We start from the raw sequence: 68784 nt of genomic DNA on the forward strand, positions 1-68784 counted from the left end.
TGAAAAAAAAAAAAAAAAAAAAAAAAAAAAAGATTCGAGCAGAGTTGATGAAGGAAGGAAAAAAATAAATAAAAAAATAAATAAAGACAGACTGAGGTAAGATTTCCACTAGGTAATATTTCCACTGAAGTAACTCCCGAAGGAATGACTCTCCTTCTTTTTTTTTTTTTCCCCCTGAGACCAAAACGTTTGTGTTTTGCCACCTCGCCAGGCTGTTTAATCAACAGGGACTGTGATAACCTCCAGAATTTTATAGCCGTTAACAAATTTCGTTAAATCTCATCGGATTAACTTTATGGCCACTAAAAGGGAGCTCGCCTTCCTCGTGTCTGATTTTAAGAGATACCTCACGCCCGGTTGTTTGGCAATCCGGTGTGAAGGGGCTGTAGACTCCCAGTATAAACCTCCCATTGCCCGTGTTCTCAGAGATGTTCCGCCGAGGTATTGTCACAGGGTGCAGATATTCCGCAAGGCTGTAGATCCTCAAACAGAAGCTCCTGCTGCGGGCTCTGGGGACAAACCCTTCCCTCCCTGGGACCCTTCAGCTCTCAGGTGGGAGCTCCCACCCCAGGGTCTGACCCCAAACCCTCTGGAAACTCTCCCAGGCTTTTTGCCAAGCCCCCAAGCAGACAGCGGGTGCCCAAAATAAAAGTCTCCCCGCCTTTACCAGAGCCCCAGTGCCCCGGACAGGGGCAGATTCAGCTCCTACCGTATCTCTGAGACATCTCAGATCTCTGGGGCCAACCCCAGCCGCCCCTTATTCCCTCAGTCACCTCACAGGGTCGGCCCTGGCCACAGAGCTGCCCGAGATATCCACCCAGTTGATATTTCCTTTGGAGCCACTTCGGATTTGCCTTGTGGTTCCGTCTTCTTTCTTTTTAACGGCAACCCATACGGGTTTTGCAATAAGCCTCTCCGCAATATTTCTGGTCTGCATCAAATTTTGATTTGCTCTTCCGACGAAAGGCTTTCAGAAAAGTCTTTTGTTATTGTTGCTGAGGCAGATTTCAGCCTGCTTGTTACCTAAACCCATCTCCCCTGTCATGGCTTCAGGCAGAAACAAATCAGCCTGAATTTTGCTCATTTTAGGTTTTAATCCCTTGCCATCAGATACACTTTTACATATAAAAATATAGATTTCTATAATATAGATGTAATATATATATGTTCATTTTATATAAATGCATACTTTTATAGATATCTATCTATCCCTTTTTCTCCCCTGCTGCAGTTTTTATGGTTGTACTGAGTTTGCAGGATTATACCTTGTCACACAGGCCCCCCGGGCAGAGTAAATGTCCATGAACTATCCACCCTCCCGGAAGGGCTGACCTGTGCTCTCTGCACTGAAAAGCAGCTCTTGCCTTTCTTGGTGTGTCCTCCCTGGCCCAGTGCTTTTTCTTTTTTAACCCCAAATAATTTTTCAAAGCAGTCTCCTGGCCTGGAGTGCTGAGTGCTGGCCTTCGTGAGGGCTGACTGGGATGCAGAGACCCAGGCTTGACCCCATCTCTGGTCCTCAGGCCAAGCTGGGCCCATCTTTGGGTGAATTCATTTCAGGCTGAACTTTGTGTGAACCTGGGCCCGAGGGGAAGGGAACCCGACAGAGCAAGGCTGACGGAGGCAAGTTGTGAGCAAACCCATCAGCCTGAGTAAATATTGAACAAGTCCATGGGAAGGCCGGGGTTGAAATGGAGCTGTCAGACCAGTGTAAACTGAAAGGATAGGTGAGGCCTCTGAAGAGCAAGGAAACATTTTGTACGCTCTCATCTGCAATTGTTCCTTCCACCCCAGCCCTTTGCCCCAGACCTCATTTCACCTGCCTGAGAGGCTAAAGCAACCCTGAAGATGATCGGTGATGAAATATCTGTGTTGGTGGAAGCAAATGGCTGGGGGGCAGAGGGGTGAGGAAGGGGACGGCACCGTGGGGTGGCCCTTTCGGTGTAATGAGCCGGGGTCAGACATGAGACAGCAGATCGGAGGTCCCCCACCTTAAATCCAGGTGACCTATGCAGCATCAATCCTGAAAAATAAATATACTATATATCTGATACAAACACAAGTGAAATACATTGTCTATAAATATATGTAATCCAAATAAACGCATATATGCTCGGCTCCCAGAACCTTTGAAACCCAAGCATGCTGCTAGGGCTGTGGGGCAGAAAACCCTGAGGATGAGGAAGGTGCACTGGGCGAACAAACTCCCCTGGCTAGTGGGGATCTGAGGGCAGCTGGCGCTCACCCAGCGCTTCCCACAGCCACAGGTCTTTTGAACAATTTTCCCAGGGATTTTAGGGACACCTACAAACGTCTCCATGTCAAAATGCTGAGAAAACTTAACAGGCATGAAAATTCCTCCTGGTTTACCTGATTTGGGGTGTACCAACTCCCTTGGCTGGGTTCGTGTGTGAGCAGGTGCGTGGGCACCTTGCTGCCTTGGGACTGCTCACAGAAGATGGATCAAACTGCTTCAGTTCTGACTCACTCACTGTGTGACGAAAACTTCTCACCCTCATTCTGTTCTGGTTTTGCTGAGAGCTGGGGAAAGGGTGGCCTCTGACTCATTTTTCTGGGTAAAACGAGTTTGGAGAAACCCACAAGGCTTCCTCCCCTTCTCTCCATTTAAAGGCATCAAAGGCTCTTAGGGGCCAGCAATAGCCCAACCCGGCCACAGGACAGTCACTGAGGGGGAGGTTTTGTCCCCAGACAGAGACCCCCAGGAACACTTCACACCTTCAGTGCAAAGAGGCTCTGGGAGCGGAGTTAATAGCAGCCAGCAAAGTGGAGTTGAAAGTAAGGAAGTCCTCAGGGTAATATTATTATTATTTTTTAATAGAATGTCCTCTTCCGAGATCAAAAGGGCCTCACATTGTGAGAACAAATGCTTTAGGGAGAGGAGAAACATTTCACACCAAGGGGTAAGGAACAGATGGCCCTGGAGTAGCCGCCAGGCCTGGCCGGAGCTCCGGGTGCAGAACCAGAGGAGAGGGACTCCGGGCGTCCCTTCCCCATCCCCTCCTCCTGCAGAGGGACAACAGCTCCTACACTGCCACGGCCATTAATAATTTACACAGTTACATTTCTTTAACCGGGAATTTCCCCTTCCTTTGGGATATTAAAAGAATAAATCTCTATTAAGACGTGGCTTTGTGTGTGAGTGTGCAGGCAGACTTGGCTCGTTTTCCTGCTCATGAAAAATGCAATCCCAGGGACCCAGGGACAGACACACGTGGAGGCATGGGAATATACTGGCTTATAAATAGTCACGTCGTTGTGTATCATTTATGTAAAACAAAGGAGTGTGTGGAGACCTGGTATTTGTGATAAAGCCCGACTATGGTGATAGGGCCAAGTCTCGACCAGGGGCTTCTACACGTCGGTTCACAGAGACTCGTGGTGCCTCTTGCCACGCCGATGCGCTGTGGGAGGGGGCACACGTCCCTGTCCCGTGTGGGTACACCGGTACCCGTGTGGGTTCTGAAGCACCGGTGCCTGCTCTTCATCTCCTTCTCTGGCTGTGGGGTGGATGCGAGTGTCCCTCACCGCCTCCCAGGAGCATCTGGTCCCAGCCGAGGGACCCCCAGCCGCGGGGTGTCCTGGCGTGGCCTTTCCAGCCGGCTCCTGCTTCACAGCAGTGGGTTTGGGGCTCCTGAGACAAAAGGGAGCGTGAGAAACTTGGAGGGAGAGCGGGGAGGGGGAAGAGATTAGCTGTGTGCGGTGATCGTTGTTAGAGAAACACGGCGTGGCAGCGAGGGGGGCAAAGGGAGTGGGGCGAGGGGGACCCCGGGGGGGGTTACATATGTAAGGGCTCCTTGGCACCGTCTCTGCGGACTCTTCCGGAGACACCTTTTGAGTTTCAAATGGGAGCTGGGAGCCTTTGTTGTGCCCGACACAGTGACACATCAAGACCCTCCTTTTTTTTGTCCCGGCCTTTCCGCTCTCCCCCGGCTCTTGGGGGACCGGCCGGCCCGCTCACCCCCGGGGGGGGGGGGGGTGTCCGGCTGCTTCCCCCGCCCCGCAGGAGCAGAGCAGGGCCCGGAGACCCAACCGAGGCCCCACAGGGGAGACCCAGGAACTTTCTGAGGCGCGACGCCCCGTTTGGATGAGACAGCTTAAACCAAGCAGGTTCAACAAAACCTTCAGCCGCATTGGTTCAACGAACAGGTTAAACCAAGCTCACGCACACCCAACAGGTTATAAAGTCAAGCTGGCTGCCTGTGCTTTGTTTTCCCTCTTCTGATGTTTTGCAAACTGCTAGCGTAACAAAATCCTCTTTTCACCTTTTCCCTCTTTTTTTTTTTTTTTTCCCCCCTAATCTCTGAGCTAATTGGACACTCCAAAATCTTTTCTTTCGAGCAGGAGAGGTGTGTTAGATGAGGGAAGATCGTATCGCCGGGAAAAAGCGATGCTCTATCGCCCAGGGACCTCCAGGCAGGCCGGGCAGCGCTGCGGGGCAGGGGGGGGGCAGGCTCGGCTGCAGCTGCAGCAGGTACTTTGCTCATTCCTCACCCCATTCACGCCCCCCGAAAAGGTTTGCAAATTTGACGAAGCCAGAACAATAGTTTCTCCTGGCAGCCCCTCTGTTTACTTGTTTAGAAATCCCAGAGGCGTTTCGAGGTAAAAAGGTCAGAGCTACACCCGGGTTCCCTGCCTCCCCCCCCCTCCCCAACCCCCTGACAGCTCTGCCCCGCCGCGGTACCCACGGGCTCCATCCCTCCGCGAACTGGTCTCGTGTGTCATTTATACTGGTGGAAAACAACCTTCTGGGGGTGACCTGAGGAAGCTGAAAGGAGGAAACCGAACGGACGCTTCGTTTTGGTTTTGGGTTGGATCAGCCTCGCAGAACCGTTCCGTATAAATAAGAAACTCGCTTTGCCCCCACCCCGGACCCCAAGTCCCTTCCACTTAACGGCGCTGCTTTAGTCCCGCAGATCTGCCGCCCTGACGCGACGTTTACACTGAGGATGAGGATGATTTTCTCTTCTCCTCAGGCCTCTTGCACTCTGAAATAGCTCCCCGTGGGGAGCGCCGCGTTGCTGTCCGGTCCCATCCTGGCGATTTGCCTTGAACAACCCCCGGAGCGGAGCCGAGCGCCGGGCCCGATCCTGCCGATGCCGAGGGGTGGGGGGGAGTGTGGGGGGGTGTAGGGTACCCGCAGGAAGCAGGATCGGGCGTTTTGTTTGGGAGCTTTGGCAGCAGCCGGAGACTTTTTCCTTCCTCATCTTCCTCCCTCTGAGCCCAGGCTCCCCCCGCCCCGTGTCGCACATTTCCCTGGAAGGGGAGAGATTTCCATTCCGCGTAAAGTCGAGAGAACTTGCATGTGGAAAAAGTAAACTTTATTAGACTGAGGTAGTTTCATTTCGAGATACAGAGCAGGAGGAAGGGAGTGGAAGGGAAATGGGAGATTCCGATTAAGAAACCGCTAGTTTTTCTCACTGACGTTTTTCCCTTGAAAACAATCTCTAACAAAAGTTGCCGTGGTTTTCAGTTCGTCCTACCCTAAAGTTGCGGGGAAGGGAAACAATTTAGCCGTGGTTAAATAACGTTTTCTCGGACTCCGATAAGCCTAAGAGGGTGTGGGTACAAGGAACCGTGCTTACTTCGCCCCAAGACTTCGGGCTACCGAGACGTACAATAAATAGCAGCCAGTGCATCAGTGCCGGGGGGGCCAAGCCCCGCGGCCCCCCCGAAGCCTTGTCCCCGTTCACCTTCACACCTCCTGCGACAGTGACCGTTGCCCAAAGCACCCCGGGGGCAGCGCCTCCGCCTCGTCTCGTTTTCCCTGGTAGCACAACCCTCCCTCCCCCAGGATCAGTATCAGCCGCCGTCGCAGAGCGTGTCGGAAACCCTGTAAAACAGTAATAGTGCAAAATGGTAGCAGAGGAGTTGCTTTTTTTTTTTTTCTTTGCTTTTTTTCTTTTTTTTCTCGGTGTTTGGGTCTTTGCAGAGGCCTTTAGTATCTCAGGCGCCTCAGATCTCATTCCAAGATATACATACAGTAAATAAAAGGGAAACAAAATAAAAAGTACCCCAAACTTTTTTTTACAATCTCGCCTGGAGGAAAAAAAAAAACAAAAACAAAAAAATACATCAAACGTAGGATTCTTGCAGGCAAAAGTCGTTGTGCACATTTTTAAAACGGGTGAAAACTAAATTCGTTTTAAAGTTTCTGTAGTTGAAAGTGCAGCTCCTGTAGGGAGGGACAAGGGAGAGGGAGAAACATCCCTGAGACAAACGCCTATTGCTAAGGAGATAGGACACGGCTGCTCCTTTGGAGTCCGGAGGTTTACAGAGGGTCTATAAATTAAGAGAGAAATGCAAGCGGGAGAATTGGTGTCACGCCGGGGCCGAAGAGCCCGCTGGCAGGGAAGCGTGGCTTTGCTTCCACGCGTGTGTGCGGGCGGGGCCGGGCGTGTTCGTGCGGGTGTGTCTGTCGGGGGGGGGCCTGCAGGGAGCAGCTGATCCCCGGGTCCCTGCGGGGACGCGTTTTCAGGAGGACACGGAGCTGGGGGAGGCCTCAGGTGAGGTGCAGTTGGACTGATCCGAGGCTTCGCTCGCTTCCTTCGCAGACCTGGAGGCAGCAGCCGGGGCGAGACCTTCCTTTTCCCTCTTCTTCTGCTTCATCCGCCTGTTCTGAAACCAGATCTTGACCTGGGTTTCGTTGAGCTCCAGAGTAGCGGCGATCTCCACCCTCCGGGCCCGGGTGAGGTACTTGTTAAAGTGAAACTCCTTCTCCAGCTCCGTCAGCTGCTTGGTGGTGAAGTTGGTGCGGATGGTGTTGGGCTGGCCCAGGGCTCCGTACTCCGACACTTTGGCTGTTAACGAGCAAACACCAACAGGGCAGGAGCAGCCGGAGCAACTCCCTGGCTGGGACGGGGCGGGGGGGGGAGGCTGTGGGGTGCGGGCTTCCCCCCACCGCAACCCATCCCCCGCCCCGCTCCCCTCCTCTGCTGGGCATTTGGTCCTTCCACTGCCCTCAGCTTCGTGCTCCCCCCCCCCCCCCGGCTCCTCAGCCACCCCCCGGCTTCCCAGCGCAGGGACACAGCCCGGCGGGACAGGCCACCCCGGTGTCCCCCTTCCCTTCCCTTCCCTTCCCTTCCCTTCCCTTCCCTTCCCTTCCCTTCCCTTCCCTTCCCTTCCCTTCCCACCAGTCCCCCCAGTGCCCTGCAAACTGCCATGAGACGTGAACGTGCGTGGGAAGGAGTGGAAGGGGAGGGCGAGGGTGATGATGGGGAGAGGAGGAGGGAAGATTGTGATTTAAGGAAAGGTTGAGGAGAAGGAAGTTGAACAATAGGGAGATGGAAGGCACGGCTTGTGGAAGAAGCAGGAAGCCCAGAGCGTTTCCTATTCCGAGCTGGGCTTAAATCACATTGGGCCTGCGGGAAACTGAGCCCAGGGACCGTTCATCAGCTGTGTCTGGAAAATCTCTAGCTGGCTTTTCCGCAGCTGATGTTTAAAAAAAAAAAATATATATATATATATAACCAAACCAAAACCCCAAAGCGAACCAACCCCGTGTTCCCCTGGAAGATGAGCCCAGTTACCTCGGGTACAGAGCCCGGGGAAGGCAACTTGTCCCTGCAGGGCTGGGGAGCTGCCCCTCGCCTCCCTCCTCGCCTGGCTGGGGCCCATCCTCGCCCAGCTCTGCGCTCCCCAAACTCACCTGTCTTGGGCGGGTTTCTCTTCACTCTCATCCAGTCGAAGGTCTGCGTGGCGCTGGCGTTGGGGCACTGCTCGGAGGGGCACGCAGGGTCTTTGTCCTCGTTTAAAGAAGACGAGAGGTTGCTGTAAACGCCGGGCAAGTAGCTGGGCTGCTCCTGCCCGTAAAGGTGTTGTTGCTGGTACTGCCCAGCGGCCGCCCCGCAGTAGCTCTCTGCTAGGGAGCTGAGGTTGGATCCCGCGTTGGCGGAGTACCCGGCCGCTTGGAAGTACAACCCCTCCGCGTCCTGCTGCCCGAGGTAGAGCTGGTGGTGCCCGTAGTTGGGGCCGCAGGTTTGGGCCGGGTACCCCCCGGCCGGGGCAGCGCCCGCGAAGGGGATGGGGCGCCCGGAGGAGGGAGGGTGGTAGCCGGGGGGGCTCCCTCCCACGCCAAAGCGACCGTCCCCGTTCAAAGTGTCACTGGCGGGGCTACCTGAGCAAGAGGGGAAGGAAGGGGAGCTTTGCTCTAAGTGGTGGTAGGCGCCCGTCCCACGGTTACAAATTGCATACTCTAAGAAGGAGTTCATCCTAGTATTGTCCATCTGCCACTGATGGAGGAGGGTCAGCCTGTTTTGGGGGGGATCCCGCCTGCCCTACAACCTTTAGATAGTATGTCAAAGCTGTAAAACTTCCTTCCATGCATCGCTGGCCCTCGAGCCCCGCAGCCGTCGGCGGGGCCGGGGTGGGGGGCAGGGGGAGGCGGCCACGTGGTTAGCCCCCAGCCCAATGAGCGAGGGGCTCCCGAAGTTTGTCACATCTCTGAGCTCATCCATCAAGGCCCTGACATTTGCATGACAAAGGGGTTTCAATCAAACCCTGCCCATCAATCTGATAACAACACGAATACGTCAAAATCTTTCCTCAAAGACTTTAAAAGAGAGGAGGGAGGTGGGGTGCGGGGAGGTGGAGGGGAAAGAGGAGCTGGGGGAAGAATTAGAATTATCCACCACTGTTTCAAGTGCTAAAAAGGCCCCCAAGTTATGCGGTCAGGCAATTTCAGCAGAACTTCCCCTTGCCCAACTTAAAAGGAAGGTTTTCCCCAACCCCAGGCTCCACGTGAGAAAAAGAAAGCCGGAGGGAAAAGCGGTAGGGAGGTGTGACTGCTCTTCCCCCCCGTCCCCGCACAAAAGGATGCTCTTTTCTTCAATTCGAAACTTTTCTCTAGAAAGTGGCTTGAACGTGTTTGGCGTTTTCGGAGCTGAGGAGTCTAATACGAAGAAAAATACTCTCCATGTGGTTTAATTTTGCCACACGGGCTTTGTGTCTAGGACCAGTGTGGGTAAAAGCAGTGTAATTAAATCAATATTCTAATGAGGAGATGAAATAAAGTTAGGAAGACAGAATGTCTTTTGTTGGAGAAATACCATGCCCAGCTTGGCAATTAGAGGAATGGAACTAAAAATGATCCATGTGTCTGTCTACGTATCCTCCTACCCATCCATTCACTCACGCACCTCCACATTTGCTACTCAAACCGGGAGATGTTTTAGGAGCTTTAACCAATTCTGGAATATTAAGCTTTGCTTTCCCATGGCAAACCGGGTTTGATCTTTCTAGGAGCGTGTCGTCAAGCTGGAGTTTTCCCCTAGCAGAGTCCAGCTGATGAGTAGGTGGAAAGACGCTGACTTCAGGCTGGCCACTCCACTGCTCAGAGAATGGAAACATAGGTGGGCAACATTTATTTACTTGTTAGCTGAAGGGAGACAAGAGCACCCAACAATATGACGCCCACAGTCATTTGTTACTTGTCAGGATATTTACTGGTTATTCAGCCTCTAAGAAGAACCACGAGGACTCTTTTTTTTTTTTTTTTTTTTTTTTTTTTTTTCCCCCAGGCCAAAAGTTCACTTTGAAAGGCATAAACACGTCCTTTACTTGGTAGGTTTGGCTGATGCAACACGTTGGGGTAACATTTGTTAAGAAACTGCAAGAGAGTCAGCCATGGCATCAACCTTCCTCCCTTCTTTAACCCCCCACACCTCCGAGAGAAAACGGGAGTTTTAGCCAATTGCAACTCTCGTCCTTCAATAAAAAAGAAGGAGAAAACTCTTTCCAGAGCTGCTTGCCTATTTATTCATTTATTCTGCCCACTTTGCTGATGCTGAGATATTCAAGAAGAAAATCTTTTACGTTACAAATGTTCTCTGAATCTCGCTATCTCCTTTTTTTGCATAAAACAACCGAAAATGATTATAAAGATTCAAAGCAACTCTCATGTCATTCCCCTCGCAAGAGAAATCGGTTTCTAATTTGATTCCAGGAGTGCTTTTTATATTATGTTGCACTCGCGTTTAAATGAATGTATTATATTTAAACGATGCTTACAATAGATGATTTATGGCTGTAAAATGAAAAAAGAAAAGGATAGATGTTTATTTCATCCTCGAATCAATTGTTCCGTATTGTCTGATAATTTTCCACCGTGATCCCTCTCCGCTGTTACATTAAGGGGATGTTTTATGTCATTAAAATGCAGCTGTCTTCTGGAGTTGCAGAATTAGCTCCGAGAGAGCTCACTGCTGCGCAGTTGTCGAGGAAAAAAAGTTTTGCTTGTACATCTCGCCGAAGGCTAAACCAAAGCTGAGACCCGAGGCGGCTCTGGGGTGAAAACACGGAGTTTCTCTGGTTGATGGGAAAAATCGCATAGGACGGGATCAAAATTTTAGCCACGAAATGCAGCGAATATCCCTGCCCCGAGCAGGGGATGAAACGCGGTCCCCGGGCTCCTGGGAGCCACCGGCTTTTGGGGAAAGGGAAGATACTGGTGGGGTGGGCGGGGGAAAGCGAAGGTAGAGCCGAGGGGGGGGGGGGATGATGTGCGGAGCTGAAGTCACTTCGATAAAAGGCGCTTTTTTGTCCCTCTGTGGAGGTAACTGTCAGATTGCGGGAGATGGGGTGGTTCAGCCTGTTTGCTCCCAGAAAAGGGCCGCTGCCCCCCTGCTCCTCCTGGCCCCCCCCCCCCGCAGCCTGCGCAGGCCCCCGCACTCCTTCTCACCTGCGGTGGGAGCCCAGGCACCAAAACCCCGGGCAGATTTCGGGCTGTGGCGGGACAGAAGGTGTTGGGTTCCCCCACACACACACCGCCACGGCCGGGGCCAGCCCCCCCGGGGCTCCCCTGCCTGCCCCCTCCCGGAGCTGGTGGCCCCGGCCAGGGCGAGCGGCTGCCCTCCGGCTCCGGTTTATTTCCCCGAAGTGTCACGGCTTGTGGCGACTGCGCAGTATTTTCGACAGCCACAGCGTCGACGGGCATGCAGGCACGCTGGGAATCGCTTGCCCAAATTTCCTGCTTAGCCTCTTGCCCTGGATCCGATATGAAATTACTGCTGTTATTATCCTTGGTTTTAATTGCCCTTGTGGAGAGAAGGTGGGAGACCCAGTTCTGGCACAGACTTTCAAAACCTGCAGGAGAAAGAAATATCAAATTATTGTTAACAACAAATCGCCGGGTGTCCCTGATTCTATTACACATTTATTTCTCTAAAACCTCCTTTATGGGGAGTTGAGGAGAGAAGGCGGTCAAGGAGGGCAAAGAAAAGGTGTAGGTGGAGATTCTCAGATTGGCAGAGCTCTGTCCTCCCTCTCCCCTTCTCCTCTCAAAAATATTAATTAGCTTTTGATTATATTTAGTGCTGAATTTTCACTTACGTATTGAGGGAGACAGCAATTATTCCTACCGTCTAAACCACAGACGGCAGCGTGTTGGGGATGCTGCTGTCTTTCACTCAACGGGACTAAAATCAAATATCTAGGGATGGATGAGGTAGAAGGTGAGAGGGGAATTTTTAGTTCTTTCATTCCTGGAAAAAGAAAATTGTGCTTTCCAGGAGCGGGGTCGGCTGGTCCAGGGAAGGCAGAGAAAATCAATTCCCTCCGCCCAGCGCTGCTTTTCCCCCTCCCCGACAGCTGACGCGGGCCTGAAGCGGCTCAGGAGCTTCGGCCCCTAAACCCCGGGTTTTAATGGATGAGCAGATAAGAAATGAGGAGGGCGGCAGCACCGTAACACCGTTTTTCCGCAGAGCTCTTGGCGGGGGGGGGAACACCTCTCATACCCACCGAAGCCACCCCGTGCCCTCGGCCCCTCCGTCCAGGAGGTGTGACAAGCTCACGGCTGTCCCGGGTGGAAACACGCACACCACCACCCCCCACTACTACATTATCAAAATGGGGGGGTTGGCCCCTTAGGGAAAACCACGCCTTTTGCCCCAACTCGATGAAAACATCTTGTTAAAATCAACTTTTTCTCCACAACAGTTTCTCCCTTTTAGCGACATAAAGCGGCTCCAAGAAACTCGGGGCTGCAGCAGCCTGAGGGGGGGGGGGGGGGGAGCAAGAAGACATTTCGCCCTTTCCCCAAAGAAATGGTTTGTTTGCTCTCAAACAGCCTCAAATCTTCACCCGAGGAGTTTTCTGTGCAGGCGACACAGAAGGAATGAGGCATTTCCAAAGGCTCCAGAGTGCTCAGAGTCTTCAGATGCTTCGTTTCGGCGTTAAATATAACTCTCCGCGGAGAAAGTTTGTGTCGTGCGTAAGAAATGTCACTTCTGGCTCCTGGCGGGGTGATTTATAAGAAGTTCTACTGACGCTGGGGGTGCGTGTTTGGCTGCGGGCTTCGTTATCACCAAAAAGGACTTGTCCCTAGAAATTGTCAGAGAAATTTATAGTCCCGGCATGTGTCTTGGTTAGATCATAGCCTGCTAAGCTATATTTGGGGCTAAAAACTGAAGAGGGAAAATAAAATAATAAGTGGAAAAAAAACGCTTCAGAGTTTGGGAGTGTGCAGAAATGCAGAAGAAATCCTCTTAATGAGTTACAAGCGCCGGGCTACCTCCGAGCTGCAGAAAAAAAATACGAGACCATTAAGATAAGATACAATAATTCTCCGGGGGGGGGCCGGCCGGGGGTCGTGCCTGGACGGGGATGGTCCACAGGCGGTCGGCACCCCCCGGAGGGATGGGAGCCCCCTTAGCCAGGGAGAGGGACAGGGCTGGTGTTCTCCGTCCCCTGGCCAACACTCCGAGTGGAAGATTTGGATGAGAGATGTCTCTGTCGATATTTTTCCTTTTTGAGGTTGGCACGGACCCCTCAAATCGCGCCTCCTCCTGCTCCAAAAGATCAAATTTTACTCTCCGATGGCTCTGGGGAACCTGTCCTGTTCCCTTGTGAATCGCATCGGCTATTTCTACGCGGTCCCCAGGGCAGAGGCGTGTCTGTAAGCCGGGTCTTCTCACTAATGAGGATCATTTAAGCCTTTCTGTTGGGTGAGAATGGAGAGGAGAGGTCTCTATCTCTGTTCTTTCTCTCCCTACGGGCTCCTCAGCCCTGCCGAGGCCTCTCCAGGCCGTCCCAGGGCAGCTCGACGACTCCGGGGGACCCTCACCCTGGCCTCTGGGCTCAGGGCCGGCCTTGAGCTCCAGGGGGGGTGCAGGGGTTGAACCCGAGGGGTCCCAAACCCTCCGCGTTTTATTTAGATCCAGTACCTGGCAGGCCCGGCGTGGACTAGCTCCACCTAAACCCGCCCTTTAATAAGGGCATGACTTTATTAACAAAGTCATTAATGTCTCTAATATTAGTAGTCAGCTTTATTAATATTCATTTAATTATTAATATTCGTTTAAACAGTATCCCGCTGGTGTTGAGAGCTGGATTCACCTGGCCGAAATTAGTTTCTCCGGACCTTTCACTCTCTATTTTCTCCTTCGACGTATATACATGTAAAGAGGGAAAAAAAAAAAAACAACAAAAAAAAAACCAACAAAACCACAAACAAAACAAAAACCAAAACCCAAAAAACTAGCAATGCTGGGATTGATGTAGGAGGTGCCAGGATGGCGGGTAGAGGGTGGTCCCCTCTGCCAGCTCCTTCACTTGATGGAGGTGGAGCCGTAGGAGCATTCCTCAAACTCCGGCCCCAGAGGACTGGGATGCGGTTACTAGCTGGAAAAAAAAAAAAAAAAAAAAAAAAAAAGATGCTCCAACTCAGCTGAGAAAACCGTCACTGGAGGGATGTTCCCGGAAAGCCGGAGTCTGGCACCGGCAGCTCAGGAGGAAGGTCGGGGTGATTCCCCAGGAGAAATTAACCCTTCCCACCTCACACCCCAGAGCCTCAGCTCCTGCCTCGCTGTCCCGCCCGCCTTTCTTTGACGGGTTTTTCCTCCTTGAGCCTTCCCGTGGGTTGGTTCAACATCTCCAGGGCTTCGAGGAGCTCTTTAGCAAACACATCCCCAGACTAGATCAGCACAAGATAAATATTACTTTAGCATCCCTACAACACGTGCGAGCGTATCTCATTTGCATATTTCTAGGTTAATAATCGTGAGGCAATTGCAGTGTTTTGACAACGATCAAGAGCTGAATACGTTTAATATGCTTAATATATGCCCTCCAGTTGCAGAGAACAGAAGGGCAGGGTTGCAAATATGCGTTCCCCATTTGTTTGACATTTTGAAGAAGGTAAAGAATGGCTGAACTAATGGCGAAATCTTACAGTCATTCAATAATTTAGATTTTATTGAATATTCCCCTTCTTTCCTCCGACATTTCAGTCTTGCTAATTAGGACAAATAAGAAGGGGCCTGCTGTTAGCAAGGATAATAACTGGCGAGGTTCCATTTATTAAGTCACTTTCCGTGGGTGTAGAATTGATCTGTGGCTGTGACTGGCATTGCTTTCTAGACCTGCAGCAACTTTGAGAAGTCATTATGATCTGCAGAAGGGCCCTTGTTAGAGATTTGTATTGATAAGGTGTCAGGGTTTACGTCGGGGGGTTCGTGGAAGCCCCTTCCCCGCCCTCGTCCCACCCCGGCGCTCCCTCCCAGCCCCGTGCAAGTGGTGTGGGGGGGGTCCCTTTTGTCCCCTCCCCTCCGCCTCTCCCTTCCCCACGGAAAGGGCGTGTGTGTGTTTGTGGAAATCCGCTGCGGGCTCGAGCTGCGGAGAGATCTCTCTGTGTGCACGTTGTTGTGGAGATGAATAAGAAGCTCCTTTCCCTGAAGGGGCAGAGGGGGATGTGCACATCCATGATCCGAACCAGAACGGCGCGGAGCCGCCCCGGGAACCGGGCAGGGCGGGCAGCGGGCAGGGCTGGGAGGTCCCGGGGACCGGGCAGGGCTGAGTGCCCCGGGGACCGGGCAGGACAAGGACCGGGCAGATTTGAGAGGTCCCGGGGACCGGGAAGGACTGAGTGACCCGGGGACCGGGCAGGACAAGGACCGGGCAGATCTGAGCGGCCCCGGGGACCGGGCAGGACAAGGACCGGGCAGATTTGAGCGGCCCCGGGGACCGGGCAGGACAGGGACTGGGCAGGCTGAGCGGCCCCGGGGACCGGACAGATTTGAGAGGCCCCGGGGACCGGGAAGGACTGAGTGACCCGGGGACCGGGCAGGACAAGGACCGGGCAGATTTGAGAGGTCCCGGGGATCGGGAAGGACTGAGTGACCCGGGGACCGGGCAGGACAAGGACCGGGCAGATCTGAGCGGCCCCGGGGACCGGGCAGGACAAGGACCGGGCAGATCTGAGCGGCCCCGGGGATCGGGCAGGACACGGACCGGGCAGATTTGAGCGGCCCTAGGCACCGGACACGACAAGGACCGGGCAGGGCTTAGTGCCCCGGGCACCGGGAAGGGCTTAGCGGCCCCAGAGACCGGGCAGCACAAGGACCGGGCAGATCTGAGAGGTCCCGGGGACCGGGAAGGGCTTAGCGGTCCTGGGGACCGGGCAGGACAAGGATCGGGTAGGACCGAGCACCCCGGGGACCGGGCAGGACAAGCACCGGGCAGGGCTGAGCGGCCCCCGGTGCTGCCGCCCGGCCCGGGGCTGCCCCGCGGCGCTCGGGACTCTTGGCCTGGGCCAGCCCCGACCGTCCGATTCCCTGCTCCCGCCGGCCCCCAGCAAGCCTGTATTCAGGATTGCGAGGGGGGGGAGGAGGCGAGAGGGGAAATATGTAAAGCACTGGAACAAATGGCGCTTTGATAGACAACGTCTGGCAGTGCCAACGCTGCCGCTGAGTATGTTCCAGAAGCTGGAGATATTAAATAAACTTAAAGATAATGAATAGCCTTCTGTGGTACTCGGGCTGCGCCTGGGTTTTCCTTCCCCCCGCGTGGCTCTGGGACTTTCCGAGTGGAGAGGAATCGGTGAGAGAGGGCAGCGCGATGCGGGGGGGTGACTCCCAGGCTGGGAAGCGAAGGCAGCTCGTCTGCAGGCAGCGCAAACTGCGCGCTAGACGCTTCCTCTTATTTATGGGAAGGTGTTAAGTAATGTTCACTTGCATATTTTAATTGCAGTCTACTTCGATTTTCAATACAAACCTACTCCTTCCCGGAGTGAGATGCTAGCAGGTTTGAAACGTCTTGCTCGTTTGGTAGGGAAAGAGCCTGGCGATATTATTAAGAATAAAAAGGTAGCCGTAAAATCACAACACACACACACACACACCCCTCCTTTGTTACAGCGGGAAGAGATAATCCAGATCTGCGAACAGCAATTTCGAAAACATCTGTCGAGGGCTTGCTTTATTTCATTTTATTTCTTTTTACAGCCCCAAGTAGAAAGCAAGCCCGGCTCTGATGCTCTTAATCCGAAATAAAATATCAGGCCACCACGCGGAAGTTTCCCGGACTCCAACGTTTCCCCCGGGGGCTCCGGGGGACGAGACGGAGGGGACACACACACACACACACACACACACATGACACCACCCAGGCAAACTCCAGGCACCGAGCAAACCGGACAACGGCCCAGCTCTCTGCGGGGGGAGCCTCGGGGAGAGCCCCCGAAGGCCGGGGACCCCACCGGGCCCGGCTGCGCCCCCCCCCCCCCCAATCCGTGGACCGTAGAAGCCGGGGCGGGGGGGCCGGGCTGCGCCTTCTGCTGCTTTAACCCTAAAAAAAGGGGCTGGTGGCATCACCGCTTGTCACGGCTGCTCCGCTCCCCTCCGCGGCTCCCTGCGCCATTTTAAAGCCGCCTCCGCGGGTGTCCGTCGCCTCTCCCCCCCCCTCTCCTCCCGCTCGCCCCCTGCCCTACGCCACCCCCCCCCCGGGCTCGCCTTTCCGCGTTACTTTCGCAGAAAATCCGTCTTGAACGCCTACCAAATTTCTGCCGTGGCTGAGGAAACCCCAATGACTTAGCAAAGACGTAATATGATTTATTTTGGGTGTCACCGCGATTGATTCCTGCGCTGACCCCTTTTCATTCATAAGCCTCCCCACCCCCACCCACCCCCGCCGCCTCACCCTCCCTGATATATGAGTTTTGTATTTAAAATTACATCTTGCGAGAAAGCTTTCGTAACGGGATCCGCGAGCAGGGCCAGAGCTGCACAAATCGCCGTGGAAGCAGAGCACAGATTTGCGAGGCCGAGGGGGTTCGGGTTTGTACTGCGAGAAAAGAGGAGAGAGAAAAAAAAAAAAAAAAAGAAAAAAGAAAAAAAAAAAAAAAGAAAGGCCTTTTGCAGGCTGATCTCTTATCCCTCTTTCTTTTATAACATTTATTTGACTAAAATGCCGGAACGCGCCACCCTCTCAGGGTGGATTTTTTGCATCTATTCAAAATCCTCCCTTTCCGTTTGTTTTTTTTTTTTTTTTTTTTTCCCCCCAGTCCGGGACGTTTAAAACACCAATAATTGCGATGTGGCACGTCTGTATTTTCTGCTGCAAGAGATGAGAGGAGGAGGAGTGGGCTCAAGGCGAGAAGCAGCGCTCGCCTTGCCAGGCCGGGCTGTGGGAGAAGGGGAGAATCGCCGCGGGAAACTGAGCGGCCGCGCCGCCCCCAGCACGGGCCGCGGAATGTGCGGGGGCTCCGCGGAACGGCCCCAGCGCCTCTCCGAGCGCTGCCTTTGTGTTGCTTTGCATCCCTTTATCCGGCGATTTCCTTACAGGAGGCATTTTCCGTGACAAAAATATAACGGCAAATGTTAAAATTAGAAACAAATGTCCTGCTTTGATTCGGCGGAAAAATAAAATAAAATAAAAAAAAAAATAAAAAAAAAAGCTTAAGGAAAATGCAAACAAGCGAATTTCTGACTCCTGAAGCCTCTTGAAATGTTAGTGAGGAACAATTCCTTTTGTCTCCTCTCTCAGTGCACACGAGGAGGTTATTAGGACATCATTACCGCAAAGCAGGAAAGAGGAAGGCTAATAATTTAAGCAAAAAAATGGCGCATTTTGGAATGAAATCTGTAGCAACACACGTTTCTTGGTTTTATAAAGGCATTTATTTACTCTATGAAAATAATGTACAATAAATAATTTGCCATTTACTATTAAAGGATCTGAATAAATAGTCTACATCTAAAACTTAAAAAGAGGAAGGAAAATTCCTCTGTTTGTTTTTTTCTTTTCATTTCATTTTATTAAGAAATCTAAAAGTCTCGTTCTGATTCCTGAGAAAGTCGCTTGAAGGATTTACAAATGTTTTCTCTTGGGGGCTGACGTCGCTGATGTGCGTGAGAACTATCGGGTGCTTTCTTTAAAATAAATAAGGGGAAAAAAAATAAAACTATCATTAAATACCTGCATTTAGCAAAAATCGGGCCGTTCTTTCATGTGAGCCTTCTAGAATAAATATTGGGAGGGTGATTCGGGTCTCACAGCGTGAGAGCTTTAAAAGAAAGTGTTTGGGGGGCGGGCTGGGGTGATGGAATGAGAGATGGCTTGGGTTTATTTTTAGGGGTGGCTTCCCCCCCCCCCCCCCTCGCTTACAGGAGGCTGGGGGGAGCTGGCGGTGGCTGGGGACGGGGCTGGTGCGCCTGGGAAGGGGCAGAAACGGCGAAGCTGGGGGGGGGGGGGGGGCAGCTATTGGAAATTGAAATGTTGCAGATCTATGGTACAAAGTGCGCTTGTAAAAAAGTCCAGATCTTCCTCGGAGAAGTGGACGGGGCTCTCCAGGGAGCTCTGGAGCCCGGGGGAAAGCCCCTCGGAGAGCTGCAGGCAGGGCTCTGCCGGGAAGATGCTCAGCTCTGGCAACAAAGGCGAGTCCTGGCCCTCGGGGTAGACGCGCTCCGAGGGGCCGGCGGAGGCACCGGGCTCCCCCCCGGCCCCCCGCGGGCTCTGGGGGTCCCCGCTCCCCGGTTTCTCCCTTCGGTAAGACCCGCCGGGCTCCGGGGCCGGCCCGAAAGCCGGACTCTCCTCAGCCTCCTCCGCGGGGTCGCTGCCCTCGTCCAGGTTGGGGTAGGCGAGATCCCCGTCGAGGGTTTCTTTGTACTGGGTTTGCCTCTTGTGCTTCATCCGGCGGTTCTGGAACCAGACCTTGACTTGTCGCTCGGTGAGATCGAGCAGAGCGGCGATTTCCACCCGCCGGGGCCTGCAGAGGTATTTGTTGAAGTGAAATTCCTTCTCCAGCTCCAGCAGCTGGGTGTTGGTGTACGCGGTCCGGAGCCTCCTGGAGCCGCTGGTGTCTGCCAGCCCCTGGGTGTCTTAAACACACAGAAAACCGCACGTTGCAAAGCGAGGGAGCGGAGGGGGGAGCGGAGGGTCTGGATCCGTCCCCTCCCTGTTGCGGGCAGGGCAGAGCCGTGCCCCGCACTAACGAGCGTGGGGGGAGCCGCTACGGGAGAAAATAAATGTTTAATTAAACTCTTCCTACTGTGGAAGAGGGTTGGAAATCGCTCTCCCGTCCCTTTGCCCCAAGAAGAAGAAAGGATCTTGCTCCCCGGCCTCTCCCTTTAGAGACTTTCCTTCTCTGCCACCTTCGTGGATAAGGGGAATTTCGACCCATTCCTTTTTTTTTTTTTTTTTTTTTTCCCTTTTGCCAGTAGTTTGGGGACGGACGCTGCGGGGCTTTGGTTTCATTATTCCGGTATTATCTGGCCAATGAGCTCCGGTGTCCGCCCTTCTCCTGCCCCAGCCTTTACCTGAACGGTGCCATTAAAACACTGAAACAGTGAATTGTGCCTTAAACATTTTGTCCCGGGGGAAGGAGGGTTCCTGGCCAGGGCTGCTGAGCTGCCCGGCCAAGGGGCGCCTCGCAGGGGAGGGTTTGGGGGTGTATTTATTTTATTTTGCAGTGGGGAGCTGATTCTCCCCACCGTGCTGGGTCCAGCTCTCCGCCTCCCCATCCTACTGGGATGCTCCCGCGTTACCCACCCGGCTTTCTTTCCCCTCTCCGCTCTTCTTTCGGGTTTTGTTTTGGTTTTTTCCCCTGTAGGCTGTTAAAAAATATATATATATATATATATATATAAAAATTCAGGGCTGGGAGGGAAACCCAGGCAAATGGAGCTGTGGCTCAGCCGCCAGGTCCCTCCGCTGGAGCTAATAAAGAGCCCGGCTCCCCCAGCCCCCTCTTCCTCTTCGCTTTCGCACAAGTTACAGCAATTTGCTCTTTTATTTGCGGGGGGAGGAGGCAGGAGATATTCCCCCCCCCCTCCTCTCCCGGCTGTGTACCTTGCTGCGGTGTATTTTATTGCGTGACACAGTTTCGGGGGAGGTGCGGGGCAAAGTCTGTTTGGGGAGGGGGGGGGGGGGGGCGGCTGGGGTAGGGCTGCTCTGGGGCTGGGAGGGGGGGGATTGTTTATTATCCGGATCCTCTCGGATTTCAGCAAACACCCCCTCACCCCCTCATTATACGAACCTGCAGGAGATCCTGCGGCAGGGACCGGCACGGAGGAAGATGATGGGGGGGAAGAGGAGGAAGAGGATGGAGCCTGGGTAGCTTTCTTGGACGATTTCTTCTCCTTCATCCAGGGGAATTCCGCTGCCAAGGGGCCGGGCTGTGCCGGAGCCTGGGGCTGGAGCTGGAGCAGGCCATGAGATGCTCTTTTTTGGCTCCTCGGTCTTGCCTGGCTGCTGGAACAAGGATTCAGGCTGAGGACGGTTTGCTCAAAAGGAGGAGGAATTAATGTCGAGTCCTTGATTGATGAAGTTTGAAATGTCTCCAGGACAGCGGGAAGAGACGTCAGGCACTCTGCGAGCGAAGGCTGGCTATTTATAAACCCGATCTCCCTCTCAAATTCAAAATTCATGGCTTTTTCCAGGGCCCAGGGTTTAAAAAGCGGGAGGGGGGGAGAGGGAGGAGGAGGGGGAGAGGGAAGGAATCTGAGGGCCTCAGTTTTTATGGCAGTGATGATGATGGTTCTCGGGCTTTTTATAATTGTTATATTGCTGATAATACAGGCGTATGGGGACCTTGCTCTATTAAACTCGAGACTGGGGCGAAATTGCAGCCAATTCCTGGTCACGTGGCCAGCCCTGGCCAATGGCAGGCGGGGCCTGGTGGCAAACAGAAAGCATTATTTTCTTTAATTGATTTAAAAAAAAAAAAAAAAAAAAAAGGCGAGAGAAGATCCCCAGAAAATATATCCATTCCCCCCCCCCCCCCCCCCGCCATCCCTCCTCGGTCGGCCGCGGGGAGCTGCGGGCAGGGACCCCCTGCCCGTCCTGGGGGGCTCCAGACATCCTCACATCGAGAGTTTGTACCCCCGGAGTGGTGGTGGGGAAACAGGCGTGGGAAAAGGGGCTTTGCCCCCCTCCCCCGGGGTGCCCGCCTGCAGCCGCGGGGCATGCAGTTTTTAGCCTGGGGCGAGCTGGATCTCGGCTCTGGCGACCGAGGCTGGGGCTGCCTGGGTGTGTTTGCACATCGCAGGGATCTGTAGTGCGGGACTTGGAAAGTTCAAACCAGCAGGAAGGTTTGGTGCGGAGGTTTGTGTCTGAGAGTCTGGATATGAGCGCTTAGGAAATCAAGCGAGCTTTCAAGTCAAGTCTAGTTAGACCGGCCTGGTTTACCTGGTTAAATTACTTTTAAAGAAGCAGCGTAATCCTTCTGCTTCTAAAGCCAGACTTAATGGACCCTTTGCACTTTTCTTAAAGGCCAAACATGTTTTAAGCTCACGGATATCTTTGAAATCACATTTCTTCCTTCCTATTTTTTTCCCCTTTCCCCCACCGCCAATAAACAGAGCCACTTCCAGGGTTTACAAAATAAATAAATAAAATTAAAAGTCATTTCCCAAGAAGCCTTTTTTTTTTTTTTTTTTTTTTTTTTCCCTTTTAAAGTGCTCGGGTGCACACAAACCCAAAAGAGGAGAGAAACGATCAATCTTTTTTCTCGAAAGACTTTTGACAGCTCGGCCTAACTCAATCAGCAAAGAAACTTGGCTTTTGCTGAAGAGTTACTTCAACCAAGAAAGATGTAAAAAGTTTAATCCAAGGACCTGAATTCGGGATGTCTGGGGAGTAAAAATTTCGGGGGGCGGGAGGGGGGGGGGAAATAAGCTGGGTGGTGCAGACTGGAAATGTGGCTGGTTTGTAGTTTGTTTGTTCAAGCTCCATTTCTCCCATTTTGCAGCAGAGAGGGACTGGGAGGCGGCATTCACGCAGGGAGAAGCCTAGAAACTTTTGTCAGTTCAAGCATCTGTGTGGGTGGTAAGGGTTTCTGAGAAACACATAATAAATCTAAAGCCGAAGCCGAGGCCGAAGCGCAGTTTAGCAAAAGGATGAAGAAAATAAAAAAGAATTTACAAAACGCATCTCGATTGATGGGAGAATTTCCCTAAATATTTCGTAATCTGTGAATGCGCTGATCGAAATCAGCACAAATCTTCTCAGTCTCGGCAGATCAGGACTGGTGTTAAAATTAATAGTTGGGGTTTTCCGATCGTTTCTTGTTTTGTTTGGCTTCAAGTGGCGTTTGGGGGGTTTCGGGCTTTGCCATGAGGCCGCTGGTTTTTCCTTTTTGAGGGACAGTGCGGATCACTGGGGTGCAGTGGAAGAGTTTGGGATGCGAAGGGAAACCCTTCCCAGCCGCTCCCAACTGTTCTCGCTGCTTTGGTTAGTACTAAATTTGCGAAGGGGGAGAAAAAAAAAAAAAAAAAAAAAAAAGTAAAGAAAAAAGGGAAGAAAAAAACCCTCTCTTGGGGAAAGAGGGATTTTTCCCACGCACCACGCGGAGGCACAAGGAAAAAAAAAAATGTCCCTACTCAAGGGGAAAGGCATCAGCTTAGACGAATAAATTTACAGGGTTAGTGAACGATAGAGAAATGCAATAATTATAAGACAAACCAGGGCCTGCTGCTTTAACGCAGCGGCGCAAATTAAACCGAGGATGTGAGGGGTTGTAGGAGAGGGAGCCCACCGAGAAACGGAGAGCTGTCATGCTCGGAGCCTCGGAATTGGCTTCTTTTTCCCATTTTTAACTAGTTTCGGGGAATCCCTGCCACAAACCCCAGCAACATGGCGACCGGGATGCGAGATGGAAAAATATATTCAGTGAGAGGGAGGGGGAGACAAAAAAAAAAAAAAAAAAAAAAAAAAAAAAGAAGCCAAAGCCAAACCCAAGCCCACCCCAAGCTCTTGTTCTTTGAGCTGATCCCAATCAGAGCCTGCACGCTTTTATGCTTTTAAATTATAGTAACCCCGAATGGTAAATTGCTCTCTGCATGGACGGGCATCACCCAGCCCCGGTCCTGGGGAGAAAAACAAGCCCTGTCTCTCTGTTATACCGTTATTTATTATTGCGCGAAGGTTATAATTATTAACCTGGAACTTCATTTATTAGGAGAGCTCAGAGATGGGAAGAAGCACGGGATCATTTCTCATTTAAAGCTTTCTCCACCAGACCTTTTTATACGTGTGGGTTTCTCCAGGCACCTATGGATGTCCCTGGCTGTGCACACAGGTGTATAAAATACGGACACACACACACACACACATTCTCCCTGTTTCTACAGCCCAGCCCTTTTTTCGGTACCTTTTACAGCCTTTTCACCCTTTTCTCCAGCCAGCAATCAAAAATCCCCCCTCTCCTCCCCACCGGAGGGGACATTCCCCTCTTCATCCGCCACAGAACTGGAGCATTTCGAGCCTGACAAACATTTCACCCCCTTTCCAGAACCATAAAACTTTTATTGGCCCTCGCTGCTTTAATATAAGTTTTCTCAGGACTTTAGAGCATAAAAGGCAAATTATTCACGGGATTATCCCATCTGCTTTTGCTGCTGGCAAAGGGTTGTTCTCCCTTTTGCTTGCACTGATGATGTAACCTTCGGCAGCGGCTTTTTCCCCCTTTTCATAATAATTTTAGGGGCGTGTGTCGGTCTGAGGGGCTGGGGGGTGTGTGTGTGTGTGTGTTTGTGTGTGCACATGTATGTATGTGTGTGTGGGTACGTGTGTGTGCACGTGTGCGTGTATTTTAATAATAATTAATTATAATAAGTCAATTAATTTCTCGTCACTTTTAAGGTCCCCGCACGGAAACTCTGGGCCTTTTTTTTTTTTTTTTTTTCTTTTTTTTTTTTTTTTTTGTGATTAATCCTTTTCCTTTGTTTTCATTTGCGGCCCAATGGCAGCCCGGCCCCGGCACCACGTGACCCCCCTTTGTGGCCGCGGGCGCGGGCCGGGCCGCGGAGGGGCCGCGGAGGGGGCGGCGGAACCGGACCGGTCCCTCCTGGCCCGAATCCCCGGGATTTCACCCCAGAAGGGGACGCAGACATGAATCCCGCTGCCTGGACTCTGGAACATTTCGTCTGGTCCCTTTCCTGCGTCCTCTTGGCTGTTTTTCCCTCCGCTTTATTTCTTTTTGCCTTTCAATCCGACTGATAGGACAAGATAAAATTGATAACAGAAAGTTTATTCAAGAATTGTTCGACAGACAACCCTTAAGCAAGGAAATAAAATAACTACTATAAGAACAAAGAAAGATCTCCAAAGAGGAGGGGTGAGGTGGGAGGGAGGGATTAGCTATAGTTCTTCTAATTCAGGACTATACAATTACAGTCTGGTTCTGCTCTCATGCCTCCAGTAGAACTAATTACATTATTCATAAGTACGAAGGTAACATAAAACTACTGGTCTTTCTAAATTACAATAACTAAAATAAGCTTGTTGTACAATGACAAGGAAACACAACGTCCTTTATAACAAGTAAATACTAAAAAAGTACAATTTGATTCTTTTTTCCTCATATAAATACATAATATTGGGGATAAATAATACAAAAAAAGGAAAATATTTTAAACTGGCTATAACCAATAAATATATATGAATGTTCACCAGAACACACACCTATTGAAGGACGTCTCGACTGAGTTGGACGAAAGCCCTTCAAAGTTGTTTTTATACCCATTATATGTAAACTCTAAGTGCAACAAAGATGTCCAGACAAGAAAGCATTAGCAAATACTAGAGATCCATTCACCTCTGCTTCGATTGGAGGACATTCCGTTTGTTCAAATATACCCTGTTTTCACGTAAGGTCAAGAGAAGAGGAGGAAAGAAGCGTAGGACTTCTAAGTCTTAAGATTGCTTTTCTGTTAATGAACCCTAAGAAAAATACCCCCAAAACAAAAAACCCTGGCGTTGTCGAATGGAGACTTCATGTCATCAAAGGCAAAGATGGGAAAATATTCAGACCTGTCAACTCTTTCTTCCTCTCTTTGGACTGCAGTTATTGTTGGTGGGGAGGGTTTAGGCATTTCCAAAACTTTTTTTTCCCGAACTTTTTGCAATTCTTAGACCTCTCTTATTCTAATTTTTTTTTTTTTTTTTTTTTTTTTTTTTGAGAGGGGAGGCAGGGACTGGAGGGGAAGAGCGTGAATCCCACGCGTTGGCAGGTATGTATATTTGCAGTTCATGTGGGGACTGGTGGGAAGTTACTCAGCGAAAAAGGATGCCCTCCCTCTGAAGGCTGAAAAGGAAAGCGTGAGGTTCCTCTTGAGATGGAGTTGGACAGGAGGGTAGTTTTCTTGCGAATCTCTCTTGATTGCATATATATATGCATATGCACGTTTACATAGATGCAGAGACACCAGCTCTGAAGATTTGGCTGGCTGGCTGACTGTTCTCCTTTCCAGTGTCCGAGAATTATCAGTGATGATCCATACTTGGTTTGGAAATGAAGGATGTTGCTGCTTAAAATCTGCTAGATTCCCACAAAACTACCCCGAACCCATTTCAGAAGCATTTGTGTTGAAACACAGGAGGTATATCTCTTCAGAGAGCGAGCTGCTTTTGGCAGTAAATACTGAAATGCTTAGAAATCGTGCCTAATAAAACCCAGAAAGAATAATAACAGCAAGCACAATGACCTGTAGTAATTGCCCTGTCAAAGAAAGAGAGAAAACTGCTCAACACAAATGTTCCTGAAGCCGATCCTGCCCTCTTTCCCCTCTCCCATGCCCCGCGGCGGGGTCCCATCCGCTTTGCCTGAGCCTGTCCCTGCTCCCTATCACAGGTGGGTCAGCTTGGGCGCCTCTTGGATTCTGCCCTGAGAAGACGCGTGGTGCGTGGAAAGGTCTGTGTAGGTGGGGTGGGTCTCGCATGGTCCGTGGTGCTGGCTCGGGGGCATCTGCGGAGGCCCGTTGTAGTCCATGTTGGCAGCCTGGTGATGTGGCAGGTGATTGAGGCCGTAAAGGGACGGGCCAGAGGTGGGCATAGAATCCACATAGTTACCTCCAACATAGACGGGGCTTCCCTGCATACTGGGAGTCCCGTAGGCCACCCCGTTCCCTTGTAAGACGTGGGGGTCGTACTCGGGGGCCGTGTTGGCGTATTTCTGTTGGGACGGACAGCCTTTGATGGGGTTTTGGTAGTTAGTTGACATGGCATAGGCATTTTGGTGGGGTTTATTGAAGGAAGGCGGCGAGGGGGCATCATAGTTACTGCCCATGGTGTGCAAGGCGTTCATAAATCCGGCGGAGGACTGCATGGGCTGGGGCGGGCTGCCGGTGGGGGAAGGCCCTCCAGAGGAGGACCCCATGCCTTTTGACTTCTGATCTTTCTTATACTTCATCCTCCTGTTCTGGAACCAGATCTTGATCTGCCTCTCGCTGAGGTTCAGCAGGTTGGCCATCTCCACGCGGCGGGGCCTGCACAGGTAGCGGTTGAAGTGGAATTCCTTCTCCAGCTCCACCAGCTGAGCGCTGGTGTAGGCTGTGCGGGCTCTCTTGGAGGCCGAGGAGCCTGGAGGGCTTTTCTCGCCGCTGCAGGTTTCTGCTGGCCGTGAAATGAAATAAAAGATAATTACTTACATGCAGAAATTGAATGCATCGTTTCTTAATAAATCCTGGAACAGGCACAAGAGTTCGACCCCCCCCCCCCCCTTCCCTCACCCTTTTGCATTAGCCTGCACTCCATAATCATGTCATTTATTAAGAGTTCTGTTCTCCAAAGCTGCCCCTGGTTTATGAAAATTTGATCATGTCACGTAGAAAAGGATTCCAGGGCCATTTATTTAGGAGTCGATTATTTCCAACAGATAATTTTGAGAAAATAATATTTGGCAGGGGGGCAGTCACTGCAGAGCCAATTAATACTAACACGGGTCAGTGTTGGGAGGTATTTTGTTTGCCGAGGTACGAATGCACACACACGCACACACACGCATGTGTGCATCTTGTGTGTGTCTTATATTTGGGTAACACAAATATTTGCACGTACATCGTTAAACACCAAACGGCATTTGTACCTACCTTTTTGTCAGGCAAACATGTATGTAACAGATAAATTATGCTAATGAAGTGAAGCGCGTGCCGCAAAGTTTCTATGAAAATACTTGTCAAAGCAGTCAGGTTTCCGTACAGATTTTTTTTTTTTTTTTTTCTCTCGGTTGTGTTAGAGATGTGCGTGGATGCATGCAAGAACACGCATGTGGCTATGCACATGCTCTATATAATCACACACCCCCTCCGAGCACCACGTTACTGCTGTGTCTGGAGGCAGGGAGGGGGGAAGAGAACATGCACTCTGCTTTAGCTTCGTTAAGTTGAGCGCTGGGTGTACCTGTACCTCCACAGTCAGACACCGGCTGTGTACAACCGCCTGGTTGTATTTCCCTGCGGTGCCCTGGATGTGTTTAATATAAACCAAGTGTGCGCAGGCAGTGCTGCAGGACGGGCCAAGGCTCGCTCAGCCTGGCCGGGGCAGCGGCTGACAATCTTGGGATCGTGCCCAGCACCAGGATCCTCTCTGCATCCTCTCCCTCTCTCCCCTCCCTCCACACACACCCGCTCTGGCCCGTGGCTTCGTTACCTCGCTGTTTGGGAAAGCGGAGGGTTACAAGAGCAGAACAGTGTACCTGTGCTAGGGGAGCTGTTTTTCTGTTTGGAGTTTTGCCTCGATTCTTTCATCCAGGGAAAAATCTGCTTGGTGAGACTGGCGTTTGCACTGAGGTTGGCTTTGCTGGGGGCAGTTTTACTGCTCCCCGACTGGTTATTGCTGTTGCTACTGGTGCTGTTGGTGGCAGGGTTTGGGGGCGGCGAGACGGGGGGAGGCGGATGGTGCTCCTGGGTCAAACTTGGACGCATGCAGCTCCCGTTCAGGTCTTTACTTTTTGCGTGCGGGGTTGTGTTGCCAAGAGACTGGAGGGAGCAGGCGGACCTCTGGTAGTCGTTCTCCACGTGAGAGGCCGGCTGGAAGGACTGCTGGGGACCCTCGTAGCCGAACCCATTGGCACTCCCGTAGGAGTAACCCCCAAAGAGCGTGGAGCTGTCGTAGTACGTTGTCTTCTGCATCTCTAGGACTCCCCAAAATGATTTTTCCGGCTACCAGGGTCTTGACACCCCTATGGCAGAACATTGGCACCCCAAGGCCACGTGACAGGCCGTTTCCAGCTGTCTATTGGAAGCTGACCTGAAAGGTTAGGAGAAAACACACAATAATAGTACCCGGCCTATGAATCCATCTTGGGGCCTGAAAGGCCCATGACATGAATAGGGTCCCGCAGAACAGGGTGAACAGATGCTTTGAGCAGATTTTGTCCTGTGTGCAGCCTAAGGAGGCTCAACAAATGTTACAGTGCAAAAGTGTTGAGCTGATTTTAGGGGGGGGGGGGGTGGGGTAGTTTTGCTGGTTGGTTGGTTGCACCTTTTTTTTTTTTTTTAATCCTTTAGAGGATAGGACCCAGGGTGTAGAACTCCAGACACGCTCTATAAGTGCACGTGGTTTCATGTGTAAACATCTATTTACTTCTGTATTTATACGTGTACACACACACCTCCCCATGCACAGACATATACACCCATATAAATGTGTGTATACACGCACATGTGTGTGTTGTGTGCACGTGAACACATCCATGTCCGGATAACACACTCACGTTAACGTAAAAATAAGAATACAGAAGGGATAATTGCTAGCTACAAGCATGAAAGGAATGAGTCTTGCTTTTTTTTTTACCCCTGACCTATTCAAATCAGCCAGTCACACACATAAAAACCAGCAAGACGTTATATCCTCAGAAATTAAAAGTCTGCTAAGTTTATCGTGGGCCCTCTGCCCAGTATTATTTGTTTTTAACCTGAAAACAACCAATAGTCGCTCCGTTTTATCCAGGTAACGGTGTTCTGACACAGTTGGCCTGATTTTTCTGTTTACACAGGGACTCTCCATGTCTTTGGAATTCAGTGCAAATATTTTAAGCAGATTTAAGCAGGGGCATGAATTCAAGAATGTGCTTCCTGTGGCCTGTTTGTTAGTCTCTCCCTCTCTGGTAGCACAGGTTGTATTTGGAAAACATACCCCTTCACCGCCTGCACTGCTTTGTGCTCGTCAGTCCTGGATCTGGAACTATCATTGGCAAGATGTGATTCCAAAACCAGTTTAATTGCTGTTGTTGGTTTTTGGTTTGGGTTGGTGTTTTTTTTTTTTCCCCTTGGAAAACAAACACGTCACCAGGCCATTTGCTCTTAACTTGCTACCCCTTTGATTTTTCATCGTTCCTCCCTCCCTCAATCCAAACTCAAAAAGTCTAAAAACCCAGTCCAAAGCTTCAAACTGCAAAAAAAAAAGAAACCTTCCTTTTTTTCTTTCTCTCTCTGACCTTTTTATATTTCTTTATGTCTTTCTTTCTTTTTCTTTCCTCAAAGCATAAACTTTCCCTACCATAAAGACAGAGTAGAAATACCCTTAGAAATATGAAAACTATCGTGACCTGAAAATAAACTGATGTGTGAGGATCAATCAAGCAGCACACGTATTTTAAAAAGGCAGAGACCTCTCTCTGCAGCTCAGAGTTTGCGAGGAGCCACTGTGCATTTTGTTTTGAAACTGATATCCATTGTATATTTAATTGTGTGTCTTGTATATTTAATTTTATCTGAGCTCTTTCATTTTCTAAAATAAAATAAAATAAACTCTGTGCAGATAAAGTCTAATGCGATATTTCTAAGTACTGGGTTTTAACAGAAGCCACAGCTTGACAATAAATAACATTTTTTTTTCCTTTCCCTGACCGCTGTGTTCTTATGTCATGTCATATGAAACCTCCATATACTTCTAACACAGCCTCAGACAACGTGTCCACGAAGGGACTGCTTCGTTTTTTTACACTGATTAAATCCTTTATGCATTCCCAAATCTGTATTGTATCTTCCACGGAGATGTATTATTGTCTACAGAGAGGATGATATCCTTGCTGGGAGTTATTCTCATTTGGTTTCCTTGCCATGATAAATATGTCTTATTAAAAAGTAGACTCTACTACCCGAGCTGAGAAGCTGTGAATTAATTAACAAACAGCAGCGCCTTTATTATGAATAGGTTTGCTGAAAATATCTACAAGGGCAGAGGTGGGAATTTCTCCAAGGCCTTCCTGTCTGGCATAGGTTTCTTTAAAAAAAAAAAAAACAAAAACCAAAAACACACCAACAAAACAAACCGAAACCAGAACCGAGCACAGAGGCTCAGCTAAAGCAGCTAAAAATAACAGCGACGATTTAAAAAAAAAAATGTCCATAAAATAAATTTACAATCCCCTTCGCCCAAAAGCTCGCTCGCTTGTGGCTTCCACCGAAGATTTGCTTTGTACCTCATCTCTCAGCGCCTCACAAATGCCGCTCATTTATCTTCGCCGAGGACGGCCGCAATCCTAATTATTTACTCCAAGGAATTGTTTAAAAAAAAAAAAAAATCTCAGGCAGAATAATAAATATTCGATTATCTCCTGTTCCAATTAAACCCGGGCAGGATCTGCGCTGGGTGTTTCATCACGCTCCAAGTTTCACTTTGCGAGCAGTAACATTTAACCACAAACTCTTTGCCTGCAACTTTTGAGTGCGAGGATTTGGAGGCTTTTTTTTTTTTTTTTTTTTAATAAATAAATAAAAATCGGGGAAAGGTGCGAGACGGAAAGGGCTGCGGGGAGGAGGATGCTTGGGGAAAAAAAAAAAAAAAAAAAAAAAATCAGGCGGTCGGGGGAAAAAAGAGAAAAGAAATCTAAGGCAGAGGTATTCTGCTGTAAAGCCATCCCCTCCATGTTGGAAATCCGAAATTCACAACCTGACTGTGTTTATGAAGAAGAGCAGCGCCTTTCCCCTCCCCCCCGCCCCCTCCTAAGGTACATTTCCCAGAGCCAGCGAAAGCAGGCATAGCCCCGCTTTTAATTTAAATTATTATTAATAATAAATATTCTAAACATGCCCTTAACAATAGGTCGGCTGCTCAGAAAGAGCTCAAATCCCAGCGACTGCCTTGCGGTGGATATGCCTGGAAAATAAGAGACACATTCCTAAAATTTCCCTCTTCCCTCCCCCCACAACCGAGCTTCACCCCAACCAGCACTCCCCAGTTGTAAAGCAGGGGGGAAAAAAAGGGCCCTGGATGAGGGCTGCAAAAGAGTCTCTGCGTGGAAGGAAGCTTAAAGCTTGTGAACTCTTCTTGAACCGAGATTGGAGTCATATGGTCATAAATCATTGGGACATATACTCCGCCATTCACAAAGTGATAGCCTATTTGAGTCCGGCTTACCTTAGTCTCTGACGAGCAAAGCACAGGCAGACATAATATATTTTCACATCCAGCATCCACGCAATCAATAAGCAAGGAATGACCCCCTTCCTTTAAAAACGTTAAAGGAATATAAGAGAGAGAGGAAAAAAATCCAGCATATGCATGTATATATGTATAAAAAAAAAAAAGCCAAAACAGAGGGGGAGGGGGCTCAGCCAGTGGAGCTTTCGGTTACGGCAGCTCAAATTGTCTCTCTGTCTCCGTTTGGGAAGAGAGGAAAAAAAAAAAAAAAAAAAAATCAAGATGCTTTCCAGCTTCCAAGATGTGCAGAAAAGCTGAGGGCTTTGAATGGACAAACCCTGAGATTCTAGTTGCCCTATAGACTGGTACGCGCTGCTCACTGATAACAATGGCCTCTGCTTTACCACAGCAAAGGGGAAGAAGGGAAAGGAGAAGGGAAAAAAAAAAAAGAAAGAAAGAAAAGCTGAACACAACACCCCCCCCCACCCCCCCTTTTTAACTATGCAATGCTTGGCTGGGATTAAAATAATAACGAAAAGAATCCAGGCTACGGGAGGGGGGTGGGAGGGGGCGAGGTGGGGGGGGGGGGGGGGAGATAAAGCGGAGGGGATATTTAAAAATAAAGATTTGCTTTGGATTGCCGGGCAAAGCCAACGAGCCTCCCAAACAGCGTCACTAGTGAAAAATTATGCTAATTGCAGACGTGGTGGACAGAGGCCTAGGCAGAAAGATAGCAAAGCTCGCCTTTGATTCACGTGTTTAACAATTAGGTGTCAATTTATGCTAATAAACCGTTTCAACATAGTCATAGTCTCCCCCCCCCCTCCCCTTTCCGCGGCGGCGATCGCGGCTCTTTCAATAGCTGATGCTTTCCCTCCCCCGGCCCTTGGGCTGCGTTTGGCTCCTCGCAGACACCCCCCCTATAGGAAACCCACTTTTTTAGGGCCCGGAGAGGGGGTGGGGGGGGATGCCGAGACCCTCCGCCCCCCCCCCTGTTTGCAAGGGTGAAGAGGAGAAAGGGGAAAGGCATCTCTTGTGTTGATACAACTCCGCGTAACTTCGGCGTTAAGTTTGTGCGTCCCAATGTTCTGGGGGCTCTTCTCGGCCTCCGCCGGGGAGTAGGTGCGGGGTTGGGGGGATAAGGGGGGGGGTTCGGGGGGGCAAATCACCCCCGGGGGAGGCCAAGGCAGCGAGGTGTTGAACAATAAAGATGATTATTATTGCTATTATTAATAACGCCGTTATTGCTACGCAGGGCGCTGCTGCTGTCGCCACGGGAGATTTATGCCTTTCCCCGCTCCCACGCGGCTGCCGAGAGCAAAAACTCGCCAAGATGCGATTTGGGGAAAGTCCGGGCCGAGGAGGGGTTGGAGAGTGGGAGGAAGGCAGAGCAAGGAATTTAGGTGTCTGCACTTTTTTTTTTTTTTTTTTTTTTTTAAGTGCTACTTTTGCTTCGCATCGCAATTATCTTCTTTTAATTCTGGCGCTCAGACCTCTGGGTTAAGTGCTGACTAGGAGGGAATTTACGTTTAGCAAAGCAAGAAAAAGAGGGACCACAAAGGCTTTTTGGACTTCGCTGGGAAGGTATGACCCGTCGGGGGGTTTGCATCACCCTTTTTTTTTTTTTTTTTTTTTTTGTGTGTGTGTGTGTGTGTGTGCACCTTTAGGCTGATAACTCTGGAAAGAAAAAGAAGGGTGTCCAAGGAAATATTTGACTTTTGAGAGGACTCACTCTGGGTTGGACAGCCCAGGTTTTCTAGGTGATGGATAAAGTCTTACCCCAAGGACTACGGTGTTTCCAGCTATTGTTCTGGCTGCAGCGTTCAGATCCCAGATGTGAGGGTTTCGACCAGGGGACACCATTATTGTGATTTTTTTTTTTTTTTTTTTCCCCCCCATCTGACTTTTTATGAACTGCTTCAACATAAATCTTCTGCTACAAGATAGTTCCTGTTTTGGAGCCCCGGCGTTGAAATCCCAGGGAAGGAAAGAGGAAAAACAGACGTGGACTATTCTTTTAAAGACTTTTCTGGAGGTGAAGTACTCTATAGGTTTCTGAACATGGATCTCCACTGACTATTTGGAGTACCTACGCAATCAGAAGTACCTCGGATTCTGCAAGTAACTCCTCTGAAGTGCAAAATTTTGGTTTAACCTTAACTGGCAGCCGGGAAAAAAAAAAAAAAAACAAAAAAAAAAACAACCAACCCAAACCTTTTTAAGAAGGTCGTTGCACATTTATACGTTGAGCTCCTGTAAGTAGGTTTTTTAAGGCTCCCTGACTAGTGCCATCTTTCCTTTGGTTGCAGCTTTTTTTTTTTTTTTTTTTTTTTCCCCTTTAAAATGTAACTCCCTCTCTCTCGTCACGAAATCAGCAGCAAATGTTGCAATCTGACTGGATTTCCCTTCAAAGGGAGTACAGGAAATATCTTCCATTTAAAACACTCCCTCAAAGTTACGGCCATAAATCACAAAGTTTAAAGACAAGCCAGTAGCAAAATGAAAATACTCAGCTGAAATCCAGGGCAGCCGTGCTTATTCTGGGGTTGGTGGAGGGGGGGAAAAAAAAAAAAAAAAAGTCACGTTGGGTGACTTTAGAGAAGGAATGGCTTCCAAGCCTGATGCAGAGGGAGATACGGAGACACACACAGACAGGGGACCAGGTAGGATATTCAGCAAAACTCACCAATTCTCGGATGTCTGGTCCAGCAAATACGAGGCAGCGGTGGACTTTGAGAAAGGAGAAGAACTGAGGGAGGGGGAGAAAAAAAAAAAAAAAAAAAAGAAGTATGAAACTTCGGTCAGAAAAGCGTGGGCAAGGGAATTCATCATAGGGAGAAACCTTTGGGTGGAAATGGGGAGAAGCAGGCTCTGCTGAACAAAAGCCCCGGCATCTCCTCTGAGATTCTCTCCCCAGCTTCTCCAGGGCTGCACCCGTCCCCGTGCACCGATACCCCAATGTTCTTCCTCAGAGGCGGTGGACACCAGGTTTATTTCTGTAAATCTGATGCAATTCCCTGTCTCCCCGGCTTTTCCTTCCACCTTTCCCTGTGGAAACCCCCCGGCGAGGGAAACGCTTCGCCCCTTGTGGGGTTCGCGTTAGTGATGGAAACGGTTTGGCGTGGACCTTGGGCGGTTGGATGTAATGTTAAAAAAATAAATATATATATATATATATATATATATATCGGGAAGGGGGTTGGTTAAATTCTGGTCGTAATTTCAGAAATAAATGCGATTAAGACATTGAGTACATGCAGATAATTAGCTCTGGATTCAACAACAGGATAACACTAGGGAAAATAGGAGGGCGTTTTCCTGAAAGGCAGAAAAGTCTTAAGGATTCAAAAGATGTTTTTTCGTGTTTCTTCAATGCGGTCGGAGGATCGCCAAGAAGGGGGGAGGACGGAGATGCTTTATAGGGTACGAGGACACCGTTCACACGGCAGTGATTTGGTATCAAAATTAACGGTATCGAGCCGTAAACATTTTTAAAGCCACGCCGAGATTTATCACCGCAACTTTGGCACGAAGGACTCGGAAAGGGAGAAAGAAGGGGAGAAAGAAAAAGCAATCTCATTTAAAAATATTTTCGTTTTGGGAAACATTCAGTCCCTTTAATAATCCTGTTTCCGTTCTGTATGTTGATGTTATTAATCTCAAATAAAAATGTTCCCCTCACACCCCTACTCTGCTTGTGACAACATCCCCGAGTCCATAAATCACCCGCGGATGCTTCGTGACCTTCTCTAGTCGGCGGCCTATAGCTGTATTTTTTATTAGTATTATTATTACATGCTCGCACACTTTAATACACAGCTTTGGCAATATTCCACTTACATCACAGCCTTCCCCGGTTAACTGGGGCTTTTCAGTTCCCTCTGTAGAGTACACACAGAGATTTGTAAAGGGAAAAAAAAAAAAAAAAAAAAAAAAAGGAGAGGGGTGGGGGGGGAGAAAAGAAAACACCCTTTCTGTGCTGTGAGCTCAGCAAACGCAAACTGAGCCTCGGCAAGTTCCTCCCACGCCGGGCCCGGGGAGGAAGGGGAGAAGTGGGCAGCCCGAGAGAGGAGGTGGAGAAAAGAGGGAAAAAACGCGTTTATTTAGAGTGGATGCAGGAGGGAGGAGGGGAAAAGAGAAACAAACAAACAAACAAACAAAAAGACGCTGGTATAAATAACGGTTCCTGCAAGGAGGGCGAGGGGGGTGTTTGTTTTCCTTTGTTTTTCATTTATTCCCTCGCAGAACAGGCAGGAGAGGGATGGAGCGAGGTTCTCCCCCTCCCGTACGGGCGTTCTTTGTTTTGATTTGTTGGTTGTTTTGTTTTGGTTTTTTTTTTCTCTCTGTTTGGTTTGCATTAATTTTTCTCGTCGAGGCGGTGCAAGATCCAGCCCAGCCTCTGCTCGCCTCGCACTCGCCCATGGGCTCATGCTCCCCGGGGCAGGGCGAGGAGCTGCACAGCACCCACCGCCTCCTCCCGCGAGGCTGCTCACCCTCCTTTTGCCCATTTTTTAAATTTTTTAAATTTTTTTTTTTAACCTAAAGGGAAGGAGTTTGGGTTTTCCCACTCCACAGAGAACCCGAGGAGGGGGAGAGCTCCGAGGATAAGGAGAGAGTTATGGAGGGTCCAGGACCTCCTGAAACCCCAAACAGAAGCCAGCCCGGATAAGAAATCAAAATGAAACTGAGCGAGCAGTGGGTTTGCCTTGACAGATTAGACCTTTTTCTCCCCCTGACCTTTGCTTAGAAGAGCAATAACTCACCAGGTTAATGATCAATCAGCGGAAGTGCTTTGGAATTGTTTCCAAAAAAACAAAACAAAAACAACAACCTGGCGGGGACACAACTCCCAGGCTCCTGCCGGGGCTGGGTCCCCCCGAGCCCCACAGCACCCCTCTCCCATGGGTCCGCCCGTCGCCAAAAGCCTCTCCTGGCCCCAGCGAGGGGTGAGGTGCCGGGGGGGGAGTGGGTGGGGGGACATGGGGCGTGCGTGGAGGTGAGAGGAGACGGCAGTTTGCGCTATCAGCTACAAACAGCTATTTTGGGAGCAGGTCACCAGAAACGGGCTGGGAATCCCCATCCCCACTTTTCTTCCATCACAACCCCCCCACCCCCCTCCCGCTTCCAAATGCCAAAATAATAGCTTGAATTATGCGCTCACGTGACTGGGACACGTCAACCTTTTGCCCGTTTTATACAGAATTGGTAAATGACCCGCTCCCCCCTCCAGTCCCACTATTTCCCCCATCAGCAAATTCCCCGAACTTCCCGGGCAGCCGGGCAGGCGATGCCCCTCGCTCCCTCCTGCCTCAGCTGGGGCTGCCCTGCCCTGGCCTTTGGGGTGTTCTGGGCTGCTTTTTTTTTTTGCTTTTTTTTTTTTTTTTTAGTTTTCCTTTTTATCTTTTAACCTGAAGGCGAAGGAAGCCAGCAAACACTGACGAGGAAAGCGACCGCAGCAGCCACCGCTCCCAAAGCCTCAGCGTTCAGCCAAACGGCAAAGACGACGGAAACGGAGGGAAAAAATAACGGATTTGGGGGACAGAAAAAAAGCAGAGGGGCTTCTCTGTCTCCCCGGAGGCGGGGCAGCGCCCGGAGGCCCTGGGGATGGGCTCCTCGCCCCCCAGAGCCGCGCCCGGCCCCGGCCCCCAGGACGCAGCTCCTGCGCTCACGTCCAGGCTCCCTATTTCTTTCCATTTTAACCCTCACCCTCCTTCTCTTCCTAAAAAAAAAAAAAAAAAAAAAAAAAAAAGAGAGAGAGAGAGATAAAGAGAGGGAGGAAAATGAGGATTCAAAGCTTTTCTCCCACTGCCCTTCCTTCGCCTCCTGGGAGGACCAGGCACCCACGCTACCGCAGTGGCCGTTTCTGTGAGAAAAGGAAGGAATTCGGTTATTTTTTGCAGTGATACTCGCCTGAATCCGGGACCCGACTGGCGCTGGAGAACGAGCTGGGCATGAGGGAGAAGGGACCTGGGAGAAGAAATGAGTTCCATTTTACCTGCTTCCTTGTGATAATTCATAAAGACTAACAATTTCTGAGGCAGGACTCTCAGGAGAGGGAGAAAGAAGAGGTGTCAAAGAATTCTATTTCTCTATTTTCAGATGTTTACACTGAATGTTTCTCGTCTGTAGGGAACCGTGCGGATACCACTGAGCCCTGCATCCTCCCTGCCCAGTGCATCCCTGCCCACACCCCACAGACACCGGCACACACCCGCGCCTCTGCCCTTCGCTAAAATCCTTTATTACTGTAAGGGCATTCGGTCCGTCATCCTCATCACCATATCAAAGGGCTCCCATCCCTCCCGGCCTCTTAGTTAATTTTTAATTAGGCGAGAAAGCTTCGGGAACGGCAATGTTTAACGCAGCAGAGGCCACGTAGGTGGAAGCGGGTGGGTTTAAATCCGATTTCTATTTTTAACACGGCTGGACGAGCCGGGACGCACCTCGCGGCTACACGCGTGTTTTGGGCAGAAATATCCCATTTCTACGGCCTCCAAACTCCTGGGCAGAGGGGAGAACCTGCTAGGGGAATAACCCGAGGAAACCCAACTGTTCGATGCTCACACCCCCCCAAAAAAAGCCTCATCTCGGTACTCCTGGATTTCCACACTGCTGCGGTGCCCCAAAAGGGAGCTGAGCTCTCAGTCCCCACCTCCACGCCCGGGATTAAATTCCCCACTCTGGGGGGGGGGGGGGGGGGAAAGAAAAAAAAAAAAAAAAAAAGGTTTTTTTTTTTTTAGGGAGGATAGGAGAAACGAAAACTGGAAGGGTGGAAAAATACCCGCCCCCCAAAACCCAAACAAATCTCCTGTCCCAAAAGAGCAGAAGTGGAAGCACCACCATCGTATAGATCTATATGGTTACATTTCAGAAAGTGTCCATTAATATCAATTTACTTCAATGAAAACTTTGGTTCTTCATGAAGTTGATGATTTATGATAAAATCAATTAAATTACGGCCACTTAGGGCCTGCGGTTTCTTCTCAGATTTCATTCGCCAACAGATCAAGCGCTTGGTAAAAAAATTCCAACTTTAGCTGGAGGCGAGTAAAGATAATTCTGAAGCTGAGGAAATTTAATGCAAAGCAATTTTCAGAAAAAAAAAAAAAAAGAAAAAGAAAGAAAGAAAAAAAAAAAAAGAAACAGAAGCTTGTGTATCCGAGCTCCTGCCAATATCCAGTTCGCCTCGGGAAATATTAGACAGAGTCAAAACTTTTCCAGTTTCACAATGCATGAGGACATTTTTAGAACTGGCAACTTGTGCCGGAGACTGAGTTATTATCTCTCTCTAAAGAGGAAGAAACCAAAAGAGAATAGAGAGCACAAATATATATATATATATATTTAGAAAAACTTTCCAGGTTTAATTCGATTTCTTGAAGGCTTTTTTTCCTCCATACGAACGATTTTCCTGTCTCGCTCTTAAAACACACATCGGGCGTTCAAGGGGGAGGGTGGAGGGGTGGGTTTTTTTTTTTTTTCGAGCCAGAAACGAACAGCACAAGTCCGTAGAAAATAACGCATCCGATATTCCCACGCGAAATCTCGCCCTCCCGGCCGTTTTCCTCTCAATCTCAGAAACTGCATTTGAGCGAAATGACCCATTTTTCGAGGACATCCCCTCCCCAAACCCAAACAAACCTTGAACCTTTTTTAAAAAAAAAAAAAAAATCCCATATTTTCAGGTTCGGACTCTCCCCAACAGCCATCGCTTTTCTGCCAAATGTTTAAGAGTCTCAATCTTACCCATTTCGGTCAAACGCACCGGCCGGCTAAAAGGAAAAGCAGCTCAACTAACCAGATGTTTGTTAGTCACATCTGGCCACTACACCAGACCTGGGGAGGGAAAACCCGCTATGGACATACACAGAGCTTGGGAAATCTTTTTTTTTTTTTTTTTTTTAAAGAAGCCCTTGTAATTAAGGTCTGCTTCAAGTAAACAAAAAACTTTGTAGGGCCATAAATCACCATCACATACATTCTTCAGTTTAACACCCCGCTTTTCCAATGGGCTTTTGTAGTTTCTTTTTCAAACAAGAGAGAGGTGCTAAACCTTTAACAAATGTGTCCCAGACAAACTTCGCGGGGAAACACGCGCTTGGAAAGAACCGATTTGCGGCTGGTCTCGGTTATGGACCCTGCGAGATCATTTTTGCTCATCTTCAGCTTCCCCGATCCTGCTCCCGAGGCATCAGTCTTAATTTGTTACCCGAGAGAAAGTCAGCTATAGCTCACGGTGGCCGGTGGAAAAGCCTGTCAAAGCTTTTGGAGCAATTAATTATATCTCACAGCGGCGGAGCTGAGAAGGTAGGAAAGGCAGAGCCGCATCATTCTTTTTTTTTTTTTTTTTTTTTTTAACTTCTTACCTGTGATACTGTCCGACCCAGGACTTCGAGAAGAAGGAGCGAAGCCGGATCGGGGCCGGTGCGAGTTGGCAACTGGAGCAGGCAAATTAAGGAGAAGAAACTACTTTATTGCACCCCGGTGGATCTTGCTGACAGCTTTCTCGGACGGTTTGGATTTTTTTTTTTTTTCCCCCAAAGATGCTTTGATTTTTTTTTTTTTTTTTTTGGACTCGCTCGATTCAAACTAACTTGACGTGGAGAAAAATAGAAATTCTTCCAAAACAGCTTAAAGTATTGCAAGGATGCGGCCCCCTTTGCAGAGAGATGCCGAGCGGAGAGGGATGAGATGGGGGTGTCAGGAGGGGGGGAGAGGATGTGCCCGTTCCCCCTTTTTTTTTAAAAAAAAAAAAAAAAAAGCTCCTGAAAACCTCCCCCACTCCCGAATCCTTGGTATCTGTCTGGAAAGCTGTTTCTCTTTATAAAGACTTAAAATGTTGCAAGACGGTTATAATACTGAGTGACAAGGGGTGCTGGAGAGAAGGGAACCAAATGGATTCTGGTTTTTAGAGCCAGTAGGAATTGGCCAGCCTTCAATGTCAGGATTCAAAATTGATTCCATATGTCTCGTCCGGGGAAAGGGGAAAAAAAGAAGGAAAGAAAGAAAGAAGGAAAGAGAGAGAAAGAAAGGGGGGGGTAAAAGTTATGCAAAGCCCACCGGGCTTCTTACTTTCTTTCACACACACCCCCACCCTTCCCAGTAGCCCCGGGTAGATACCCTGTCATTAAATCTTGCCCTTTTTCAAGGAATATTTTGGACTCTAGCGGTAGAAACACAGAGCGGGAGAAGTACCAGTAGCAACAAACCAGATCCTGGAGGTTATTTTTAGACTCGGCTTTGCTGGAGCTGACCTCAGCGCGGGGAGAGGAAATATGGATCTGGATGCTGGTGAAAGGGCGAAGCTTGCCATGGCGCGGCGTCGGCTCCCAAAAACCGGGAGGGAAAGGGGGGGCAGAGAGGGGGGCAAAATCTCCCCACCAAAAAAAAAAACAACCCAACAAACCAACCCACACACCCCCCCGAGCTGGGCGAGCGGCCGGAGCTCTGGACCCGGAGGCAGGTGATGGGCTCGCAGGCTCCGGGGCGCAGCGGCGGTACCGGGGGGGTAGGAAAGCGGTTCGGGGAGGGGAGGGGACGGGGACTGGTCCCTTTCCCAGTGTCCCCCCCATCCCGGAGGCCACGGACTGCCATTCCCTATTGATTTCACCGGGACATGCTCGGAGAGAATTTGACCCGAAGTTTTTCAGGCTTCTCTCCTGACCTCTAGATACCGCTGCCAATAAAGCGCTGATATATTTCGCATTGAGTCCGACATCAAAAGGAGACGAAATAGCAACGAGTGGGGATTTCGCCGTAACCCCTCCCCTCATATCTACGCTAAAAAAAAAAAAAAAAAGTCAAATCTCCACCATCGCCTCTGATTTATAGCCTTCCTTTTCAACTGGGATGGTTACGCGCAGGGAAGTGTTGAAATGTGGTTGTTGCCTTTTATTTCTTTCGTCTTCCCCCTCATCCCCACTAAAAAAAAAAAAGAAAAAAAAGACCCACCAAAAAAACTTCAAAGAAAACCTTCACCGTTTCCAAACTTTTGCCTATTTAACCGAAAAGCGACCGAGTTCTTCCCTTTTGTCTTGTCTGCCTGCGACTGGCGTTGGCCTCCCTTTTTAAATATGAAAATGAAGAGGCATCATTGGCATCAGCTCCAGCGCCCCCCCTCCCGCCCCCCCTCCGCCCCTCCCGCGGCTCCTGGGCCTGCAGCGGGCGGATTTGGGGTGATGCCGGGTTTGCTCTGGCCTGAACCGCTTATCCTGAGCAGCGGGAGCTGCCCCGGGGGTGATGCTGGGGGCCGGGTAGGGCAAACACTGCCTGAACACCCCCCCCAGGGGAAAAAAAAAAAAAAAAAAAAAAAAAAAAAGGGTAGGGGGAAGCTGCTGCCTCTTCCTGCCCGCCCTGTCACCGCGTCCGCTCCGCGCCTCTCCGCGCCTAAGCCACAGGTTTCCGCGTTATCTTCCTTTATTACTCCGCTCCCTGGTCTCCACGCCTTGCAGCTCTCGCCCTCCGCGATGCTTTGATCTTAAATAACTCTCTCCTACCGCCTGCAATAAATTATGAATTAAGGTGCTGTTGACTCATATTTACAACGTTAATAGCTTCCTCTTTGAGAAAGGATAGAGTATGTCTGGCCGAGAGGGAAAGGGAGGGAGATTTCTTTGGGGATGAGATGTGATAAACACGGATTCGCAGCCCTGATAGACCAGGAATTTCTGGCGAGATGACAGGCAAGGAGAAAGGCTTCTTGCACAGAAATTAATGAAATAGCGCTTGCTCGACCTACTTGAAAGAGCTTATTATCTCCTCCCGGCTCTTGAACGTTCTTTCTGCCATTTGTATCTGTAAGGCGCAATAGCTGCTTTCTCGGAAAAAAAAAAAAAGTCGGTTTCAGCGAGTTAATAAAGAAATAGAGCTTAAAAATGGTAAGAAACTATTTGCTCGTTATTTTTAGCGGGTCTGGGAGAGCAGCGAAGCTGTTTGGGCGGCTGAGCTGGGAGAGGAGGTGGTGAGTGGTGGCGGCGGGGCTGCGCGGAAGATGCGCGGAAGATGCGCGGGGCAAAGGCTTTTGCTCCGGACTTCCTTTCCCAGCTCTGGCCGAAACCAAACCCTTTCCCTCGGGTCACCGCTAACCGCAGAGGGGAGAAATTTGGTTTTGGGGGAGGATGGAGCTGACACGCGTGGGGGGAGCAGAGCCCTGAGGATCTGTGGCAGGAGCAAGGACCGAGGTGGTGCTCCGGGGGGGGGACACACACACGGACGGTGCCCTCCCATCCCGCACCCGGCACGGAGGGGAATTTTGCTTCACCCAAGCGCTTTCTCTTCCCCGGCCCCCTCCCACACCCCCCGGTCAGGGACGGAGCAGGGCAGGGAGCGCCCCTGGGGTCCCCTCCTGGCTCTGGGTCCTATCCCGGGTCTGCCATTCCCTCCAAGGTTTGAGGCTCTTCTCCCAAGTTTTGGGGGTCCTGCCCGTGTTATGGGGGTGCCCTCCTGGATCTGGGTCTCCTAACGGAGGTGAGGAGCTCTTATCCAAGAGCTGAGTTTCTGTTCTGGCTCTGAGCCTCTTAATCGGGGTCTGGGGCTCTTATCCAGGGTCATATTTGGGGTCCGGAGCCCCACCCCGGGTCCGGGATGTCAGTGCCCCGGGGTAGGGGCAGTTGTACCCAGCACGAAGGCTCGACCAGAGCGACCCGGCAGCCCCCGGCCACCCCATCTCCTCCTGACATCTGATTATTAAGGGTCGACACTCGCACAAAGGCGTCTGGACCGGGGATAAATAAAGCCCCGGTATTGATTTAAAGGGGGCTGCCGCCCAGGGCGGGGGCTGCGGGGTGGCTCCCCCGCACCGAGCCCGCAGCCACCCCCCGCCAAGGGCCAATTTCTCACGCTCAACACCCCAAGCCGATAGATTTTTAAGAAAAAAAAAAAAAAAAAAAAGGAACGCAACAAAATAAAACAAAATACCACGGAATAAAATAAAGGGGGGGTAGGGGAGGAAGAGGGGAGGGGGTCTGCATCATTTGAAGCCGACAACTTAAATTAATACGGGGCTTGACAGAGAATGATGCTGTATTTCTGGCTCAGTCACCGTCCCTGGATCTCCCTTAATATTTAATGAAAGTCGCTGAGTTGCTCTAATTTTGCTACATAAAGGTTTACACTAGCAGACAGAGTTAAATATCCCCGCTCGGGCGGTGTGAGACGTGGCTGGTGAGCAGAGGGGAGGAAAGGGAAGGGAAGGGGGGAAAAGGCTGAATTCTCATCCGAGAATCCGGTGTGAACATTTAATCTTTGCTCCTGTTGTCAGTTTTATTGACTCCTCGCATGTTGGAGCTTGTAAAATATTTAAAAACGCGATCTCCCACTTCCTCCTTCCCTTTCAACACTCCCGCTTAGGACCAATTTGGTCCAGTTTGGAGAAGGGAGGGGAGGGTAGTGCCTGACTCCTGACCTCCCATTTTCCGCGGAGGATGCGCTCCCCGCGCTGACAGTAAAGCAGGTAGCGGTGCCCCCCGATTGGGACACGCGTCTCGTCCCCAAAGCTTCAGTTTCGCGACGCGACCTCAGCGGCTTGAAAGAGATTTCCCCTGTTACAGCTCAGCCGTATTTTACATAAAAATCACTGAGAAGGTTACAGCTGCCGGCCAGGTTCTGGTAGTATTTTAGCCTATTGTCAGGGCTATTTCTCCTCGGAGTTCTGCTTTTCCCGAGGTAAATAACAGGCCCGGGCTCCTGAATAGAAAGACATTTCTTAGAGCACCTTCTCCAACTTTCACCCCAAGAACATTCTCCTCCCTCTCTCCATCCATCGCCATCGCAGCCTCAGCGAGATCCGGGCGCTAGAAAGCTGCGCAAAGTTACTCTCCTGCTAGAAGTGCACAACGAAATACCCGCAAGGAGTTTATTCCCCTTTCTCCTGGCCGGAGGGACAACCCGCCTCTGCTGGGGTCCCCCGGCAGCGCCCCAGTTCCCGCAGATCCCCATTGTTCTGGTTTTGATGGGCAAACTCCCCTTCCTGCCTGGGACCCGCTCAGTGCCTCTCTCACAGGCAGCTACCTTGCAGCCCTCCTGCTGCAATCTCCATTTTTATTGGCTTTGGTTGAATTTTTAAGTCCGATTTCTGTGTCTGGTTTCAAATAGGGCATCTCCAGAAATTGCCTCGCTAAAGCAACCTGTGCCTTTTCTCCAGCGAGGAGTCCTGCCGAGGGCTGGGGAGAGGGAACTGGGGAGAAAATGAGTTATCGTTGATAAAGGGATGCTGCAGCGCAGGACTCCGAGCTGTAATTTTTATATTAAGGTCGTGCTCTTTTACTAGGTTTATATGCCAATGAGGCGTTCCCGGTTTACCAAATTTATACAAATCTCTCCTTAATTGGTAATCACAGATGCTGTAATTTAAGACCCCCAGCTACAGAGCTTTCATATTAGCTGCTGATCTATTACTGTAAATCGTCTGAAATAATCAACTCCAGGGAGTGGGGTAGAGAGAGATCCTCGCTCTAAAATATCATCGCTTGCACATCATTTTCACTCGAGAAATGATTTATCTTGGACACCACTATAAACAACACAACTCTCTCACAAACACACACACAATGGCAGCCGCACTGCTGCTGACATGTTTATTGTAATAAATCAAGAAAGGGGGAAGAAGGAAAAAAAAAAAAAAAAAAAAAGAGGTTGCGAGGAGAGAGAGGGAGAGGGAGAGAGAGGAATATTCCTAAAAATATCAATGAAATGCCTCGATGGGTATAAACACACATACCACGATGTGAAGAGAAATGGGAGGAAATGAAGACGGCTATTTGTCACATTTTACGACAATAACATTAATAACAAACAATAAATTTACATGGACATATAGACACGCTAGGAATTGGGAAGCCCCTGCTACTTACAATAATCCAGCCCTCGGCGTGGCTTCGTGGTTCCTGAGAATTGTTTTATTGCAGACTCCTCTCCCTCTCCCTCTCTCCTCCTCTCCCCCTCTTTCTCTCTCTCCCTCTCGCTCTTTCTCTCTTTTTTTTCCTCAGCTATAGGCTTGTTTTTTAAAGGACAGTTGAATTTCACGTCAGACACAAGGAGACCATGTCTGCGATTTTCCTGACGAATACATATCTATTCTGCAACCTCTGCATTAATTATTTAATGAATCACGTGATGGGGAAGGGGGAAGGGGGTCTCTCAGTTTCATACTCAAAGGACCACTGTGACCTTCCACCGGAACAGTATTTTTTTAAAGAAGTTTCGAACTGAACGAAGCTTTTCGAGATGGACAGCGCTGCCCCCTCCCCAGGGCCGGCTGCCTGGCACGGCCGTGCCAGCGGGGGATGAGGATGCGCAGAGGGCACCCACCTCCGAGCCACTTTTCTATGAAAAGGCACGATTTTAGGTTTATTTCCCCTCCTGCCTGGAGTTGAGAGCATTTAAGCCCTTCTCTAAATCTTTCCTGGAGGTTGGCTTTGCTGGACCTTGGTTCAGCTAAGCCACATCGTGTATTTTGCCTTTTTTTTTTTTTTTTTTTTAATATCTCTCCGCTCTGAGATTTTTATTGCAGTCTTGTACTGAATAGCACAACTGTTTTAGAGGCTAAACCAGCTGAGAATATTTATACTCCTGTTTTTAAAGAGTTTAGCCCTCCCCTCGCCTCACTTCCAGGCCTTTTCTCCCCGCTGCTGTTATTGTTTGGCCAGACTTTATTGCATTTAAAAAAAAAAAAAAAAAAATAATAAATTTTGTCTCTGGGAAAAAAAAAAGAAAAAAAAAAAAGCAACAAAGGGAGACGCTGGGAAAGGCCGCGGAGCAGCCGCCGAGCAGGCAGCCGGGCGTGCGCTGCCCTGGCACAGCGCTGCCTGCACCGTGCGGGCAGCCAAGGGGCAGCCCCGCCGCCTCCCCACGTCCACGGCGGGGGGGTCGGGGGGAACCTGTCACTCGAGAAAAGGCAGCAAGGAGAGCCTGAAAGCCTCAGGACCGTGTTCCAGTGCCCTCGGGTCTCCCAGTGCTGCGGGAGGGGATGGGGGGCTTGTCCAGGGCAGAGCATTCCGCCCCCCAGCATCCCTACACCCCCACCCGGGAAGGCTGAGCCGGGAATCAAAATTCCTCCACCCCCCCCTCCTCCTCCACGGGTAAAGCCTGGAGAGAGCTCCTCTTAAAGGTAGAAAAATAATTTTAAAAGCCTAAAAGTGGAGTTTTTTCCCCTTTAAGCCAAGGCTGGGTGTCTGGGGAGGGGGGTCTGAGCCCCCCCCGGCCAGGAAGGAGCAAGCGGGGAAGCGCTTCGTTTTCAAAAGCCCTCGATTATTTCTGAATCGATTTTATCGAGTGAACGTGGTTGTCGGAAGAGAGACGTTTGGTCAAGGTGTGGGAGGAAGCGGGGGGGAAAAAGCCGATTAAAAGGGGCTCCCGTCGCTTGGGGAGGGGGGAGAGCACGAGGGAGGAAACTTCGGGGGGGGTTATGGGAACTTCAGGTCAATTCAGAAGCCGCAACTTTCGCTTCACACGACTTCTTTTTTTTTTTTTTTTTTTTTTTTTTTTCCTTAGTCATAAAACGAAGTGCCCCTGTGAATGGAGCCGGGTAAATAAATTAAAAAAAAAAAAAAAAGGGAAAAAAAAACCCAAACAAACAGAGCCATCCCAGGCAGCAAACGGGGCAGATACACCCCCTCTGCACCTCCGCTGGTATTTTGGGGTTTGTTTCATGCAAAAGAAACACCCATTTCGGGTGGTTTTTAGTGCCCCCAGTTCAAAGGGTCGGAAACGCGGCCATAAAGAGCAGCTTCGCCCTCCGAGGTGCCGTGATCAAAGCCGGTTTCTTTCTAAAGATAAAATGAACGTTTATATAGTGAGAAAGCGAGATTGATTTACGGATTTAAACACGCCGTTCTTATTGCGGATCATAAATCTGTCACCGGGGCTGAGAAACTCCCAACCCGCTCGCCAAGCCCGGCCGCCTTTAAAGCGACCCAGCGTTATACTGGGGCGGCACGACACCCCCCCCCCGGCCCTATACGGGGCAGAAACACCCCCCGATCCCCGCCTCATACCCGTGCATATATAGATATACACATATATATTTATTTTTACATCCTCTATACCCCCTCTCTCCAGTAACTACACCTCCGTGGGGGTTGCCTTACGCGATTTTTCTCACACAAGAATCTTTTTTTTTGGTCCAATTTTTGGACCAAGAGGTAACAAAAAGGTTCAGCATCCCGACCGGGATGGGTACTTGGGGGGGTTTGGGATGGGGATCCCGATTCAAGGGTCTCGGGGAGAGACCGCCCGAGAGTCTTTCGGCCCGTGGGATCCCCCCGCGCCTCTCCGCGTCTCTCCGCGCAGCTCCGCGCCGGCAGCAGGCAGCTGGGCACAGAGAGGCTTTTGAGAGCGCCGTGGGCAGGGGCGAAGTGGGAGGAGGTGCGGGGGGGGATGGGGGGGGGTGTTGTTGGATGGAGAGGGACTCTCGGAAACAAAGGAATTTCTGAAAATAAGAAGCGAGATGAGACGCGGGACGGGGGAAGCGCGGGGCGGGGCGGGGGCTGCGCTCCTTCGGGTTTTCCCCAAATTATTTTTGTAAAGCAAGCACTCTGCCCTGCACAGGCAAAGCTCTGCAGGTCCCCCGGCCTCTCCCCCTCTCTCCTTCTCTTTCTTTCTTACAAAGAAACCAACAAACACCGAGGGGTTTGAAGTGAAATCAGAAGGAAAAGCGTCTGGGCTCGGAAACAGAACAATTAAACCGCCAGAAAACAGAAATAAACCCACTCCGAAGTCCCTTCTCCGCTTTCTTTCCCCACTTTTTTCCTCCCGGTGCTGGTTCCTCACTCCCACGGCCCAAAGCAGCGGCGAGGGCCGGCGGGACCCCGCACACGCAAAGTTTTGCTGAACTGCGGGCTGAGCTGTTGCCCAGCACAATGTCCAGCCTCGGAGAGGTCAAGGGGTTTGCGAGGTCAGTCCCCGGCTGGAATACCCAGCTAATCGCCTAGAAAACGTGTCCTCTGCGTGAACTCTATCCCCCGAGCGGGGCTTCCCAGCGCTGGACTTTGTCTCCCCAATTTTTACTCTTTTTTTTTTTTTTTTTTTTCCATCACCGTATTGCCGCACCGTTCGCGGGACGGGGCAGCACCCCCATGGATCGCCAGCACCCCCAGGACACGGCCACTCGTGGGGTATAGACACCCCCGGGACACCCGTACCACCCCCCCACGGGACACCCGCACCCCCGGCGCTTTGTCCCCTTTGGGACAATCCCTCTCCAAACAGGCCCATGACATGGGCAGAGAGAGATCTTGCTCGGAAAACAGATTTTTAAAAGGAAACAAACAAAAATTAGAAAAAATAAAAATAATTAAAAAAAGAACCAAGCGGGATAACCCCCCCAAACCCCAACCCGAGGGGCCCCGCCGCTGCCCCACCGCCCTACCCGGGGTCCCGCAGCAAAGCTCCGCATGGCCGAGCCCCAAACACGCACACCCCCAAATCGAGGTGGGAGAAAAAAAAACAAAACAAACAAACAAAAAACAAACCAAAACCCAACCAAACCACCTCTCGCCACAAGTAACCCGCCTGTAAACTTTCTCTGCCCGCTCCCCTCGATCAAAATAAAACGAGAAAACAGAAGGAAAACCCCGCACAAGAATTCATGTGTTGTTTTTCTTTCTGCCTTTTTTTTTTTTAAAGTTTATCTTTTTTTTTTTTTTTTTCTGCTTTCCCCCAGCTTTCTCGTGAAAGGAGGCAATAAACCGATCAGAAATGCATGCCAAGAGAGCAGCTCTGTTACCTGGTTCGCTCCCACATCCTTTTTCCAACGCCCCAGAGACGGCCCTCATGGTTTGGGTGGTTTCTTCCAAAGTGAGAGATCTGGGGGAGGGGGTGGCTTGGGGGGGGATGTTTTTGGTTTTGTTTTTCTCCCCCAAAAATAAAGCTTTCACCTTTACGATCCAGATTTTATTATTAATATTATTATTTCCCCTGAAGATTCTTGTAGGACTCCGGGTGCTTTTTTCCCAACAGACGGTCTGCGGAGATTTGCTGTTGAATAACAATGGGAAAAGGATAAGTATTTAAAGAAAAGAAGTGATTAATGATTTTCTGTATAATTCTCGCATTTTTCTTGGCTTCTGTCTGCTTATAATGGCTGTGAACTTTTAGGTCCTATAGAAATCTTCTTTTCTCCCCCTTCTATTCTATTCATACTTTCCAGCTTTGATTTGCTTCTATAGACCCCGCATTCCTGGAAGCATATGCTTTTTTTTTTAAAAAAAAAAAAAAAAGAGGACGATTTTTTGCCATTCTTAGAAGCACTATCTTGAAAATAACACCCTCTTTACAACCCCAGCAGATCAAAGAGAGAAACAGTAAAATAAAATGCAACAACAACAAAACACCCCAACCTCAGGCATTACAATAAAATACAGCCCTTGCCACCCTTCCTGGGGGGGAAAAAAAAAAAAAAAAAAAAGAAAGAAAGAAGAAAAGAAAGAAACTTTAAAGGTTTGCATTGCTACCTCTAAAAATGCGATAGTTAACCAAAAATACATCCATAAATCCATTTCTTCTACATGAGTGTAACAGAGCTGTACCATGTGACTACATTAATATTATTTTAAAGTATTAAAATGTCAATAGAAAGAAAAATCTAACGGCCCTTTGTTTGAGCTGGGGGCAGGGAGACTTTTGGGGACACTTTATTTGCAAGGTGGTCGTGCCGTGACTTACTACAAGTAAAGGAATAACACATAAACACACGAGCTTTAAATATTTGAAGCCCTGCCTTTGTTTCTGAATGATGCGAGGGAAGATTTCGGTCCTGATGGGGGGTCTGGGAGAATTCCGTGAACATTGAACAAATAAGCAAAAGCCTTTTTTTTTTTTTTTTTTTTTTTTTAGAGGCGAGTATAAGAAAATTATTATTTTCTTCAGTTGGTGCGGAGGCTTCCTCCCCCTGCGGACCCTCCTGCTCACAATAGTATTATATTTAAAAAAAAAAAAAAATATTTGTAACTTAGAACTGGAATGTTATTTCGTCCTGAACAGTATTTTCGATACTTTCTATGAGAAAGAAAATGAAAATTAATACAAGAGCTGCGGCTCACAAAAGAAGCCATTTGTCTTCTTGATTATCTATTTGCTTGTCAGGCTATGAGCTATCGCAGGAGCCAGCTCCTTTGTAATATAAAAATACACAGAAAACCTGCAAACACCGAGAAACATCTGTGCAAAAATTAGACTCATTAATGCATTAACTACCTTGGAGAAGGAGATTTTTTTTTTTTTTCTTTTTTTTTTTTTAAATCGAGAAGTCTCTCTAGAGAAATACAACGCTACATCCATTCCTTACAGCAAAGCAAAGCGCTAATGACTACCTCTGTTTTGTCTGAGAGCAGTTTGGGAAGAGCATATTAATATATGCTTAGAACAAATAAATCATAATATGTAAGTCTTAGCAGTACTTAAGGCTGATATACCCTAGTCAAACATCTTTTGTTTTCATTAGGGAGTCGAGCCTGTGCCACTGACAACAGAAATCCCTGTAAAAAAGAAACGTGCTGTTTAATTAATTTCTTTAAAATAGATTTTTTTTGTTGTTTTTTCCTCAGCAGAACAAAAAGACAACACCCCCACCACCCCACCACCACCACCACCCCACCCGCCAAGAAAAATCACACAGGGTCGGATTCACGATGAAAAAATTTATTTCCAATTGCGGTTTTGCTGTTGGTGGTGGTTTTGTTCCTTTTCTCTGCTATTTACAGGTAATCCTGGACATCCCGAAGGACAAAGGGAGGGGATGGGGGCGGCCGGGCCGGGCGGGGTGTCGGGGGGAGCCTCGCCAAACCCCTGCCCCCCCCCACCCCCCTCCCCGTGCTCACCCCAAGAAGGGCGAGTCCTCACCCCTCCGCCCGAAATTCACACTTTCAGTACAAAACTGAGCCAGACAGCGGGAGAGGAGCTTCCCCCCCCCCCCCCCCTCCCCGCCCCTCTCCCTGGGCTGTGGGGGTGCACCCAGGTGCCACCCGTTATCACCCAGTTCCTAACCTAAACCCCTTGTTTTCCCCTCCCCCCTCCCTTCCCCCCCCCTTCCCCACACTCACAATTAACCTGCTGGACTCAAAAAAAATGGCGGGGGGGGGGGGGGAAATCCTACATCACTCTCCATCCTCTTGCTTTCTTTGTCCACCACCCACTTGACCTAATTTTCCTTTTTCTTTTTTTCTCTTTTTTTTTTTTTTTTTTTTCCCCCCAGAGTGTTCCCCCCACTCCCACGCACGACCAGCGGCTGTGTTCGAGACCCCCCCACGCTCCCCACGGTCCATGTCCGGCGGGGATTTTTGTTGTATTTGTTGTTATTTTTTTTTTTTTTTCCTCTCCATCGCAGGGTCGTGCTAGAACCACCGCAGCTTTGGGGTGGCGGGACAGAAACTTTCCGTTTGTGGCTGGTAGGCGAGAAAAGAAAAAGAGGAGGGGAAAAAAAAAAAAAAAAGAAAAAAAAAGGGGGGGGGAGAGAAAATCCAGTTCGTCTTGAAGAAACTGAGCCTCATTTATTAAAGTGAGCGCTGGTTGTCGAGGTAATAGCAGACATAAGGTCCATCCTTTGTACGGGAGAGTAAACATGACAAATGGGGCAGAGCTTGGCGTGATTAAAGATGAAACAAGGATCCATCTTAGCCAAATCTGAAAACTACGATCTACAGCCTTCTTTTAATGGAAGAGAGGCACAACGGCACAGCTCTGCTTTGTTGCAGCTGAGTCTCCCTCTGTTCCCCCTATAAATAAAGAGCACCCCTCCTTCCCTCGTTTCTTGGAGCATTTAAAAAAAAAAAAAATAAAAAATAATCATGTGTTCCCTACACACACACAAACTCACACCCACAAACACGCACACTCCATCCATCCACGGAATAGTTATAGGCTGGTGGCTGGTCCATGGGATCGGTTTTGAGATCCTCCTTGGGGGATCTGCAGGCTGGCAGAGGAGCTGGAAGAATTAGACCTGATCTTGGTATTTGGTAACTTGTGATCTTTTTTCCATTTCATCCTCCTGTTCTGGAACCAGATTTTGATCTGGCGCTCGGAGAGGCAGAGGGAGTGGGCGATCTCGACCCTGCGCCTCCGGGTGAGATAGCGGTTATAGTGAAATTCCTTCTCCAGCTCCAGGACTTGCTGCCTGGTGTAGGCTGTGCGGGAGCGTTTCGGTTCCCCTCCTGAGTAATTGGGGTTTACTGAACAAACATAAAGGGGAAAAAAAAAAAAAAAAGAAAAAAAAAAAAGGAGGAAAAAAAAAAAAGAGCAGAAGAAGAATTACTGAGCTGTTCCTTTAATGGGTCCTTTCCCCCCAAAAAAAGCATCACACATTCTTTTGGTGGGGGGGATATACTAAAAAAAAATACACGGCAAACCTTCTAAAAATATACCCAGAACCTATCTCCAAATCTCCACCTCCATCCTCGTTGCTTGACGTATATTCCTGTCTAAACGTTTTTATAAGGTCCCCCAGACACATTTTCCATGCCCTCTACGTGTGTATATACCCAAATATATACACACCTCTGCTTGAGCATCACTCTAGTCTCCCCAAATCTTTAAAGTTCTCCCTACACACATGCAAACAGGCAAACACAGACACTCCTTTTTATTAAATATCACGCTTAAAAAAAAAAAAAAAAAAAAAAAAGAGGGGGGGAGGGAAGGGAAAATAGTAAAAGTTTACTCAACCCGCCACTTAAATACAAATTACGAAAACATAAAACTTAACTTATGAAGATTCAACAGCCATAAAAAAAGTAGCCTGCAAGAAATTGGAGGAGGATGGTAACAGAGACTTCAAAGGCACATGGCCAAGCAGAGCAATAAAAATTTATGGAGGATGTAATTATACCGCTCTGCAAACAGGCGATCGTAAATCTCCACGAATGGTTATTTTACAACTGGTGCAATAAGATTTCTACAAGACTTTGAGGTGCTACTTAGTATAAAGCAAAGCCACTTTAGTTCACTTACCCGTGCTTACATGGACTTTTTTCATCCAGGGGTAAACTACCGGCTCTTTGCAAGAGGAATTGGAAGGGCTTTGGTTCAGAGAGTTTTGGCTGCAGGAGGGTGGTGGGCTGGGGGTGACCGGCTCGCAGGGATGGTTTGGCTCAGAGAGGTGGCTCTGCAGTCCGGCCGGAGGATGGACATGACCCCGGGGGGATAACACCGCTGCTTGGTGGCCGGAGCTCTGACAGGACGAGTAGAGCTGCTCCTTGCAGGCTGACCGCGGCTGGTACATCGCTTCATGTTGGAAAGTGCTCTCTCGCCTCTGGCTGCTGTAATATTCCGGCGAGTGATTGGGAAGGTAATCGCTGTGGGAATACTCTTCACAGGGTGGGAACTTGGGGTCCACATAGTTGGAGTTGATCAAAAACGAGCTCATGGCCATTAATTTCTTAGAATTGCACACACGAAAAAAAAAATAATATATATATCTCTCCTAAAATTTATTCCTGTCCCCCCCTTTACTCGTTTTCCTGTTTCGTGAAACCCTCCTACTTACTGTCAAGTGAACAAAGTTGGAGTCCATGTGACAGCGCGGGCCAATGGCGAGGTGCCCTGCGATCCCCGGATAAGGAAATCTGCCCAGCCCGGGCTCTCCCGGGGCCCCCAGCATCCCCGGGGAGGCGGCCGGGGGCGCCCGCTCCCCCCCGGCCGCCACCGGGCCCCGCCGGCCCCGGGCTCCGCAGCGCCCCGTGGGCGAGAACCGGCCCCCCCCCCTCCTCGCCGCACACACACCCCCCCACCCAACCCCGGCCCGGCCCACACCCCTCGGGGGTGTGTCCTGGCTCGGGGCAGGGGAGGGGGGGGGAACGGAGGGAAAGGGGGGGTGGGAAAAATAAAAATCCCCCCGAAAAGAGAGGAAAAAAAATATGAAAATAATTACAATAGAAGGTTAAAAAATGACTTTTTTTATTTTTTTTTTTTATTTTCTCCGGGGGTTGGCGGCTGCGGCTCAGGGCCCCTGCCCCCCGGCACATGATCCATGGCGGTCCCCACGGGTGGTGGTCGCATCTCATTCCCTGCTAAGGTGATACGGGAAGGGACATTGCGCCCCGAGCCTGGCAGAGATGAATAGGGCTTGTTCGGGATCGATAAGAAATTCATCAGCTAATTCGGGGTACCCGCTCTCCTAAATCACATTTAGCTGTGCTCGGAGATTGACTGTTTTCCCACGCACCGCTGGAAAAAGGAGCCCGTCCTCCAAGCAAGAAATCAAGGACTTGATGAACAATTACAAAAGCGAATTAGCCCAAGTCCTAATGCATCTTCTCCTCGCCCTTCTTCTAATAAAGACCCTTGAAAAGCCAGAGCGAACCAGCAGCCTTTCAAAAGCCGCCCCTAATTCCTCAAATTCGTGTTTTAAACCTGAAAACGCGCAATAAGATCCTCACGAGCGGCAGGGAAGAAAGCAATAATTTTTTTTTTTTTTTAATTTTTTTTTTTTTCCCCCCGGGTGTCAGTGCTGAGATTCCACAAACTAAAGCACTAGTGGGATCCTGGCTCTCAAATCGCAGTAATAACTCCCCTGACCCCCCCCCCCCCACCTCCCACCTCCCCCCCGCCTTCGCAGCTCAGATTTTATCTCGAAGTGATGATAAAGTTTATCGCAGGAGCCCTGGAGTTGAGCTAAGGTCAAATCCAAAGTATTTCTTTTCAGCTATAAAACGGATTTCTGGTTAAGATCTTGTTTTCACCCTTTTATTTAGGGTTCGGGGGGGTTGGGGGGGTGGGGTGGCTTTTTTTTGGTTTTGTTTTTAATGCCTCCTGGGATTGTGACCTGTAGTGTTTGTGTCAACTACATATTCCCCTAGATACGAATTTGTGACCCAACTTCCTTTACACAAATTCGGATCTACAGGGTACATATAGAAGACAGATGCATCCTCCTTGGTCAGAGATCTTCGCCTACCGCCATAATTATCTTCTGGGGCAGGGGGGTAAAGTTTTGTGACTCGAGAGATCAAGAATTAATCTATAGGTAAAGACGGTTAAAAAGCTTCACTCTTCAGAGGAAAGACGGTTAATTAAAGCACCGAGTGTCCGAATAGGTGATAATAGATCAGAAAAACTAGAACTTTTCTACCTTCTCCTCCGTACCTTACGCATTGGTTTGTGGCTGTGTTAAAAAAAAAAAAAAAAAAAAAAAAAATCAACTCGCGGACTGAATATATAAGTATAGACGCACAACGAGACTCGAATCCAAATAATCGTCGTTTAAAAGCAAAATGCTATAGCTCCGTCCCCCTCCATCCTGAAACCCTCGTAATTATTCTCCCATACCCAGCGCCAAGATTTCATCCATTTTTCGTTCTTGGAGGTCAACCAAGGTTTGGGTTTATACGTGCGTGTGCGGATAAATTATATAAAAAAAGAAAGAAACAGATGAAAAGAAATACAGAATGTAAAGGCAGATGGGACGACAGGTTTTTTTTTTAATGACAGGCAATTCTTTTTACAACCCGAGAAAAAGATCAAAGGCGTTTCATTTCCGAAAAAGGGATATAAAGCAATAAAATATTCATACTGTCTAGGTAATGAACCTTCATTCGGAACTAATGAGGGTAGCATCATGTTGAGATTTCGTTTAAAATTACAGTTGCCCAAGAGATTAAAAGTATAGCATCTTCTTCCCCCCCCCTTTTTTTTTTTTTTTTTCTTTTTGTATTTCAAAAGGCAGAACATATTTTGGTCAAGTATCTCCCGAATTAATTGCATTTAAATGCCGCCGCAGAGAGGTTATCGGAGAAAAGCTGCGTTTCCCCTACATTAAAATGCCTGAAAAATATCTTAAATATATTTCACAAATTCCTGCATTCTTCCTAACCAAAAAAAAAAAACCCAAAAACCAAACCCCAAAAAACAACCCACACAGAAAAACCCGGCAAGAATTAATGTCCCGTAGTTTTCCTGGACACAGAATGCCCCGAGATTTTTCAGGTACTTTAAGGTGAATAGTCGTTTTTTGTGTTTTTTTTTTTTTTTTTTTTTTCTGATAAAACGTAACATCCTCGCATAAACAGATAAACGAACCCGTATTTTACGAAATAAACTCAAATGCCCCCAGGACGATCCCCAAACCCTTTTACACGCCTAACCAACCCCCAGGGCAGCAGAGCAAAGCGAAGGCGCCTTTTGCACAGAGCAGAGAGTTTCCCACCTCCACAAACCAGCACCTCCACTTTGCTGGGGAGCAGACAGCAACTCTAAAATTTACCTTCCCCTCTAAAACCCGCCATAAAAGTAAAAAGCCAAATCAAATCTGCTTGTACAACGTGTAGATGGCTGCCATAAAATAATTCTACAGAACCAATCCCATTAGAGCTCTTTTTCTTTCTTTTTTTTTTTTTTTTTCCCCTCTTAAATTTTATTCCTCCTTTCCAATCCCTTCTCTGATTTATTTTATTCTATTTCCTCGCAGCCGGTGCCGTAGCGATCTCCAAACCGAGGAGAGGAGCCCCGAATAGAAATAACTAGGCCTATTCCGTATTTTTAACCCCCTCCCACATCCTTTTTTTTTTAAAAAAAAAAAAAAAAATCGGTTTTAATTTTCCTTCCCAATGACATCGGGGTTGGTGCCAGCAAACCAGCACCCCTAGCGTTTACCAGAACTCGTCCCCCCACCACACCTCCAGGAAATCTTCCCCTCGTCTCCTCTGATCCCAAATTAAAGGCAGCCCCTCACTGCCCCCCCCCCCTCCCCGCACACCTTTCTCCCTTTCGCTGGGAAACCGCCCCCACGCCGCGGAAGTTTCTCACAGCAAATTTTACTCGGGCTCTTTTCCATTTCAAAGTAACCTCAGTCGGGAAGGGGCGGGGGGTGGGGGGGGTGTCTCCTGGGCTCCCCGGCCTGTTCCACACCCCCCCCCCAGCTTTCAAAGGGTGGCTGGGGGAGCCCCCAACCGTCCCCAAAACCCTCCCGAAGGCACCTGCCAGCGCAGGGGGATGTGGGGGGGGTATTAAACCGCTCCTGATGCTGAGCGCCTTTTCGATCACCCCAAAAAAGGGGGCATTGAGCAGGGGGTACCCCCCCACGCCCCCAGCCCGGCCGCAGCGCCCAGGTGTAACGCCGACAGCGGTACCTACCTCGGCAAAACGTGGCTCCTTTCCTCGGAGCAATCCCCGAGGGGTTTAGGACGCTCCCTCAAAACTTGGGAAGGTTTTGCAGGCGGAATCCTATAGAAACCCCCTAAACCGTCGTCCCCCCCCCCAGCCCCCTCCCCAATCCAGCCTGGGTTATTCCGCTCTCTCTCCCCCGTGTTGCTTTTTCAATGAGATTATTTCTCGATAAGAACACTAATTTCTCTCTCTCTCCTTCCTCCTCCTCTTCTTCTTCTTCTTCTTCCTTTTTTTTTTTTTTTTTTTTTTTGTGGGGTTTGTTGGTGCCCCCTCCCCCGCTCCCCCAGTATAACCCACTATTGTCCTTAAAGGCGAGCGGAACTGCTCCTGGCAGCGCCAGGAGGCCCTCTGAGCATTTTGGGGTGGGAAACCCGCAAGTTTTGGTATTAATCTCATAGTTTGTCAGTCTTTGTTAAACAGCGAGGCGTGTCCGCAGCGCGGCGGCCGCCGAGAGCCGCGCTGACCCGCGGTTCACCCCGCGCCGCGCTCCCTCCGCGCCGTTCCGCGCTGTCATTTTTAGGGCTTTTTTTTTTTTTTTTTTTTTTTTTTTTTTCTCCTTTCCCCAAGTATATTCCTCCCTCCCCAGGAGATCTCGCTGTCGAGTCTGGCAGCAACGAGGATTTTTTTTTTTTTTTAAATTTATTTTTTTCCTTTCGGAAGCGCAAACTTTTCGGGTTTGTGTATATTAAACTGGGATGCGGCCCCCCCCCCCCCCCCCTCAGGAAACTGGGAGCGCTGGAGGTCTGAGGTGCTTCTTTAGGGCAGAACTTTTAATAAGGAGCAACCGACGCCTCGACTGCATCTGAGCTGTGTAAACGTGCGGAGGGTGCCTGCAGGGTTAGGTGGAAATCAGCCCACACCTGTTTTGCAACAGGAAAATGAAGATTTAAACCTTTCCCAGCCAGCCTTGTGTATCCTTTTCATTTCTAATGAAAGAAAAAAAAAAATCATATTTTCACCTAAAACCCGCGAAGCATCAAGCGAGGAACGCTGGGGGGGGGGGGGGGGGGGAGCGGAGTATCCCTGCGAGGATTCACCATTTATCTCCGCGTTTACACCAACCCCGCGATAAAGAGGTCATTTGGGAAGTAAATCGGGATTAAAAAGCGCGTTCAATTAATTGTCCGGTAGGAGGGGGGGGAAAAAAAAAAGAAAAAAAAGAAAAAAAAAAGAAAACCCACCCTGAATTGTGTTTGTAGAGCTCAGAAACCCTTAGCCCCGGGCCAAGCCGAGTCCGTCCCGCGCAAGGGAGATAAATTAGAAATATCCTTGAAAATGATACCTTTAATTTCCTCCTCTTCCCTCCCCTCCTTCCCTCCCTCGCTCGCTCTCCCCCCTTACATCTCTCCAAATGAACCCACTTCAAATGAACACGCAGCCTCGCGTCCCTAAATTGAAAGTTAAACGTTATGATGTAGGAGTGAATATTATAAGGAAAGTTGGGAGGTGGATTTTTTTTTATTTTTTTTTTTTATTGCCGTGAAATTATACCTGCTTGTTTTAATATCCCGAAAACAAATGGCCTTTATTATCCATTACCTGTTCTATAAACCTGGAGTAGAAATGACTGTTCTAGAGAGATAAGTACAGTAATTACAAGGGCGAAGAGATGGATCACCCAAGTTACAACTAAACGGTAGCCCTTATATAGTGATATTTTATAAATACCAAGCAAATTCATGGCAATTAATTAAACCCGAGCCTTATCACGCGAAACAAAACGCTTTACGTTCTCTTGAATTTCACCTACTCCATGAATATATCCGCATCGGGAAAGCAAATGGATTTTCCAGAATGCCTTTCCCAGGGCTCTAATATTCTCTCTTACTTTTCCAAGAAAAATGACCCTTGTTATAAGTATTTAGTCACTGAAAATATTTAAAAGCCGAGGGGGAAAAAAAAAAAAAAAAAAAAAAAAAAAAGGCAAATTTGCAGGGCTGCTTTTTTTTTTTTTTTTTTTTTTTTTTCCCCTTCCAGAAGAGTTTGCCTTGCTACGACTGTTTGCTTAAGAAGCTATTGAAAAGATCTTCCCCAGTCCCACTGCAAATAATATTTAGAGTTTGGAGTGTTCAAAGTCTGGCAGCGTAGAAATAACTTGGAAATGCCAAGGGAAATATTTATTATATCAGTTCATTAAACTGTTGCAATGACCAGAGTGGAGTCACATTTCAAGCAAGAAACATAAAACATTTCATTCAAATTCCGACGGAAAGCGTGCTGCAAAACAAAAATAGCTACTTTAACGGGACCGAGCGACGAAACGGGCACTTAAAAGCACCTTTAAATACACACATTGAATTTTTTTTTAAAGCCACCCGCCCGTCGGTTTTGCCTATATATCATTATTCTCCATTTCCCTCCCATTAAGGTAGAAATGCAAACTGTGAATCTTGGGCATTATTTCCTGTAATTCTTTTCTTTTTTGGGATGAGTATTTGCATTCATACCGAGTACGTATTTTAAAATGTTCAGCGCTGGGGCTCTGGCTCGCGGGGGGGGGGGGACACACAGGCACGTCTCCAAGGGTTTTGGATGGGTTTCCAAGCAGAGATGTTAGAATATATTTTTACCAACCGTGTCACTTTTTTTTTTTTTTTTTTTTTTCGGTATAATTTAAACCCTATCCAAACAAAATTGACGCTGGAATGAAAATTATTTTTTAACTGCTCGCGTTAATATCCTAGAGGGACCTCCGCGTAATTGGATTTAATAAATGCATTTCCCCCTATATTCTGTTAATTCGACTCCAAATAGCGTTTCAGGGGTTATCTTAGAAAAATACTAAGAAGTCGCTCGGCGTTTCCTCACGGGAGACCCAAATCAATCTACCTTATTTTCTACCGACATCCCACCCCAAATCCCGAAACCCTCTTTTTTTTTTTTTTTTTCTTTTTTTTTCCCCTCCCTTGCCTCTCCGGCTTGCGGCTGAAGGTCGCTCCCACCTCGCTATCATCTTCTCCCATCTCTGCCCATAAGCAGAGACTCTTCCTCCCACCTCGCCCCCCTCCCCGCTTTCTTTCTCTCTCTCTCTCTCTCTTTTTTTTTTTTTTTTCACCCTGACATCAGTCTATCAGGGTTATACACAAGACTGAGTCACGCACAGCGTAAACTTTTGACCCTCAACTTTTTGACCCCTCGAGCTATAATGCTGTACTAACAAGCCCCCCAAGACCAGAGTTACCGTCTACGTCTCTAGAAACGCGGCACTGATTTCCCTATTTTATTTATTTTACTTTTTTAAAAAAAAAAAAAAACAACAAACAACTGAACAATTCCTTGTGATTTTTTTTTCCCCAGGCGAGAACAACAACCACAAAAAAATCAGAGCTTTGCAAATATTATATGTTTGTCTCCAGCTCACCCACTGCTGTGTTAGACGGCTGATTTTTTTTTTCTTTCCCTTTTACTCCCCCCTTCTTTTATATTTAAAAGAAAAGGAGGGGAAAATCGCTTAAACCACAGCTGCATTGCTTTATTTCTCTTTTATTTGGCATTTTATTTCTTTTTTATTTGGCTCACAACCACATAGGTGAGTTGTTGACTGCGGTAATTAGCCTGGTCTGATTTTTTTTTTTTTTTTTTTTCTCCCCTCCTTTTTGTGTGTGTGTGGGGGAGATAGAGAGGGAGGGGTTTTTCGGATTATTTTTGGAGCACCGGAGCTCGGCGACCGACAGCGCCGCGGCCGCCCGGGGGGAGCCGGAGCCCCGGGGGGGGGACACGGGAGATTGCGGGGCGACCGGTCCCGCTCCAGCCCGGCCCGGCTCGGCCCGTCCCGTCCCTGCTGGCAGTGAACTTGGTCTGAAGCGAGCTCTGCTGGCTGCTTGGGGACGTTACAGGCGAGGCGGCTGCACCGAAACCCCCTGCCCGGGGTCGCCTCTTCCCCCCGTTCCATCCCAAACCTCCCGCCCCGGTTTTGCAAAGTCTCCCTACATAAACAGAGCCCTGATTTGCCACCAAACCAACGTCCTTTACACAAAATCCCAGCGCTGTAATTTGTTTTGACTTGAAGGGTGCGTGTGTGTGTATATATATATGTGTATATAGGCATACGCATGTTAAAAAGAGATAAATCAAAGGGGAAAAAAAAAAAAAAACAACTTCGTACTAGTCTTATTCTTTCAACGCTCGCTGTCAAAATAGTTTCTTTTTCAAGCTATTTAGGGTAACAGAACACGGAAAAACTACGCCGGGTGGACACCTCTCGAGTTAAGTTATCAACCTCCTTCCAAATATCATTTATTTAACATTAGGAGAGGAAAGAATGAGAAAAATCAGCTCAGGCACTGAAATAGCCACGCACTGAAAGAAAATTTCATTCCTAAATCCATTCCAGGACTGGAAAGAAACCCCCAGAGGAGGAGCCAAACCCCATAAAAGTCCTTTTCGGGTTCCCTAATTGAGGAGAGACCTTTATCAAGAGGATTTTAAATAATCCCGTCAGCTCCTTCCCCTCAAGTCGGACGTGTAATAAAAAAAAAAAAAAAAAAAAAAAAAAAAAGGAAGAGGTTGGGGCTGGGGGAAAGAAAGAGCAATTTCTCAGCCTGAAATTCAGCTGTGGGGGAGGGAAAGGGGCTGGGGGAGCGGAGCTGGAGGAAAGGGGCTGGTTTCCTTCGACAGCTTTCCCTTCTTGGGGAGGTCACGGGGTGTGTGTAGGCTGGAGTAATTTACAGGACTATCGCAAATAAATAGGTGAATAATCGGAGTCTTCCTCTAAATAGAACGAAATACAAGAATTACAGCCCGAGCAGTGCAATTTCTAGTTCTTGCCGCCAGCCCATCCTCGCCAAGGCAGATAAGGACCCACAGCCTCTCAACCTTCATTTTTGTGGCCAGGGAGGGGAAAAAAAAAAAAAAAAAAAAAAAAAAAAAAAGAGAGATCCCTTTGGCTTCTCAAAAGCATAATTACCACATTGTTGGTGTGTGTCTGTATTGGAGCAATATGAACCACAACCAGTCCTTCTCCAGCCCTCCCCCTCTCTTACTGCCAGTCACCAACACACCCGGGCAGTGGGACTTGGTAAATTAAAAAAAAAAAAAACAAACAAAAAAACCCAAAACCCAAACCAAAACAAACCAACAAACCAAACCACAACGTAAAGAAAGAAAGAGGGGGGGGGAAAAAAAAAACCTGGAGCTTATGTTTTCCTTAAAAAGGTGACCCGGCAGCCCCCGGGGTCCGTGTTGTGTTGTGATACGATGCTCACCCTCTCCTCCGAGAGAGGAGCCGGGGCTGTACAAGTCTGCTGACCTCGGAATGATCCCTCTTGCCTATGAATTATTGATGAGATATGAGCTCTGATTTCTCTTTTCAGTATGCAAACCCCATTATACTGTTAAAATGGCGATTTAATCGTTTAGAATAGCTTCGCTTTTTTTCCAACTCATTTGTGCCCCTTCCTTTTCATTTAATTCTCTTAATTAAATCCTTTAACAGATTTTAATCACTTTTTGTTGAATAAAATAAGACATCATACACATCTGTAACTAGGTTACCTCGGCGAAGTTTGTTTTTGGTGGGGTTTCTTTGTTTTGGTTTTGTTTTTAGTTTGGTCTGCTTGTTTTCTTGGTTGAGTTTTTAAAACCTGGGTGGAAGGAAATTTTATTTTGTGTGACGCCTTACCCAGTGAGCAAAGAAGGTCTAAAATGCACAAACGCTTTAAAATAAAAGAAAAAAAATCCTAAAAAATACCCTCTAAAAAGAAATAAAGCCATGACATTCAAGATGGCCTGACAACGGCATTGCAACACCGAGCTGCCTTTTGCACTGAAGCGCTCCCCAAACCTCTCTGTGCCGCTCACAAACGCATTTCTCCCCCCCCCCCCCCAATTATTCCTGAACGAACCTGGGAATCAAATGAGTATTTTACGGGTGAAATTTCATCTTTTTTGCCTTTCAGCAGCAGCCTGGGCATGGGGGTCCTACGCCCGCCCTGGCACAGGGCCCTGGGAGGGGGGGGGGAGCTGCCCAAAAGGCAGTTGGAAGGGGGGGGGCTGTAATTAATACAGCTGCTCAGTTTGGCTCGTCCGGTCTGTGGAGCCTGGGCAGGCTTTTGGGTGAGAAAGAACTGCTTTCGGGTTTGGGGTTTTTCCCTTCAGAGCACCAGCGAGGTTTATATACGGTTTCCTAAACGAAATAGGAAACCTGCAGGGATGGGGAGAGGCTAAAGAGACAGGACAGGAGGGGGGAAAAAAAAAGGCAGAAGTGGATATGGATGTACCCATTTTTAATGATGCTGTGAGCCAGGTGAGCTCATGGGGAAGCTCCTCTAGGCTGTGATAGACTTTGGATATTTGGTGCAAACAGCCCCCATCTACCCAGAACAGGTTTGGAGAGTCCTTAAACCAGAGGTTCTCCCCATAATTTTCCTGGCATAAAGGTCTGCGCAAGTACAGGTTCAAAAAAAGAGATTTTCCTGCCTAAGCTGTGATCACGTCCTAGAGATTCTCCATGTTCTTAGACGCGATATTAAAGCCCTTCGTATTTTGTCTTCTACAGCTACAGAAGAACTAATTGTCCCATGCGTGATGTATGCCATTAAAGCGAGAGAAACGATGAAAAATGCAAAGGAAAATCCCCGCCTACCTGCACGGTCAGAGCTCCGTTTTCCTGTTTACTCTCCTTATACTTCCTTTTCACCAGCAACAGGGAGATTTTTTTTTTTTTTTTTTCCCTTTAAAGGAGGGGGAGGGGGGGAAGCCTGTGCTAAGCCTGTGACTCTTTCCAGGGTGTAAGATGGTAGCGAGTTATACCTCCTTATGCCTCACAGGAAGTTGGAGGTTAACACCATGTAGGGGGAAAAAAAAAAAATAAAAAAATAAAAAGGCAAACCCCCAACACACAAATAAACCCTGAAAAATCCAGCTTGTAAAAAAAAAAAATCTAAAAAACCTTAACAATCATGTTACACGCTGCAGGTAGAATGTAGATCTCACAGGCAGAGAGGACAGGGGTTTTGTAAGTGATGGAAAGGAGAAGGAAGGATGATATGATTATGCCAACAATAAAATCCCGTCCCTGCTCTTTTGCCGCGACACAGGCCCGGTGCCATCCCTGTGCCGAGGATGCTCAGCTCAAGGGGGCGGCCCAGGGTTGTTACCTGTTGGCCCCCACACAGGCACCCCCTCCCAGCTGCAGTGTCCTGCAACCAAGCTACATTGCAAAATTCCCCTTGCTCTGGCTAGCTTGGTCTGCGCTTTTTTTTTTTTTTTTTTTTTTCCCCCTTTGAAATCACATATTGCGTACATCAAGCGATTAGAAATGGTGGTGCTTAAGAAAAAAAAAGAAAAAAAAAAAGAAAAACAAAACAAGAAAACCCACAAACAACAAACCAACACAAAAAACTTGTTCCTCCTGTGATCGGGGTGGATTTGGAAGGAAAGTTGATCTGGGACTATAGGAAAGATCAATTCCTTTGAGTGGGGATGTGGGGATCGGGCAGGGATGCAGATGATGGATAAGGAAGAGGTGGATGGGTGGGTGGATCTATGGATACAGGGATGCCTGAATATATTTTGGAAACAGGGTGGTTGTGGGTACGTGCGTGCATTGAGCGTACGGTTACATTTTCAAACATACATTAAGGGGGAGGGATGACACTTTTCTTGCCTAAATAGCTCGTTATCATTGGAAGCAGCAGAAATTATTTCTAGCTCGCCAGTACGGATCAGAAGGGTAACGAATTAGCAGGCCATCACTTGGTCTAACCCCAACACGATCACACACACCTCTCCCCACACAACCCCCGCCCTCCTCCAAACGTTTCTAACCCCCCGTCTGCAGCCTGTCGTGTTTGTGCGGGTAAATTCACCTTTAAGGACCATGTCACTGAAACCCTTTAGGAGCCCGTAAAATATCTTTATTATCAACTGAAAAGCAGGCGTCCAGTTTGCACAGGATTGGGGAGAAGCATAAAACCAGTTTGCTACATAGGAAAGGCTCCCCGCACCCTGCTTCCCTTCCCTGAATTTCCAGCTTTTGCATTTGTGTTTACAGGTTTTTCAGGATTGCACTGGCCACCCTCTGACTGCTCAGGGAGAAGCCAGAAGTTCAAATGATGATAGTAAAGATATTAGGAGACACATGGAGCAGGACAGGAAAAACAGCCCAAGGAAGGAAAAGCAATCTCCAAAGTGTGCTAAAGGGGGACATTCTGCTTTGTGTAAAAGAGACGGACATGTGTCCACCAAATGTTGTCTTACCGTAAAAAGGAGGGGAAAAAAAAAAAAAAAAAAAAAGCAGCTTGTGACTGCTCCAAATTCTAGAAAACACCCAGCCCACCCCCTCTCCCGTACCTCCGCTTTGAACTTTAAAGGAAAAAAAAAATATATAAGGAGAGAGAAGGAGAAGGGGGGATAGATGTGAGTTGGTTCAGGTGTGGACAAAGTGTCCCCCCACCTCGCTGCAGATGTGGCGACTTGGCTTTGCAAAAAAAAAAAAAAAAAGAGGAAAGAAAAGAAAAAGCAATCTCTCCAGGGTTTTGTTGTTGTTGCTCTGTTTTGTTGTATCTGCTCTGTTCTGCTCTATTTTGCTCTATTTTGCTCTATCTGCGCGGCCGCGGAGCCTCCGGCCGGGGCCACCTGCCCGCCCCACCCCGGCGCGGGGGTCGCAGCCCCCGCCGCAGCTCCGAGCCCCCGAGCCATGGCAGGCTCTGCTCCCCTGCTCTGCCCCGCTAACTTGTTTATTTTCCCAAAGCCAAAGGCTGCTGTCTGCCTTTTCCAGAACGATGTCACCCTTAGAGGGAAATCTGTGAGGTGCCGGTGGGTTCAATCAGGTTTGGGGGGGGGTCCCTGTGCAAACTGCAGCCTCGCGGATTATTTTTCTGTAGCACTTCAAGACAGGCTGGAGACATAACAGCGGTCACTCGGTGTCTCCATATGGTGGAAACGAACTACGGAAATATGAGGGCACTCGTTTGTATTGGAGAAAACAGAAACCCAAGGAAAAAAAAAAAAAAAAAAAAAAGCCCTGGGGCAAAAGAAAAAACCCGCGGTCTCTACACAGGCCGAAAGAAAAAAAAAAAAAAAAAAAAAAAAGTGCACACATTTCTTTGGCAAGCAGGAGAAAATAATTCAAATCAAAAGGTGTTAACAACCTGAAGAGCACAGACAGAATAGAGCTACTTGAAATGCAAAAGCATGGGCCAGGTTCGTGGCTCCCTGCGAGCAGTTATAAACCACACGGAATCACCTCCGATAAACGAGCAAGAGCCTTTTTACACGGCGAAGGGCAAACCCAAACTTTATCTGAAGTACACATGTCCCCCGGCAAAGACAGGATGGAGTTTGCCTTGCCATGATAATGAATCTTTTACAGATTTTTCTATTTCTCCCGCTTCCACAAAGTTTACTTGCGGGCCTCGAAGCTGTGATGGAAATGTAATGCAATTCCAGCTCTCGGGAGGGTAAGAATTAGGACCTTCTAAAAGTGAGAAATAAAGCTCTGAAAGAGAGACAGACCCTCTTTCCTCCCCGCTCAGCCTTTAGCCATATCAACCCTTTAAAACAGTTTAAGCAGATAATATTTCAGAAGAACTTACTTTCAGGACTCCAGTCTATTGGCTCTCTGGACTGAAAACTGGACCCGCAAAACATGTTCCCTGCAATTGCAACGTTTATCTCATCTGGAAAAGTGCTCACCCATTGCTGCCCCTTACAAGCCAAACCAAGCAGTTAAAGTGTCACTTAACATTCTAGAGAATGTGAAATATATTGTACATTGTCAACTCCCCAAAACCATAAAACTAACTTTATGGACCTCACGTGACTTTTGAGAGCCAGTGAGGGGTATCTGTCTGAGGTCTGGGCGATTTTTACGATCTAACTTCTAGATAAAACCCTATCCATTTGACATCTAAATGTCATACCCACTTTTGGTATAGTTTGCTATCGGTTAAAAAAAAAAAAAAAAAAATCAAGGGAAGGCGAGCAAATGGTTTGGGATCTGACAGTCCACTTCACATCCCTCTCAAAATCACTTAAGAAGTACCTAAACAGTGGGAGATTAAGTTTGGTAAGTTTTAAGCTCCAACTTTACTTGCTACGAACAAAAAGCCTAAGCTGTATTGTAGAGATGTCAGTGGCGTTTTGCCAAATCGAGCGACTTTAAACCGGAGTTATCTCGTGCCTTGTTAGATTCCCTAGGTAGCGAGATGGCAACATTTGCCATCTTTGATGATGTTAAATTATCTGCAGGCAGAATGACTCGTTGTAGTAAAGTGTCAGTAGTTACAGAGCTGTTATTTACATGTTGAGCCGGAGAGTAGGAGGTAAAAGCAGAAAGCACAATAAACCGAGGGCGAGGGGGAGCGGAGAGAGGACAGCTTAGCGCAGAAATGTGTTATATATATACTTGTGTTATATAGAGAGAATAATAAATATATCTATACAAACACACAGATCTGTAATTCTGTAGAACGCAGGTTTACGTGGACGGATATGCGGATATAAATGCTCTCGCTTTGAAAATGTGCGTGTGGATGTAGCTGACAATTCCTGAAATGCGCGTAAATCTGCGCGGGGAGCGTTTATACCGGGTTGTTGCAACTTGAAGTACTTGAAACCAGTTTGTCTTGCTGCGGTGGGGGGGGTGTGTGTGTGTGGAGGGGGGGTGTCTGTGCTGGTTTTGGGGGGAGCCGGCGGTTGGGGCGGTGTGGTGGGTTGAGGGTGATTCTCGTGCGGTGCCAGGGGGGGTGTTTGAGGGGAAAATCGGGGGGTTTCGGAGCAAGCCGGGTGCTGCCCAGGAGAGGCTGGAGCTCTGCTGGGAGCTCCCAGCACAGGCTCAGCCCCACGCCAGGCACCTCTCCGGCTTCAGCCTGTGCTGCAGGTCTCAGAGGTTGTGTACAAAGTGCAACTGGGAGCCTTTGTGAATAGGAGAAACGTTTATTTGACTTCAAGTAAAGCTACAAACAAATACAAAAAGCTTATTGGCAAAGTACTAACAGGCAGCTAGACATGACAGATGCCATTTTTACACATAACATTGCATTCACTCTGCCCACTACAAACCGTCTATTAGTCACATCAGAAATATTTCTAGTATTTACAAACATTAGAGCACTCTATTGTTGGTCCGATTTTATACATTATTTTTTTTTTTTAATAGTGAAGTTTACCCACGTCTAAGAGTACGTCTCAGAATTAGCCTGGGACTAGAAATCCTGGCCTGAAGTTTGAACTAAAACACAGACTGGACAATTTTAAGACAGAAAGATACAAGAGCTTTTGCTTTTTTTTTTTTTTTTTTTTTCCCTTTTTTACATTTTTGTTTGGTTTTTTTTAGATTTTTTTTTTTCTGCGACTGTAGTGCAGGAACCCCCGATT

General features: G+C 48.8%; 4 protein-coding genes across 5 annotated transcripts; all 4 read right to left on the reverse strand.

Moving 5' to 3' along the window:
- Window positions 1-6489: 6489 nt before the first annotated feature.
- On the reverse strand, window positions 6490-8240 carry HOXB1 (homeobox B1). Its single transcript, XM_074926959.1, has 2 exons — window positions 7664-8240; window positions 6490-6815 (listed from the first exon to the last, which is right to left on the reverse strand). The coding sequence occupies exons 1-2, from the start codon at window positions 8238-8240 to the stop codon at window positions 6490-6492; spliced, it is 903 nt and encodes a 300-aa protein (XP_074783060.1).
- A 9653-nt stretch (window positions 8241-17893) lies between these two features.
- HOXB2 (homeobox B2) lies at window positions 17894-20793 on the reverse strand. The gene is made up of 2 exons (XM_074926832.1): window positions 20264-20793; window positions 17894-19106 (listed from the first exon to the last, which is right to left on the reverse strand). Exons 1-2 carry the CDS (start codon window positions 20652-20654, stop codon window positions 18487-18489), a joined length of 1011 nt encoding a protein of 336 aa, XP_074782933.1. The 5' UTR covers window positions 20655-20793; the 3' UTR covers window positions 17894-18486.
- Window positions 20794-24024: 3231 nt separating this feature from the next.
- HOXB3 (homeobox B3) lies at window positions 24025-34374 on the reverse strand. 2 transcript variants are annotated; one of them, XM_074926696.1, is made up of 3 exons: window positions 34058-34374; window positions 27701-28254; window positions 24025-26616 (listed from the first exon to the last, which is right to left on the reverse strand). In XM_074926696.1, the coding sequence occupies exons 2-3, from the start codon at window positions 28134-28136 to the stop codon at window positions 25853-25855; spliced, it is 1200 nt and encodes a 399-aa protein (XP_074782797.1). In that variant the 5' UTR covers window positions 28137-28254; window positions 34058-34374; the 3' UTR covers window positions 24025-25852. The 2 variants fall into 2 exon arrangements, with proteins under 2 accessions (XP_074782797.1, XP_074782798.1); XM_074926697.1 differs by having other exon boundaries at window positions 24025-26619.
- Window positions 34375-51881: 17507 nt separating this feature from the next.
- Window positions 51882-53786, reverse strand: HOXB4 (homeobox B4). Its single transcript, XM_074926856.1, has 2 exons — window positions 53314-53786; window positions 51882-52535 (listed from the first exon to the last, which is right to left on the reverse strand). The coding sequence occupies exons 1-2, from the start codon at window positions 53732-53734 to the stop codon at window positions 52219-52221; spliced, it is 738 nt and encodes a 245-aa protein (XP_074782957.1). The 5' UTR covers window positions 53735-53786; the 3' UTR covers window positions 51882-52218.
- Window positions 53787-68784: the final 14998 nt, after the last annotated feature.

The sequence above is a fragment of the Athene noctua genome, chromosome 25 (assembly GCF_965140245.1).
Source record: "Athene noctua chromosome 25, bAthNoc1.hap1.1, whole genome shotgun sequence".
Classification (NCBI taxonomy): Eukaryota; Metazoa; Chordata; class Aves; order Strigiformes; family Strigidae; genus Athene; species Athene noctua.

Excerpts from the sequence above, each read along its gene's own strand:
- HOXB1 (XM_074926959.1), bottom strand. The coding sequence starts at position 8,240 with ATGGACAATACTAGGATGAACTCCTTCTTAGAGTATGCAATTTGTAAC. Across the intron at positions 6,816-7,663 it reads GAGAAACCCGCCCAAGACAG|CCAAAGTGTCGGAGTACGGA; the intron begins GTGAGTTTGGGG and ends GCTCGTTAACAG.
- HOXB4 (XM_074926856.1), bottom strand. The coding sequence starts at position 53,734 with ATGGCCATGAGCTCGTTTTTGATCAACTCCAACTATGTGGACCCCAAG. Across the intron at positions 52,536-53,313 it reads AAAAGTCCATGTAAGCACGG|TAAACCCCAATTACTCAGGA; the intron begins GTAAGTGAACTA and ends ATGTTTGTTCAG.
- HOXB3 (XM_074926697.1), bottom strand. The coding sequence starts at position 28,136 with ATGCAGAAGACAACGTACTACGACAGCTCCACGCTCTTTGGGGGTTAC. Across the intron at positions 26,620-27,700 it reads AAACAGCTCCCCTAGCACAG|CAGAAACCTGCAGCGGCGAG; the intron begins GTACACTGTTCT and ends TTTCACGGCCAG.
- HOXB2 (XM_074926832.1), bottom strand. The coding sequence starts at position 20,654 with ATGAATTTTGAATTTGAGAGGGAGATCGGGTTTATAAATAGCCAGCCT. Across the intron at positions 19,107-20,263 it reads TGCCGCAGGATCTCCTGCAG|ACACCCAGGGGCTGGCAGAC; the intron begins GTTCGTATAATG and ends TGTGTGTTTAAG.